The 72,089-nt window shown below is 35.7% G+C and overlaps 5 protein-coding genes across 8 annotated transcripts in view; 3 read left to right on the forward strand and 2 right to left on the reverse strand.

Annotated features, from left to right (window-relative positions):
• Window positions 1–1,516: 1,516 nt before the first annotated feature.
• On the forward strand, window positions 1,517–2,011 carry LOC144979114 (uncharacterized). The gene has a single exon (XM_078925712.1). It carries the CDS (start codon window positions 1,517–1,519, stop codon window positions 2,009–2,011), a length of 495 nt encoding a protein of 164 aa, XP_078781838.1.
• An 8,407-nt stretch (window positions 2,012–10,418) lies between these two features.
• LOC144979626 (uncharacterized) lies at window positions 10,419–12,745 on the forward strand. Its single transcript, XM_078926430.1, has one exon. The coding sequence runs from the start codon at window positions 11,690–11,692 to the stop codon at window positions 12,431–12,433; it is 744 nt and encodes a 247-aa protein (XP_078782556.1). The 5' UTR covers window positions 10,419–11,689; the 3' UTR covers window positions 12,434–12,745.
• A 4,610-nt stretch (window positions 12,746–17,355) lies between these two features.
• On the reverse strand, window positions 17,356–30,037 carry LOC144979625 (DNA repair protein XRCC2-like). Of its 2 annotated transcripts, none has more exons than XM_078926427.1 (2): window positions 25,899–26,134; window positions 17,356–21,908 (listed from the first exon to the last, which is right to left on the reverse strand). In XM_078926427.1, the coding sequence occupies exons 1-2, from the start codon at window positions 25,941–25,943 to the stop codon at window positions 20,910–20,912; spliced, it is 1,044 nt and encodes a 347-aa protein (XP_078782553.1). In that variant the 5' UTR covers window positions 25,944–26,134; the 3' UTR covers window positions 17,356–20,909. The 2 variants fall into 2 exon arrangements, with proteins under 2 accessions (XP_078782553.1, XP_078782555.1); XM_078926429.1 differs by lacking the exon at window positions 25,899–26,134 and adding an exon at window positions 29,832–30,037 and having other exon boundaries at window positions 19,164–21,908.
• On the forward strand, window positions 28,384–56,523 carry LOC144979623 (E3 ubiquitin-protein ligase COP1-like). Of its 3 annotated transcripts, none has more exons than XM_078926425.1 (21): window positions 28,384–28,449; window positions 32,628–32,762; window positions 34,446–34,505; window positions 36,636–36,733; window positions 37,319–37,377; window positions 39,639–39,815; window positions 40,208–40,267; window positions 41,211–41,252; window positions 41,960–42,193; window positions 43,733–43,838; window positions 45,339–45,474; window positions 46,513–46,656; window positions 47,190–47,298; window positions 48,365–48,446; window positions 49,231–49,347; window positions 49,878–49,995; window positions 50,633–50,757; window positions 51,497–51,585; window positions 53,919–53,978; window positions 55,165–55,209; window positions 56,243–56,407. In XM_078926425.1, the coding sequence occupies exons 2-21, from the start codon at window positions 32,647–32,649 to the stop codon at window positions 56,258–56,260; spliced, it is 1,995 nt and encodes a 664-aa protein (XP_078782551.1). In that variant the 5' UTR covers window positions 28,384–28,449; window positions 32,628–32,646; the 3' UTR covers window positions 56,261–56,407. The 3 variants fall into 3 exon arrangements, with proteins under 3 accessions (XP_078782551.1, XP_078782549.1, XP_078782550.1); XM_078926423.1 differs by lacking the exon at window positions 28,384–28,449 and adding an exon at window positions 30,567–30,651 and having other exon boundaries at window positions 56,243–56,523; XM_078926424.1 differs by lacking the exon at window positions 28,384–28,449 and adding an exon at window positions 30,828–30,905.
• A 6,466-nt stretch (window positions 56,524–62,989) lies between these two features.
• Window positions 62,990–72,089, reverse strand: part of LOC144979624 (DBH-like monooxygenase protein 1 homolog) — a 44,917-nt gene continuing 35,817 nt past the window's right edge. Inside the window, exons 13-15 of the mRNA XM_078926426.1 lie at window positions 68,738–68,820; window positions 64,387–64,537; window positions 62,990–63,387 (exon numbers count right to left, since the gene is read on the reverse strand). Coding sequence (XP_078782552.1) covers window positions 63,229–63,387; window positions 64,387–64,537; window positions 68,738–68,820 — 393 coding nt within the window. The 3' untranslated portion in view covers window positions 62,990–63,228. The remainder of the gene's footprint in view (window positions 63,388–64,386; window positions 64,538–68,737; window positions 68,821–72,089) is intronic.

Below are 72,089 nucleotides of genomic sequence, written 5' to 3' on the forward strand. Positions count from 1 at the left end.
ATCTACATACTTTTATTTGATATAATTTTAGTAGATCATTTGGAATTAGATTTTATAGGAAATAACCATAAAAATGGGTCAGAAATGTTAATTACTTCAAACGATATAATAAAAAATTACTTAGTTATCTGAGTTTATACAAATAAATGAGAAATACTGCAATAATCATCAATATTCACAGAGTAGAAATATAAAATCAAAGTCGTTTTGTAATGAAGCATTGTTGAGATATCCGCTCACCTGTACAGCAATATCCTTTTTTGACAGCAATAAAAAAAAAAATGCGTAATCACCGAATTGTAGGGGTTTGTTGATCAAATGATCAAAACGAACTGATTTTAGTAATGGCAATTGACAATTCTTAGGAAAAGATATGTTATATACATTCCTTTGACGTTTGTATAGATAATAATAACATAATAATAATAATAATAATAATAATAATAATAATAATAAAAAATATAATAATAATAATAATAATAATAATAATAATAATAATAATAATAATAATAATGACGATAATAACTACAATAATAATAATAATAATAATAATAATAATAATAATAATAATAATAATAATAATAATGATAATGATGATGATGATGATGATGATGATGATGATGATAATAATAATAATAATAGATCTTTATTGTCCATAAATATGGCAATTTGTCATTTAGTTACACTTGTTATAACGTTAACAAGGTTGAGACTATGTCCCTTGATACTCGTGTCAGACGGATTGCCACAGAATTCAGAAATACCAAACTACTGGCCAAGTTATCAGCTGGGGATATGGTCGCTATTGATGCCCAATATCATTAGGGTTGGGCAAATCTGGGTCGAAATTTCAATTCCAGTGATTTCTAATGCCAAATAGTGTGTAGAATAGGAATCTGGAAAATTTTTTTGAAAAAAATGATTCTTTAGGTTGGTTCAGAGCATTTTTTTGCAAAATGGCCGATTTTTTAGGCCAATTTTGATTTTTTTTAGATAATGCCTTTAAAAGACGCTTTTTATGCTAAATGTAAAGAACAGGTGAAGCCAAACACAGAAACCAAAAAACAAAATTAAAATCGGTTCAAAATTTCAGTTTTTATTGACTCATCATAATTTCCAAGATGGCCGCCGTTTTTAACAATTTCTTAAATAAATTTTTTTCCCCTTAACCAAATGTACAAGTGTGACACATGTCTTAACCTGTTTTTGAAAGGAGAATACGATTCTGGTGACATAAAATAGAAAATGAGTGTTTTGGGTCTTTAAAATGAGCAATTTCTGTCTTTTCTAAGAAAAAAGGGGAAAAGAATAGGGTCAAAGGTCAAGTCAAAGTCACCCATCGTCATCTTGATTGTCTACTTCAAATTTGTTACAGAATAACATTTGTTCCATTTATATTACTCAGTCCATTTTTTAAATCACTCAAGGGAAGCAACTCTAATTACTCAAAATTACATTTCAAAATGTGTAAACAATGTCTTGTTGACTTTCAGATGAATGAAAATCAGCCATCAAGATGAGTGCCGTAACTACAAGAAATGAAGCAAAAAAGGATTTGTTTGGAAAAACATTTAAAGAACTTTATGAGTTCACACCAACTGCAAGCTTACCCGCTGGCCATATTGTTATTGGTCGAATGTTGGCATTATGCAAAACTACCAAAGGTATCAAATCATACAGCCGTGCTGATGCCAGTAAAATGGTAGCAAATGAGTTAAGAAGAGACTGGATTACAAAGAATGTCTACCCTATGAAAGAGCCTGCAGTTGCACAAAGAATCCAGAAAGATTATGAAAAATTTAACGCCTTAAGAAAATATGAAAATTCAAAGAAGATCAAGACTGAGAAATGGTGTGAAAATGCTGAAAACTTCAGAGATTCACTAACAAAAAATGCATATGACATACGATGTAATGATGCATCTTTCCAAAAGCAAATGGAAGAAGACTTTGGAGTAAAGATGACACAAGAAGATATTGATTTTCACCAAGATAACTGTTTTGGGAGTTAAAAGTTAATGTGTACCAACACTGTACCCAAAGACTGGGAGAGAATGAAAAAGAGAAAGCAGTCCAGAGAGGACTCAGTTCAAAAGAAACGCTTCAAACAGTGTGAAGATGAGAATGAACAGAAAGAAATAAATAGAAATGAGTTACTAAATTCAGTGATAGGTGAGAGTATTGACTCTGGGAACCTTAATCTTCATTCAAAGAGAAGACTCTTTACAGACCCAACAAAAGTAAACGCATCCTCATCAAAACATACCTTTGAACATATGAGTATGAATAGAGAAAAAAATTCCCAAGATTTTCCCATAACATTTCCGAAGGTTAAAATAAGAAACACCTCTAAAGCATTAAATGAAAGTGTGATACGATGTCTTGTTCAGTGTCAAAGTGAGAGCTCATGTTCAACAATGGAAGTTTGCAAAATAATGGTGAATGTTGCTAACATTGTATTTCATCAGGATTGGGAAATGCCAGAAAATAAGCATGAAGATGAATGTACCGAAAATGATAAAGATGATGAAACTTACTCATCAAGTGAAGAGGAGGAGCAGCAGGAGGGGGGTGAGAGGGATCAGAATGAGAAAAAGAAGCGAAAGTGTAAGAAAGATCTTGCTTTCACTCTACCAAGTCGAAGAACAATAATGAGATACCTAGAAGATGCATCCTATATGAGTCTCAAGTATGTAGCTCAACAACTTTTGAACGATGAAGAATCTGTTGTTACTGTGGGACTTGATGACACAACAAAGGCAGCTGGTCATAAAACATATGACATTAAAACAGACCATATAACCATGAAAGGTAATTGTCAACCCAAAAAAACTCTCACAACTGGGTATATTGAAAATCTTAGTCATACTGGGGATGATGGAGCGGCTGCCTATAATCATAAGTTAAAGTGTCTTTCCATTTTAGCTGATTGTTCTGTGGAGGACTTAAAGAGCCATATAGATTTTTGGATGTCAGACAGAGGTTCTGATTTGGATGTTCTTTTGGAAAACTTAGGTGTGGATGATGAGAAAAGACTGAAATGCTGTGCTCATATAATTTTGTGTATAGACAATGCAATAGATAAGGTTTTCAAAAACACAGAGCAAATGGTAGGCATCCAAAAAATCCTGCAACTCTCTGCTGGTGAGGAGATTTTCAAATCACCTGGTTCTTCCATACACACGCTTGGGTTAATTGCCATTGCAAAATTGCTCTCTCCAAGTCACGCCTCACATACTGTCTCACTGTACTATGAATACAAGTTATGGCTAGAATCTAATAAGATTGAACTTTCTAACACATTCAAAGGCTTTGTTAGTAACAGGTTTGGTCGTATTGCTGAACTTGCAAAGATTTTTATCAGCCACCATGACTACATTAAAGACTTTTTTGAGGCTGTCGTAGATGTTAACAGCAACAAGCTTGTTCTAGCCGTGGCCACATTTATACAAAACGAATGGTTCACTGCATGTGCCAGAATATATGTGAAAGTTGGAGAGCTTATTATATTTCCCTTAATGGAGTTTCTAGGCATTGACAAAAAGGGTCAAAAGAATGTAGAGAGAAGTTGGTCATCTGCAAAGACCTTCTTTGATCAGAAACTCTTTCTCTTAAAAGATATACAGTGTACAATTGAAGAAACAAGCCCAAATGGTATAGAGAAGTTAGAAGCTGCATGTTTAGGAGAAGTGATTGAATCTGTGGAGAGACAAATCAATATGGTTCCTTATTTTAGAAACGAGGAGAACAGCAATGTTGATACCATCAAGTTGGGAAGTGCACCACTGACAAATTTAGGATGCGAGTCAGAATTTTCCAAATTTGACCACAGGGTGAAAGTCGCAGGAGGAAGCACGTCAGTACAAACTCATTCAAAGAAGAACATTGTTGTGACAAATGGACTTCTAATAGACTCCTCATTCAAAGATTTGCCTGAACATGGAAAAAGACAAGAGTGTTATTGGGCCAGATGTTCTAAACAGACTTCTGAAGTTCGAAAACTTGAAAAAGACTTTGTAGAAACAATAAAGGCAACCAAAAAAATTCCCTCATTAAGAAAGAAAAATTGAAGTTAGAAAAAACTAGGAAAACTTTGAATACTCTTGAGCAGTGCAAAAAACATGGTGGACCAATCACCCCTGGCTGCATTGAACTTCTTGAGCAATTGAATAACACCCAACTGATCTTGGAGATTGGATATTTGCGGCTCACTACTAGTCCACATATTCGCCAGATGAGGCGTGTAAAACAAAATGGAAAGTACATAATGCAAAAATTCACAAAAAATGAACTGTGTACATCCATAAGAAATGCAATTGCACCAGTAAATGAAGTAAATGAAGATGTTGAGTCATTGCTGAATTCTGTTCTCTAAAAAATAATCTGATGAACGTTTAATGCATTAGTTGGTTGTAAATGTTAAATCCCCAAGAAACAGTTTCAATTAAATAAAACTAAAGCTTGTTTTCCTTCTGTTCAATTGTTATTTTTTTGTTAGAGTGAATTTATATTGGATGTATGTTTTAATTACATAAGTTATGTGTCTCAAACTTTCTGACTTCATGCAGTTCTTGGAGAATTCAAGTTTTTAAAAAAAAAATATAGTCATTTTTTTTCTCTTTCAGCCAGTGGAATGGCTCTAAACCAATATTGTAGCGTGCAATTTATAAAAATAATGTGATATTTGGTTTTCTTGACCCCAAAAACATATAGTTTGCCACAAAAATCAAGTTACTAACCCTAATACTTTTTCTGTTATAGACCTTTTTCTACTTTCGGCCTTGAAAATGGCGGCCATTTTGAAAAAATGCTCTGAACCAACCTAAAAAAAATTTTTTTTCAAAAAAACTCACCAGATTCATAATCTACACTAAATTTGGCCATAGAAAACACAGGAAAATTTTGAAAAACTGAGAAAAAGTGCATATTTGCCCAACCCTAATATCATTTGAAGTGTTTGGCAGCATACTACAACAGATGTAGATCTCGGAAAAGACGCTCAATTGAAACACCTCATCACATAAACGCAGAGTCATTTGCATTTGCTGAGGTGGTGTCCTACATAGAAGAGTATGGCCAGCTAGGTGGAGACCTAAATCATGTTTTCAAACTCTCTGATATTAAGAAAGTGTATTGTGACTCCCTGCAAAAATTTGTTTGTTTGTTTTTAGGTGTTTAACGGCGCTTTCGACACTATTTAGGTCATTTAAGCGCCCGTTTCTGTTTTTTATCAATTTTTATCGGCCTTGAGGGGCCATAGCTACTCAAAACGTGTACTGTTGTAATAAAATCTTTATAAAATCATAATAGTTACATGTTTGTTTTGTAAAAATATCTATTTACAATTTCTGCAGGAGTTCACATTCCTGCAGATACTTTAAAATTGTAAGCGGATCGACCGACTTGAACAGAGACTTCAAGTCTCTGTTATCATAATGTTGTGACCTTATCTGTTCTAATTCTGTACATTCAATTAAAATGTGTTGAACTGTGAGGTCACAGTTACATCTTCTGCAGAGGGGTTTTTCATCCTTCTCCAGAAGGAAACGGTGAGTGAGGGCAGTATGTCCGATCCGGAGTCGAGTTATTTTTACCTCATCTCTTCTTTTTAGCCCCGAGTTGGGTCTGGGGCCGAGGTCACTTTTAGTTTGTTTTAATTTGTTATGTACATCTCGACTCCAGGATCGTTCCCATTCCTTTCGGACATGTTTTTTTTTTTATATTGATCTTTAAATCCGCGTGTGGGATTTTACTGCCCTCTTGTAATTCTTGGCTCACCGCCTCTTTTGCCAGTCGATCCGCTTCTTCGTTCCCCTGGATACCCACATGACTCGGTACCCAGAGAAAACAAACTTTCTTTTTTTTAAAATAAATAATCTATTTGCACCTTCCAAGATACTTATGAGTCTTGGATCGGTGCAATAAAAATTTGAGATCCCCTTAAGTACGGACAGCGAGTCAGACAAGATCAAGAATTTGTTCTTATTCGATCTCTCAGCCAAACGGAGAGCATTTAGGATTGCTCTCGATTCCGCTGTAAAGATCGAAACATTTTTATCCAGGCGAAGTGATCCTGTGCCTTCCGATGAGTGATAGGCACATCCTACTGCATCTGCGCTCTTTGAACCATCCGTGAAGATGTGAGTATAATTTTTGTATGTTTGTAATATTGCTTTTAGTGTCTGTTTGTAAATATGTGGGTCTGTTTGTGATTTTTCGAGTTTTGTTAGATCCAAATTTATGTTTGGTCTATGTATGGACCATGGTGGTGTCTTTGCCTCGACATATGGATGTATCCTATCTAGACTGATGTTCATGTCTGCGATGTCTTTTTTTATTCTGCAACCTAATGGTGGTGTCATTTTTGGGTGCTTGCGAAATTTTTCTTCTAGTGTCCTATCCGTGTAGTGTATGTGTTTGTGTGCTGGGTTGTCGTGCAGCGATGTGACCTTAGTAACATACTGGAGAGCCAATTTTTTCCTCCTGAGATGGAGAGGTGGCTCATCTGCCTCAGCATAAAGGCTTGCCACTGGAGAAGTGCGGAAAGCCCGAGTGCCAAGCGCAGTCCCTGATGATGAATTGGGTCCAGCATGCCTAAGTAGGATGGTTTTACAGAGCCGTATACAAAAGATGCGTAGTCCAATTTTGATCTAATAAGGGTTCGGTATATCTTTAGAAGAGTGTTAGTGTCCGAACCCCATTCCATGCTCGACAGAACTCTCATTATTCTCATTGCTTTCATGCATCGCAGTCTGAGATCTTTGATATGGGCAAGGAAATTTAGTTTCCTATCAAAGATCAAACCCAGGAATCGGGCTTCGTCCTTTACCTCAATTCTGGAATTGTTGAGATAAAGGTCAGGCTGTCTGATGCAGGCGTGTTTTCGGCAGAAGTGGACAGCTACTGTTTTTGATGGGGAGAAGGAGAAACCATTGAGATTTGCCCACTCTGACAGTTTGTTTAGTTGGAGTTGTAACTGTCTCTCAATGGTGTCCATACTCGATTTTCTTCGATAGCATACAAGAAAGTCATCAACATATAAGGAACAGTCAACATTCTGTCTCATTGCATTCACTATTGAGTTTATTTTAATCTCAAACAGAATGGGAGACAGAATGCTACCCTGTGGAACTCCCTCTTCCTGATCAAACGGATCAGAAAAGGTGGATCCTGCTTTGACCTGAAAGGATCTGTTGTTTAAAAATGCTCTGACAAACATTGGAAGGTTTCCTCGTAGACCAAGATTGTGCAGATCTTTGAGGATTCCGAATTTCAAAGTTGTGTCAAAGGCCTTCTCGAGGTCAAAGAAGATTGCTACCAAGTGCTCACCTTTGGCAAAGGCCTCATGAATGAAGCTCTCTAGTCGAACAAGGTGATCAACAGTTGATCTGTTCTTTCGAAAGCCACATTGGAGGTCGGAGAGGGAGTTGTTGTGTTCCAAGTAGAACATCAGACGCTTGTTGACCATTTTCTCCATCAGCTTGCATAGGCAGCTGGTGAGGGAGATTGGTCGGTAGTTTGAAGCGTCCGAATGGTCTTTCCCAGGTTTTGGGATTGGAATCACGGTGGCCAGATTCCAACTAGGTGGAAAAGTCTGTGTTGTCCATATCTTGTTATAGATATTCAAAAGGACAACCAGACTATCTTGTGGAAGATGTCGGAGTATTTCATACCTGATGTTGTCAGGACCCGTGCTGTGACATTTGTGTCACGGAGGCAGGCACCCAACTCCTCAAGTGTAAGTGGTTTGTTGTAGTCTTCAGTGTTTGTAGATGTAAAGTTTATTGGTGTGTTTTCTGCGTTTTGTTTATGGCGCAGAAATTGAGGTGTGTGGTGTGCAGACGAGGAGTTGTGCGCCAGCCTCTCGGCCAGAGTGTTGGCAATTTCTTGTTCTGTTTCAGCCACGGATCCATCGGGACGTGTCAAGTGATTTAGTGAATCACTATCAGATCCCTTCAGTTTCCGTAACATCTTCCACACCCTATTTAGGGGTGTCTGGCTATTTATTATCGAGACAAAGTTTTGGAAGGATCTCCGTTTGTTTTCTCGGAAGATCTTCCTACACTTTGCTCTGTAATTTCCTAAATGTTGTGAAATTCTCAGGGATTGGGAATCTCATCGCTTTCCTGTATGCTTTTTTCTTCTCCCGTAGGGCCGCTCGACATTCCTCTGTAAACCAGGGATTGTGTTTTCTCGGTCTACCAGAGGTTGTTGGTATTGTCGAGCTGCAAATATTTGTTAAAATATTTTTGAATTTGTCATAGCTGTCCACCTCTGTCGTAAGGAGTCTGTGACACTCCTGTGAGAAAGTTTCCCAATCTGCTCGCCAAACACTCCAACGTTTGGGCTGTGGGGCCCTTGAAGTCGGGGTGATGTCGAGGCAGACTGGAAAATGGTCAGAACCGTGATCGTCATCGATCACAGTCCAGGAGAGCTCTGGAGCTAGTGTAGGATCACAAAAAGTCAAAAATTTGATGGAGACCCAACTGGCCATATTCATTCCACAAGACTTGTACAGAAACTCCAAGAACACATTCCAGCACTTGAATCTCATAACAGCAAATCTGGTACTGTTTGTTTTGTTTTTAGGTGTTTAACGGCGCTTTCGACACTATTTAGTTCATTTAAGCGCCCGTTTCTGTCTTTTATCAATCTTTTATCGGCCCTGAGGGGCCATAGATGATCAAAATAAGAGATGTATTTTCCTGCATTGGTAGTACTGGATCTGCTTTTGCTTTAACAAAGCAAGGTTGGAGCTCCAATGATTTGTATGTGACCGATCTCTTTTTATACCCTTTGTGTTTCTTCCTGAAATAACATTTACTGATGCAGCTGATCTATTGGAATGTGTGTCTTGTTTCTCATGGCAACTCAATTCAGCGCTTGTTGATGGTTGTTCCGATGTATGTTATGCTCTGCTTGCAGGTTGTTGGATGACAATTCCATGTGTAGAAAAGCTGATGTCAGTGTTTACCTGGACCCCCCCCCCCCCCCCCCCCCACCCTCCCTTCCCCCCCCATCTCTCCTTGGGCTGATGTAATTAAAAAATGATCCCGAAGTACCAAATTTCTCCTGTAATATAACAATAAACTGCTTTCATTTTACCATAAACCTTTCTCTAATCCACCAAAGGGAATAACTGCTCTGTCAACAGTACAATCACAAAATATCCAATATCTTCAAAACTAGTGAATAAAAATCTACGAAATTTTAGATTTAGGTCTAGCTATACACAGGCTATAACACTTTCTCTTTGATGTATATAGAAATATGTAATGCTCTAAAGTTATATAACAGTGTCTGTGAATTTTTTTGAAAATTTGAATATTTTAAAATTCATCCTTGAAGTCATTACTAATACTCTGAACCTTGAATTTAGTTATTATTTATCTAATATAGTCTATATACATCAGTGCAATCCAAACTTGTGACATGTGTGATGAAAACTAAGGAAGCTATGGCAGTTCAAAGTTTGGCAGTGGCAAGCTCATTTTAACGCACTTGATGACCTTTCAAGGGCAATAACTCTGTGAAGATGACACTTTTTTTTTGGCAGCCGGCCAGAAATGGAGAGCCCACACATTATATTTACTTAAAAAATTGGTCTCATAAAATCCCCAGGTGGGGGGGGGGGGGGGGGGTTTCGCCCACTGGCCCTGGGTCTAATATAGCTGCTGTCTTCAGGATAGCATCAATTCCAGGAACAGGAAGAAAATTTGAGTGATTGTTGTATTCCGCATTCCTTTGTATTCTTCTTTGTGACAATTTCTTCTTTTTTCCTATTGCAGCTTAGAGTTGATTCTCTGTACCGGCAACACCTGGTCTACGATGAAGTTGTTTACTCTTGTAAGCAAGGAAAACGTCGAATGCCATCTTCAAGCACAGGTATAAGGCCAAAACAAAGGTAATGAATCTTAATTTTACACATTTCAATTCAAAATGAGGTGTTGGCTGTGATTTTTCACCATTTTCAAATATGTCTACTTTGAAAGATAATGTTGAATTTTTACATGGGTTTTACTGATTATTACTCAAAAAGTGTAGTCTGCCCACACCTGAATGATATCTTTGTTCTTATATTCACATTCGATAGTACCAGTAGGCCTACTTGTTTTTGACAAGAGATGTGGCAAGTTCGAGGCATGTGTGATGGGTTTAGGTTTCGTCTAACCACTTCTATCCTTTATTTCAGACAATGGTGGATATTTTACGCCCAACAAAAGTTTCTTGTTAGGTTTAATCAAGGGTACGCAAAATAAGATTGAGTTATCAATAAGCTTTCTTCCTAATTTATTGTTAAGTGAGATTCTTGATACGGTTAATATGGCTTTGTCTTTTACGAATGAAGAGCAAATTTGGATGGTGTTTTGTAAAATACGGGAAAAGTACTCGTCATATTCATATGAAATTTTACAACCAAAAAGAAGAAATGTTCATGTATTACCTTGTCTGCGACAAAACCTACACGCCCGGTAGTTTTAGAAATATTTTACTCCATGGAGTAAAAATCTATTTTTAACGGTCTTCTGGTAATCGCACGAGTTTTGTCGCTTGACATAGTCTAAAATGACCTTTTTTCTAACTGTGTGCCAACTTTCAGTCATATTCATCGATAAACAGCGTCGTAATTAATTTTTTAAAATAGCATATACGAAACGGCTTCGTCCCATATTTTGTCGCGAATTTGGACACTTCGTGAGCGAAAAAGAGGCCCAAAGATTTGTGCGGGATAGTCATTGCTACAGTCCTGTATATTTTTCGCCTAATGGCGAATTCTGTACCCTGAGATATTTTGTCTTTCTAGCCATTTTAGGAACATTATCTTCGAAACAATACTACAGGCTAAAGATAGCCTTGCGAGGTTCTTAAAGAAATACAGATTGCTAACACGGCACTATCTCTATTAATGCTATAGTATAGAGATCCCTTCCCCATCCTAACATTTCTTTCACGTCCCCTTTATCATACCGCCTTCTCATTTGTCTCTTGTTCTAAAACCAGAATCCTCATAGGGGGGGGGGGGGGCTGTGGTTAACGTATTGCACTGCACTGTGATAGAAAGGTTCTGGGCCCCGCTTCAGGCATTTATGTTTTTTCCGTGGTTAGGATTATTAACCCCCAATTTGCTCACTTGGACAACATGGATGATTCCTGTTGACATCAGACATCCGGAACAAGTGTGCATGAATGGTGTTCGAAAGAGCAAGATAGAAAGATACAAAAAAAAAACAACAACAGTCTAGCTCGACTGGGAATCGAACCTCAGACCTGCTTATCGTGGTGGGAAAGCAGAATTTTAAATTTTATTAATCCTCTTGAATCTAGGTATACAAACTACACCACATGGATTGTAGATTGTAAATTCTAGTAGAGTGTTTTAGCATAGATAGCTGATTTCATTTTTCCAAAAAGTTTTACCTTTTTAAATGTTTGATTAAATTATTTTTTTTCCTGTTTCAGTTCTCAGCGCTTTATCCGGAAAACAGGCGACCTGACCCCAATGAGGTGCTACAGGACATCCTTAGCCTGCCTTCCATCAGTGCGAAGGATGTTTCGTCATACATCAAAGACAACAAAATAAGTGCACTCTACCTAAGGATATACACTACCTTCGTAAGAAGCTGGACAAGGCTGCTGACGGATCAGAGTCAGAGGAGAAAGTCCAGAAAGTGCTTCAGGATAGAGAAGAAATGGGTGGACAAGTTGAATTTGGCACCCAGGAGGATGGAACATTCCAATATTTGACATTTGTCACAAAGGAAATGATAAAGACAATGGACCAGTACCCAGAAATACTGGTGATGGATACGACATATAAATGTAACTCATTTGGTTATGCCCTGTTCAACGTTCTGGCAATTGATGGGAATGGGCAGGGCATTCCTGTGCTGCATGCTTTTGTTTCGTCTGAAAGGAGCGACATTTTGGCCCTGTGTCTTTCTTTCTTCTGCCGGTGTTACGACAGTTCTAAGACAACAACTGTATTTGTTGACAAGGACATGGCAAAGTTGGTGGCAATACGCTCTGTGATGCCGCATGTCTCCCTAAGACTGTGTTCATTTCTTCACGCTTCGATGGCTGTTAAAAAAGCACTTTTCGAAAGGAAGGTGCCAGCGCATTTATTACATTACACGCTGACGCATTTTCAGCAGCAGAAAGTGTACAAAAGTGAGGAGGTGTATGGAGAGGCGAAGGAAAAAATTAAGGATGTGTCCTCACCGAGTGTTATCTCTTACTTTGAGGATAATTGGTGGATTTGTCCACAGATGTGGGCAGCTTGCTTCAGCGATTCGCAATCATTTCATATCACCACAATAAATCACGCAGAGTCATTTCACCAAAAGCTGAAACAAACACTAACCACAAAAACATCATTAAGCTCTTGCATCCAACACTTACTATCATCACACGAATATATACAAAGATCCAGATAAGCAACAGCACGCATTCTTCAAATGTCATCCAGATACAACACGCACCACAACTGTTCGACAGTTGATGAGATTCAAAATGATTTAACCCCTTTTGGCAGTTCCTTGGTCATTCAACAGTTGACAGTAGCAAGGAAACACAGATATTCAATCACACGTGAAGCCAACTCTGATTCTTTTCAAGTATTCTCGGATTCGAATAGTTCGAGTGCAATGTACACTGTTACGGAGGGTGCAATGAGGTGCAACTGCACTTTTTTTCAGATCCTTTTCATTGCCATGCCGGCATATTTCTATTGTACGAATGTATTTGAAGCTGCCTCTCTACTCGTGTGAGAATATTCGTTTCAAAAGCATGTCAACTTGCAAGGACTTCTGATCCTGAACTTGTTTCAAATACCGAATCGAGCACGCATCATGTCACAGTTCCAACAAGATCCCATGCAGCAACCCCGGAGGAAAAGTATCAGTTGGTGCGGGAGGTCACCCGGAAGTTTGAGTCGTTTTTGCCTCTGTTGGGCGAGGCATCAGTCAAAAATCATGTTAGGACTCTTTTTAATGTGTTTGATTTGATGGTATCTGACACAGATTTTGTTATTTATGAAACAGGACAAAATGTGGCAGAGGTTGAAGATGGAGCAGCAGTGGCTATATTTCAAGAGGATATAGGAGAGGTGGCAGAGGGTGAAATTGAGGCTACGGAGGTGGAGGAGAGAGGAATGACTGAGGAAAGAAGGCAGACAGAAGGAGCAGGAGGAACAATTGTGATGTTAGGTGAAAGAGAGGCTTCAGACAAGGAGGAAAGAGGAGGCAATGCATGTTGAAGATACAGGCGTGATGTCAGTGTGTGAAAAAGAGGCTTCAGGAGACGAAGAAAGAGGGACAGATGTGGGGGAAAGCTGTGTGATAGAGGAGGAGGAAGAAAGATGTGTTGAAGAAACAGGTGTGTTGTCAATGTGTGAAGGTGAGGCTTCAGCCCGGAAAATACCAAAAGAGCGGAGATAGTCATTTTGCCAGCATACCAAAAGAGCGGAGGGTTACTGTAAACTCTTTAAAAAAACCAGTGGGGTTTGAAAAGTTCGTAGCTGTTTCAGGATCATTGCTTAGTACTTACGATCTTTCTTAATTGTCGGGGAGTGTGCTTGAAAAATATGTAGTGATTTAGAAGCATGTGAGTTTATAAGTGTGTGAGTTTAGTGTGTTTCTCGTCCGTGTGCTTGAAAAACATGTACCGAGTAAGAAACGTGTGAGTTGATTTAGTGTGTGTTTTTTATTTTGATAATCTCGGGATTCTTGTCCGTGCTTATTGTAGGCATAACATAGCCTATCATTGTTAGAGACACCGCGAGGTTATTTAGTGTGTGTGTGTGTAGTTTGATTTCCAAACTCTATATTATAAGATAATTTCGGGCTTCCATTCTTTCTTCAACTCATCTGTATGGACACGTTAAAAATATCAAAGACCCAAAAAGGAGCTGACTGCGTTGTCCTAAATAACTACACTTATCGGTTGGACTATGCTACAAGTCATGGGGACAAGTACTGGCGATGCACAGTTAAAGGCTGCAAATCAAGAGTAAAGCCAGACGGACAAGTAACCACAACGCTGACAGCTGTAACAAATCACAATCATGACAGAGACTACAGAACTACAGAAAAGACGATACTTCGAGCTGCTGTAAAACGTCGGGCCGAAGCTGATGTGTCAGAAAGACCAGCAAAAATCATGAAATCAGAACTTCTCCAAATGGAAGAGGCGAACCTGGTTCATAAAGACATCATCAACGTAAGAAGATCTATCTACAGGCAGAGACGAAAACAATTGCCAAAACTGCCGAAAACACGAGAGGACGTCCACAGAATACTGAACAACGACTTTCATCCAACCACATCAAAAGGTGAAAAGTTTGTCCTGCATAATGATGATGGCACCGGAATAATCATTTTCTCAACAGACAGCAACTTGAAAGAGCTGTGTTCAGCACATGTGGAAGAGCTATTTGTTGACGGAACTTTCAAGTCTTGTCCTCCCCAGTTCAGTCAGATCTACTCCATCCACTGTCTGAGTAATGGCATCTACTGCCCACTTGTATTTTGCTTGCTACCATCAAAAACTCAAGAAACCTACAAAAACATGTGGAAAGCAATCCTATCCCTGTGCCGTGAGAGATCACTTTCTCTCCAGTGTAGACAGTTTTCCATGGACTTTGAGAAAGCAGCCATGACCGCGCTTAAAACGTTGATTCCAGACGTCATTGTAAAAGCGTGCAACTTCCATCTGGGACAGGCTCTTCACAGGAAAATCCAGCAGCTGGGACTCGGAAATGAGTTTCAAACAAAAAATGAGGTTGGCAAGTGGCTGACCTACACTTTTGGACTTTCGTCTTTGGATCCGTCGGAGGTTGAGGACAGTTTCGCCATGGACCTCATGAGTTGCCAACCAGACGACACCAAGTTGATCCACTACTCCGATTATCTGCTACAAACATACATACTACCTTCAAGTCCTTTTCCACCTCCACTGTGGGCCTCTGTTCCCAAAGGCCAGAAAAGAACGAACAACGCAGCAGAGTCTTTCCACTCGATGCTGAACAAGGAGTTCTATGCCCCCCACCCGAACGTGTTCTTGCTCACTGACGCCCTAATCAAATTCCAGGCCACGACATATATCAAGATGAGATCAAAAGCAGAATCGAAAAAACAGCCCAAAGACCAGAAAGTTGCACAGCTCGTTAGTGAGAAAAAAACAGGCCAAAGATCCAGATTTGAGTTTGTGAAGGCAATGAGTTTTATCAACAGACCCTTGTAAATAGTTTCCCTTGCAAGATTTTACCAATTTTTAACCTACACTCAGCTCAAATAAAAATCCTAATGCAGCCTCACAGCGGTAAAAGATATCGTTGTGTGTTGGTCCCAAGCCCATAAAATGCAGAGGGGGATTTTTCCACACACTAGGCAAACAAATAACAATAAATAAAAATAAGGTTTACAGTAATCTTGTACATTTCTTTGATATCGGGCGCCGCACCTGTGCCCACTCCCTCCGCTCTTTTGGTACGTGTTTTTCCGCTCTTATGGTATGCCTCTCCGCTCTTTTGGTAGACACCCCTTCAGCCGAGGAGGAAAGAGTAATGACTGATGTGGGTGAAAGGGTTATGACAGAGGAGGAAGAAGGTGCAGGAGATACATTTGACACTCTTAATTCTAAGAAATTATGTTTTGCTGATGTAAGACTAATTCAGCCAAAAGTCAGGGGGCAACCAAAGCAGGCGCAAAGTTTCACAAAAAGGAATAGGAAACGAAAGTGTAAGATGCCTGCTGTCTTCCAGGCTAAGGGCCTTGAGGAGAAAAAGAACTTGATCCTGTCAGGTTGTGTCATAAATTCTGCTCAGCCTCCATTCAAAGTACCAGATTTGAAGACCCCAGAGAGGATTCATTCATTGTGTTTGTTTGTGGATGTGGCAATAGTTGAAGATCTTTTTATGGAGGAAGCGTGCGAGGTGCTGAAGGAACGTTTTTCGACAAAGAGGGAGAAAGATCTCCATGAGTGTATAGAATGTAAAGAGATCGATGATGGTGGAATAAAAATGATAGAATGTGAGTGTGAGAGCTGTTTAAGCTGGTATCATTACCAGTGTGTTGGATTGCGTTCCACCACTCAGCCAAGGAAGTGGTTTTGTGATGCATGCTGGAACTGATATTTTTTTTTCAGATATGTCATTCTGTTGGTTTCCATTTAAACGTTTCTGTCACTTGCCAGATGTCATTTTTTAACTTTTATATTACACACCTTTATGTTATGTTATGTTATACCTAGGATGGGGCAAATGGCTGGGAAATTCCACGGGTAACAGACTGATAAATCCATTCAAATGCATACATTTTGTGCCTGAAATGATTGTATGGGCATAATATTTCCCATGGACATGCATCATGTCCTCCCTTACCATATATCAAAAGGATAAAGATGAATCTTTATCAACTTGAATTTATTTGACATTATAATGTGGGTAACGGACTGGCATCAGAAAATCCATCTTTTTCAATGTAGATGGTTCAAACTTTCTGAAGTTAAACCTTCCAGTAACAAATTAGTTCTTTTATAGTAACCACGAGGTGTTGTTCTACAACCCACTAGCTTTATTTAAAAGATTGTCCAAAATTTGAATCTGCAGTCTTTGAAAAAGTGTCGGTAACGGACTGACAAATGGATGGTAACGGACTGACACCTCTGAATTTTATTACTCAGAATAACGGTTACTACATAAAATCCAAAGCAAAGAACACATTATGTCATTATGAGCAACACTGAATACCCAGTGTGATTGATCAAACCAATACTCTTCCTTATATGGATGTCAAGCTACATTGGGCATGATGAGCAACTCCATAGGTGACATCTGATTACCTCAATCCCAACTTTGCTTTTTTTAAAAATTAATTAATGAATTTTATAATGTTCATAGAGTTGAAATCTATTCTGTCGAACGGGAACTTTATTTCAACTATGGAATTAAATTATCAAAAAGAAAAAATGTAGATACGAAAGGACTTTAAAACTGGGGAAGGTTTAACATTCTTTTGGTACTTATTTTTGAAGCTTAAGTTTTATTCTGTATTTCATCTTGATTCCTCAAGCTTAGAAATTTTCAATATGTCATGACCGTCACGACAAACTGGTCGATAGTATTGGCAGTCAATCTCCTCCTCATCTGCACTTGACCAGAAAGCCAGTTATAAGATCTGAGAAAGATCGTCAAAAATTTCATTTGGACCTTTTTATCCTTGATTGTTACAATTTTCCTATGCAGATTGTGGGATTTCTCTTAGAACTACATTCTGAGGTTCTGAGTGAGCAAATTAAACTTAAGCCAATTTTGATTCCTGGATGACATTCACTAACAATCGACAACCTCTTTTTCGGGTTTTTTTTTACAGGAAACTTTATTTGAATTTTCGTCCTTTCTCTTTTTTCATCTCTCACAATTATAAAATCTTTTTCCCTTGGTGCTCACCAAGAGTACTCCTTGCCCTTAGCAATACAGTCTCTCTCTCTCTCTCTATATATATATATATAAGGCGGAATTGACACATTCGACTATATGGTGCACTCTTTCTCCACCAAAAGAAAGACTAGAAGATGTCCAATGGTTCTCTTTTACAACATTTTGGACACTGCTCTGGTTGCTAGCCAAGTGATATACAAGGCCGGAGGGTGTTCCCAAAAGACACTAAATCTCATGTTGACAGGCGAAAATTCAATGAACTCATTGCCCAAGAATTGACAACAGAACACTTGATGAGGCACATGGCATTTGCAAAAACAACACAGAGGGCACGGCTGTCCTATGAAATTTTGATTTGAAGTTAGAATGGAATCTTGACAAGCAGTCAGAGAGAGACCAAGACAAAAAAGAAAAGCTAGCAAAGGAAGGTGCTCAATGTGTCCAAGGAGCAAATACAAGAAGTCAAAACAAGTGTGTGCGAAATGTGAAGGGGTCAGTTGCAAAATACACAGTAGAACCCAAACAGTCATCTCTGTCTGTGGTTTCAACTAAAATCTAAGTTTTATTTCTAATATTAACACCAAATTGGAAAGTGCTGCGCTTTAGCCAATACATTTTGTTTGAAATAATCAATTTCTATAAGTTCTAATTGAACATTTTATTTTATTATAAATTTGTGCGTGGTAATGCATAATTTATATTGGCAATTGTCTAACAATAAACTTTTAAATTGATTGAAATTGACGATATGATGGCACAATTTATTTTTGTGCTAACTGTCATTGCTTCAATACCTCAATGGATCTGAGTTCAATCAATTCAAGGTCCAATTTACAAAAAGGACGCAATTTTTAAAATCATTTCCATGCAGCCTTTCAGGGGGGGGGGGGAGTACTAAATAAAGAATCGTAAGTCTATGAACTGTGAAATATTTTGTGATTTTATGTTTCTTTTGTTTCAGGTTCTTCATTCAATGAGACTCAGCGAAAAGCCGGTGGAGACATGGGCGATTATTTCTGATGACGGACATGTTTGCTCCCAGCTCAATGCACATGTATGGCAGGATTAGGAGACGTTTGCACTCATGTTGCAACCATTCTTGTTCATCGAAGCCACAGAGTAACGGAGAAGGAAACGATGACAGCCCGCCCAGCTTACTGGCAACCTCCATGTGGTCGACAAAATTGTGGAGAAAGCATGAGGGCAGTTGACACTAATTCCTCTGGTGCCCAGTCCCAAAGGAAAATGCTTCTGATTGAAGAAAAAGTTAAAGCTCCAAACCCGAAACCTAGATGTATTGAACCCTCATCAGCCGTGAAGAAGACCTTTCTTAAAAAATGATCAACTTTATCATCAATGACCCAATGAGTGTCGTTCTATCTGTTGTGAAGGAGCATCAGACTCCTTTCATTCCTTCTATCAAAATGCCTGTATTTTTTAGATCATTTACAAATGAAGAATTTATTGATCATTCATATCATGATATCCTTCAATATTGTGATAGTTTGGATTTTTCTTGTTCCCCTGGGCAATCATTATTTGCTGAAAAGGATACTTGCGCGTAAAACAAGCCAAATGTCTTGCAAAGGGTTCAGGAGGGGAGGATTACAGCATCAAAGTTTTATTCGGTATGTCACACAAACATTTTCACATCTTCAACTTTAATGAGCTTATTAAATTCTGTAATTTCATCAAAGAACGACTTATCTAATGTGTCTGCTATTAAGTGGGGAATGGACAAAGAAAGTGAGGCATTTGATGCGAATGGCTTGCTTTGAGGAAAATACCTCGAGTGAAAGGCTTTTTGGAACGTTTCCTGCCTAGAAAAGTGCGCAAGAGTAAAGGTATGTCTGAACCGAGATATTGTCATATGTGAAAGAGGGGAAAATATTTGGATGGTCGAGTGTGACATTCAGGTGCCTAAACATTTACACAAATATTTTTGTGAAATGCAGCCAATATTCAAGATAAGAATGTAGAAGTCTCTAAAGATGATATCGGTGCTCATACCTTCCAACTGTTCCTCCAGCGGCAAGCACAGGGCCAAACTTTTAATTCACCTGGCGGATAAATTATCCTTTATGCCGAGACTGAACGCAGCAGTGTTCAGTATATCACAACTGTATCGAATTGGGGCTTCCCCTTTGATTCAATGGACATAAGAATGACCGTCAAACGTATCATAGACAAGGAAGGGAGGAATGTTCCTAGATTTAAAGATAACCTCCCAGGGAAAGACTGGATAATGGGATTTCTGAAAAGACATAAAAATGAAATCAAAGACAGACTGTGTCAAAACATCAAAAATTAGGGCAAAAGTGGACTCAAATAGTCTTGAGAGGTACTTCTCTGAATTAGCCAAGAGCCTTGACTGCATTCCAGCTGCCAACATCATCAATTATGATGAGACAAATTTAACAGATGACTCTGGCAGGAAAAAATTCACATTTAAGCGAGGATGCAAATATCCAGAACGCATCATTAACTCTACAACTGCTGGCCGGAAGTGGAGCAGGAGAGCTGCTTCCCATCTATGTGGTCTACAAAGCGGAGCATCTGTGGACCACATGGACGGATGGAGGACCAGATAAGGCGCAGATGTATGTGACTCATTGTTACCTCAATGAACATTGAATATAGCTTGTAACTAGTAACAAGAACTGAAACCTGTTATCTATTAAGTATAGACAAGAACTGAAACCTGTTACGTAATGAACATTAGAACTTACTGTGACCTTGACATAATTTGAGGCACAATCCATTGTTTGATTACTGCATTGATTATTTGAACTTAGACATTGTTGTCTGGAACCTAATAAATTACTGTGTGTCATTCATCTGGACATTTATCTCATCAATATCCTACACTTGGAATAACACACAGGCAACTACAGCACATAGAAAATCAACATCACACAAACAGGGATAAGTTGGGGACCCTGAGGTCGTACAAACTAGATGATCATATTTTTCTATCATTTTATAATCGTTCATATATCATTTAGCTTTATATTCGCATCATTCACTTCTATCACCAACTCATCATATATCTGTCAATCATTAGTTTCATCAATATTATTTTGACATTCACCTTCTATCACTGCCTATGTGGTCAACATCATATTTCTACTTAGAAGCGTCATCTTGATTCATCTGCTATATTCATTCATATACATTTCATTTATAACCAGCTCATTACATTAATTAATAAACACTTCATATCATATACACTTAACTCACAGACTTATTGTGTTCATAATTTGTGAATCTTTGGCAGTCAGCCTCACCCCCCCCCCCTTTTGTTATTTTAAAAAAATATAAGTGTCGCCGTCTGGGTCCGAACCGTGCACACCCGTGCTCAGACCGTGTGACACCGTTCAAGAGTTACTAGACAGGGGATGAAAACGAGAAAAGAATAAATGAAAGATATTTTTTTAAAACAAAGAAACAAACAAAATAAAAAAAAAAACAAATCATAATTTTTGCATAAAGTCTCCACTGAACACATATATCTGTTTCAATTTGGTTAAGGTGCAAAAAGCATGAACAACATTATTGTCAACTTCGACATTTATGAATTTCTCCTTATAAGTACCCAAATGCTCTGCATCGTCTAAGATTTCTTTCCGTGATAAAATGATACGTTTCCTTCTTGTAGATATCCAACTTTTCCCTAAATATTCTGAATTCATCCAAGAGTTTTGACTGCTCTCATCAAAATTTACAGCACCTCCTTTGCTACTTTTATAATGTAAATTTTTACTGCTATTGAAAAATTCTGATGAAATGGCTAAACAGGCTAACCCAAATTTATCAATTAATTGAGCGAGTGCATCTGATATGAGTGTCATCTTCCTCTTATTGTCAGAATCGTTTACTCTGTCCATCCAATAAAATGAAGAGATAGAATCAATTATGAGTAATGTATATGAGGGATCTTCAGCAATAGAACTCTCAAGAGATAGTAATGATGTAAGAAGCTGTTGGGAGTTTTTCACTTTGAGAACCTGCACATTACAAAGACTCTCCTTGACAATGTCCTCCAGGTCTGAATTAGACAACTCCAAACAATCTAAAAAGGATGCTTTAGTTTTCAATTCTTTGTCACTGCCCGCACTGTTTACAGTTGAGTCCTTACATTCATTTATATTAACACTGTTCCGTTTCATTGATAACACATGCTTTATTTGCTTCTCAAGTATTACAGCTAAACGCAATATGGAAAATTTGAACTCTGTGTCAATGATAATAACTTTTGCTCCAAGTCCACTGAGTTCGAGACCTTTGCTTTCAATTGGCATACAGGTTTTGGCAGCACAATTTAGGGCTAACTCAGTCTTGCCAACTCCTTCAGGTCCAAAAATCTCAATAATTCCTCCACAATAGGAGGTTGATGAATACACTGATGTATCATTGAAGATGAATGGATCAACACGTTTTGGGTTAGGTCTTGAATGGAGTCTTGCTAAAAGCTGAAAGGAAAGAAATGAAAAACTAAATGTGACTTATTAACTGAAAATAGTGTTATGTTTAGGGTGAACCTGGTGCTTAGAATTGTATTACAAGCTTAAATTATACACGGGGAGTTCAATCTTCTTAAATGTCATATCGAAAACAGTTCTATAACATGCTGTAATACCAGACTGACATACTGTACTGACGTCACAATTATCATTATTTATGGAAATGGATTTAATTGTACAATAATGTCATTGCATAGGCAATAATTTGAAGATAATAGGTTGATTGTTAACACACTACAAAAACCACTAAACATCCTCAGAGTGCTGAACAAGGGGTCCTTAGGCAACAGCAACATTTAATATGTAGGATGAGATGTGACATCTATTACTATTAAGCAAAATTACTTTTTTTTTTCAGACATAGACAACGCTGTTAACACCTGAGTACAATGAAAGAATGTGAGTAAAAGTTTTTTTCTAAGGGCTCAACTATGCACCACTCCGAGTGGGACTCGGACCTCATCGCCTATTTTTGTTTACTAAATAACTGTTGATATTATCATCATATTAAAACCATTTTTCACACTGCCAAGCAAAAAATAAAAATAAAAGTATTATTGTCTTCACTAACAAATCTCTCGTGTGTGTCCATGGAACCGTGACCTCGGAGAATTGGACAAAAGTTTACCGCAACCTGGAATTTTTCGCTCCAGACTGGAACTTTTTTCAGTGAATCTGGAGTTTTGGCATCTCTGGACTGACAATTTCAACGAAACAAAAAGGGATCAGATGTAGATTCCAAGAGCATACCACCAATGTACTTAGTTTGAGATCACCTGTAAGTCTCATTCGGGCACAAAGAGGAATACACTCAAATGCTTACATTATACATTCAAAATAACAAATATAATAATACATAACAGAGAGATGATTTACAAGGAAAAAAAATATCAACTCCCAAAACAATAACTGTGCATTTGACTGTCTTCCAGTTAGGACTCTGACCGGGGCCAGGACAAAATCAAGTAATCTCATTCCAAGACAAAGACAGAAAGCATGTTGGAAAACAGATATAAGGGGATAGAAGACATAGTATGTACCCCCTTGCCCACTATGGGAGGTCAGGAACCCCACCTAGGTGTGTGTGTGTGTGTGTATGTGTGTGTGTGTGAGAGAGAGACAGTGAGAGAGAGAGAGAGAGAGGGAGGGAGAGAGAGAGAGAGAGAGAGAGAGAGAGAGAGAGAGAGAGAGAGAGAGAGAGAGAGAGAGAGAGAGAGAGAGAGAGAGAGAGAGAGAGAGAGAGAGAGAGAGAGAGAGAGAGAGAGACTGCTCAAAGTGAATATAGTGATAGGTACAGAGAGATTAAAGTGAAAAACTAACCGAGGTTAAAGTACTGAGTGAACTTTATTGTTAGGTGTGTATGTGCTTTATTTGTTAATCGTAAATATTAATTTAATGTATGTTTCATGTTGGCAATTGCCAGGAAATTAACATTTTAATTGAATCCTCTGTGTGTGTGTGTGTGTGTGTGTGTGCATCATTGTTAAGTACACGAAGATGAAAAGAGAAAAATTATCGAGGCTAAAGAACTGGGTGCACTTTACTGATGTGTGTGAGAGAGAGAGAGAAAGAGAGAGAGAGAGAGAGAGAGAGAGAGAGAGAGAGAGAGAGAGAGAGAGAGAGAGAGAGAGAGCTCAAAGTGAATGTAGTGATGAGTACAGAAAGATGAAAGTGAAACATTAACGAGACTTAAGAACTGAGTGAACTTTATTGATTTGTGTGTGTATGTGTATATGTTTGTAGGTCATTCAGGAGCACTTAAAATATATATGGGGCTGTAAAAAATATAGATTTAAGTAAGATCAAAAGCACTGGAGAAAAAGTGACTGGTTCAAATAGGGCTCACAAACGGACTCCAAGATCAAACTATCAATGTAGTTAGTTTGAGGTCACCTAAAAGTCTCAACAAGACACAAGCACAGAATCCTTGTGAGAGAAATACAATATTTAGAACAACAAATCTAACGTCACACAAAAGAGAGATGATATGAGGGAATATCATGCCAAAACGATATCTATATTTCCCCAAAAGATATCCGGCGCAGGAAAAGGATCAAGCCAAGACAAAGGCAGAAAGCAACTCTGATCCATACAAGTCAAAAGATCCCACCAGGAAGATGATGTGATAGTGGTGCTTACACTAGAGGTGGTACTGACTACAATGAGGGCAGTGATGATGTGGTTGTGGAGATGGTGTTACTGATGATGATGTGATAGTTGCTGTCGTAGTGGTGGTAGTTGTGGTAGAAGTGGTGATGATGTTATGATGGTTCAGGGGTGAGAATGATTGGTCACAAAAATGGAGTTCAAGACCTATCTATGCGACGATAACGTATAAATTTGAATTTCATTAAAAATTTACTGAGATGCAATCAAAAATTTGTCTCGCAATAATTTCTGACACCACTTGGAGGAATTTCAAAAGTTGAAAGTGTAATTACAACACATTATAGTAGTAGTAAGAAAAGATGGCGGTAGGGATGATGATGTGGTGGTGGTTGTAGTAGGGTCGTGATAAGGATGATGATATGGTGAATGTAACTGTAGAGGTGTTGGGAATGATGGTGTGGTGGTGTTTGTAATAGTTGTGGTAGGGATGATGTGGGGTGGTTGTAGTAGTGATAGTTGGGATGATGTGGAGGCGGAGGATGTAATTGTATTGGTAGTAGGAATGATGATGTGGTGGTGGTTGTAGTAGTGGTGGTAGGGATGATGATGTGATGGTTGTTGTAGTACAGGTGGTGGTTGTAAAAGTATTGGTGATAGGGATGTTGATGTAGTGGTTGTGGTGAGTCTTTAAAAGGCGGAATAGTGATGGTGATGGGCAGAGATAAACCACCATTTAGGCGGAAGATTCTCAGCCCTGAATAATAGACAATAGTGCATGCGTAGCTCTGTCCATGGATAGAAAATTATAAACTGATGACGGGGGAAGGTGGGGGGAACCCACAAACGACGAATGTGTTGGCCGCAGGGGAGACCATGATACGAGATCAAAGAGAAAAGGCTATTTTCTTCCTTTTTACAGACACTGATGTGACCTAATTGCGTTGCAAGCGCCATAAAACCCTTTACAAACAAAGGCTTTGAATTCGTCGTTGGACTGCATTGTACTCAACAGTAAGTACCCTCCCCCAGAAAAGTAACCAGATTTTTTGGAACTACATAAGAGAAAATTGAAGAACAAAGAAGAAAATGAAAATGAAAATAATTTTTGTGTTGGACGACTCTCCCTCTCTCTTTAAAAAAACCCAACAAAAACCCAAAAAATAAACAACAAAAACTGCCCTCCTCAACATAATAATAGTACAAGAAACAGTTCCGTGGTTTTGAGTCGGAAGACCAAAATTGTGTCTTCCTAGCAAAAATCTAAAATATTGTTAAAAAATAAAAGTTAAATTTTGGTGGGCAACCGGCCGATAACTTGCAATCTCTTCTCTGGCATTTTTTTCGTGTGGGTGGGGAGGGGTGATTGTTACCTAAATAAATACCCCCCCCCCCCCTTCCCAAAAAAAAACAAAAACAAAGGAAGAACAGCAACAAAAACAAACAGGCAAGCCATGAATAAATAGAAGAAAAACTCGCTTCTTTAACTTTACATAAAGTATAAAGAAACAGTTCTATAAACGAAAATACGGTTTTTTTACGCTGGGGGCCAAAATCTTGGTCTCCCTAGCAAAAACGAGCCATTCTGGCTAGGGAGACCAAGATTTTGGTCTCTCTAGCCAAAATGGCTCGTTTTGGCTAGGGAGACCAATATTCTTGTCTCCCTAGACACTTCCTTGTTTTTTTCTTTCTTTTTTCTTCAAGTGAATAAGTGAACTTCATGTGATGAAGATGAAGTATAAGATCTATCTATCTATTATTATTGTCTAATTTAGATTAATCCTTACTTTTGACTTTTGAAAAGTCAATCTCAATCAAAATCAAAAGATTTACCTCTGCTCCAGACTCAGCTTTTTTAAGAGAGAGACTCATATTCATACCATAATTACACGGGATCGATAATATAAACTCAAAATCATGGTCGTCAAGACTGAATGTTTGAAATATGAACAATAGTATATTATAGACTAATAGCCTCTCTATCTCCTATCGACCAGTAGACGCTGATACTCGTTTGAAATTTTCAAATTGAAAATTGAAAAGTTAAGAAATTTCCTACTTTCACTTTCAGTTTCAGCTAAACCGGATGTGTTTTAGAAACAGGGAGGTCACTCTGATTTGTCACCATTTATTGATTTGTTTTTAATGCTGGGCATGAGTTGCAATTGCCATGTAGTAGAACTGAGTATTTTTAGTACTTGATACCAGATGGTTACTAAATAAATTAAATCTAGTGAGATATAAGCAGTATTTTCCGTTGTTCACTCATCATAACAAAAGACATCATATATAGAAGAAATTTCACTAGCCTTTCTCAACTGACGTAAACTGATAGAACTTTATTTAATGGATTAATATTAATAATATTTAGTTGATAATGTTATTGTTTTGAGAATTATCTTGAGCATGTTGAAACTTTTATGACATTATAATCAAATTTAGGTCATTGTATGGCGAAGAAAAAGGTAAAATACCATTATTTTCTCATATTCTATGCGTTTTGATCTTCAAAATCAATTAATATCATTCTAAGAGGAAAAAGACACTATGAAGTAAATAATCTTATGTTTAAAAACTGACAGAGTATTCAGAAACAAATTAATCAGCACAATTACATCTATCTAGTACCAATAGTTTTCAGTCAAGTGTCTCTGAAGGTTACACTTTTCTATTCACTTCATATCTTGTTGTTACCAACATAAGTGCCTGCTCCACTCACTTTTCTGAATTAAAAATTCACCCCATACACCGGAGCATACTCAATGTCTCAATCGTTTCTATGTTATATGTTTGTGTTGAGAATATTGGCTATTAGGCTTAACTGCTGGTCAAAATTATTCGCGATGGTGGTGTACGAACGAATCGGCGGTCTCAAGAAGTGGGTGAGAGAGGGATCTAGTAATGACTTTGAGTTTGAAACGAATATTTTTGTGTTCGTGGATAGCTCACACGGTAGAGCCACGCTCTCACCTGCCAGGCGGAGTTGTCGTACCAATAAGGTCGCAGGTTCAAACCCCACCACCGCCGCGAAAAAAAAAAATTTTTATTCTCTATTGTCTTCTGGCACTTTTCTATTCACTTCATATCTTGTTGTTACCAACATAAGTGCCTGCTCCAGTCACTTTTCTGAATTAAAAATTCACCCCATACACCGGAGCATACTCAATGTCTCAATCGTTTCTATGTTATATGTTTGTGTTGAGAATATTGGCTATTAGGCTTAACTGCTGGTCAAAATTATTCGCGATGGTGGTGTACGAACGAATTGGCGGTCTCAAGAAGTGGTGAGAGAGGGATCTAGTAATGACTTTGAGTTTGAAACGAATATTTTTGTGTTCGTGGATAGCTCACACGGTAGAGCCACGCTCTCACCTGCCAGGCGGAGTTGTCGTACCAATAAGGTCGCAGGTTCAAACCCCACCACCGCCGCGAAAATTTTTTATTCTCTATTGTCTTCTGGCACTTTTCTATTCACTTCATATCTTGTTGAAGGTTACATCACACTTTTTGGCCCGTATCTTTGAAACCGTGTGTCAAATTTCATTGCAATTTGACATGATAGCTTAGATTGCACTAGACCTTACTAAATATTTTTTGCTCGTTGGAAAAACAAATGGTTCAAAAGGTAGCTTATTAACATTGATTAAAATCAAGGATGCTGTCTTTGCCTTGCATCATAAAATAGTCAAGTTACCGTATAGTTTAAACATTGGGTCATTTCGCTTAGCGACATACACACTACGCGTATGTTAATTACAGGATTTACGGCATTGAGAGATATTCATCACAAAAAACGGTGAAATATTAGATCGCATTCCACCCTCTACCGTTTTTCTAAATAACCAGTCACAATATTGTGAAAGTAAAACAGGGATGGGAATGATGAATGTTGGTTTATTTTGTGTGGAAATTGAGTTGGTGGGATCAAGAATTTTGCACTGTGTGTCCACCGGATGAGCCTACTTAAAAATAGTCACCATAATTTTATGTCATCTGTGGCACTGTAAAATTCTAAGTTTCTGAAAGGTAAAAATAAAAGCACCGCAAAAAAATCGAAAAAAATTAGCGACTGTGTGACAACCATAAAAGCTATAGCCAATGCCTTGCTATAGCCTATTATTCATAATTCGGATTCTTTGGTCTAGTAAAATCTAAGACTATATGCAAATATTCGTTACATTACATAATTCGGTTTGAGACAGGGCACACACAGATGTGTGAGAGCAATGGATCAAAATGTGTGACCATGTATTCAGCAACGGATTATACGAGAGTTCTTGTGTCTTGATCTCTTTTGTTTGAGATTTGACATTGACAAAATAAGTCTCTAAAAGGTATAAGATTGTGATTGGATGACCCATTAGAGGCAATCAGACAGAAATAGGTAAGTGGAAATGAAAACTATGCAAATGATTACATTTAAAATGAGGAAAAGAGCTATCCCTGTTGCAATCATTGTATTTTCCAGTAAAATAAATGAAGGGGTGGGGGGGGGGGGGGGCAAATGACCCTAAATCAGGCAATCATACGTTCTAATATTTGTCTCTTTTGAAAGTCATGGGGTCATTTGGCCACCAAACTAGAAACTCTTAAATTCCAAATGAGCATGCTCAGTGTAGGTACACTATGCACTTGAAATTTAGCATAGACACGCACTTAATCATTTTAGGAGAAGTCACCAAATTTCAGGTCTCGGCATAAAAAAAATGACAGTTTAAGGGTCAAGAAAACATACCTCTGGGATACTTTTGGCCCCCAAGCATGAAAATAGAGTTGCTGGGTGTATCTGTCAGATCTATTTTGGTCATCAAAACAAATTGGTCACAAATGTTATATGGCATCTGTATGTCATTGTTATTACCCCCCCCCCCAAAAAAAAAACAAAAAAACAAAAAAAAAAAACAAAAAACAAACAAAACAAGACAAAAACCAAACACAAGTGATGATTATGTGCGACAGAGATTTAAAACCACAAATTTATAGAAGCACCCTTAAAAGTAAAGCAATTTTCTTCGAGAAAGACATGATTAAATATGTCTACCCAGTTGATTCTATAGCATAGTGGTTAAACTGTTAGACTCCAGTCTTAAAGGCACAGGGTTCGATTCCCAGTGAGGACAATTTAAAAAAAATCTTTATCTATCTCATTTTGAAGAAAAAAACATTTATATATTATAATTACTGTTATCATATGTTTTAATAAATAATAACGTGAAGTCGAATGTAAGCTTCAATTTAGTTACAAAAACAGATCAAATGAACGTTTCGGGTTTCCCCTTTATCAACAAAACAGGATGAATGAAACACCACAGATGAATGAGATGATGTGGTACTGGCGTAGGGGAACCCGAAACGTTCATTTGATCTGTTTTTGTAATTAAATTGAAGCTTACATTCGACTTCACGTTATTATTTATTTCTTCGAGCTTCGAGCAGCAACATTTACATTATGTTTTAATACCATATTATATAAAGTATTCATTTATTTACTAAGTTTATTTTTTAACTGTTCACCATTAAAAAATATTTTTAATGTGTTCATTATTATTATTATTATTATTATTATTATTATTATTATTATTATTATTATTATTATTATTATTATTATTAATAATAATAATAATAATAATAATAATAATAATAATAATAATAATAATAAACATAGCATTTGCACATAGATATACACCTTGTACTACAGTACAGATGTATATCTATGCATTTGCAGTACGACTGCAAAAAACTGAAATGAATAATATTAATATCTACCATTGCAGTACAACTTTGAATGACGAAAACGAACTCTATCTACTATTCACAATACTACTGCGAATAGAGGAAATCATTATTCGCAGTACTACTGCGGATAGAGAACAAGTGAACTACTACTGCTAATAATAAATCACTATTCGCAGTATGTATAACGAAAACGAACCCAAGACACAGTACTACTGCGAATAGAGGTGGCCCGAAAGCAGGGTTGCCAGTTTGGCATTTTAAATGCCAGATTCCAAAAATCTGGCATTTTTGAAAACCGTTTGGCATTAGAAAAATCATTTGGCATTTGGCATTTTCATTTGGCATTTTCTTTTCTTGTATATTATACTTCAAATGACACCTTTTCTTAATTATTTCTAAACGCGTAAAAACAAACATCTTCACATTTCTTTTTCATTCTTAAAATCCAACCGTGGTGTAGTGGTTTAGCACTCCACTTAGTAGTCAGTAGGTAAATAATTACCCCAACAGGAAATTTAGTATAATTCAAAAAAAAAAAAAACAAAAAAAAAATAAATAAAAGAAAAAGAAAAGAAAACACGCAAGCCACCAGGATATGATAGTAAATTGTCTATCAAAAGTGAGTAGTTTTCTTAGTGGGGGTGGGAGTCAACAGACTTTGGCATCTTTTTGAGTGTTTTGGCATTTTTTGAGTCTTCCCCTGGCATTTTGTTGAAAAATAATCTGGCAACCCTGCCCGAAAGGCCATGATAGATACTGGTTATTACCCATCATTTTCGTGAATCTTACACTTGGTCAACTTTAACCCGTGGGACCTGTTACTAACTATGCTCATGTTTACCAAGTGCAGGTTAGATAAGTGTTTACAGAATAATCGATTTTTTGGGACAATTTTCCCCTCTTAATATATATTTACTAGGTTTCTGACTGTCATGATATTTACGAAATCCCAATAGTATAGCTATGGATGGATCAGACTGCTTTGACTTTGGTCTGTAGACTGTACTTTTGTACTTGTACTGTCACTGTCTGAGACTGACTGCATATAGACGTCTATTCTTATTTTTATTTTGATCAAGTGAACGTGTGACTTGTCTGCAGATTGTAAGTTACAAAAGTTAAAAGTGCAAGGCGAAATCAATCACGGGACCAGACCAATGACTCTGGCAAACTAAACTTTCCCCAGTATTTCACTATGTTCCAATGGTGACCAATCGTTTCAAAACGGTAGAGTATTAGTATAATGTTGGGTTGGACCCTAGTATTAGTATAGCCTATAGCCTATGATTAAAATTAAAAGTGAAGTGTCAACTTCAAACCTAACCAAAAAAAAAAAAAAAGATCGATCATCGTCAAGGCCAAGGCCTATGAGTGAGGAAGAGTTTTGTTCTTTTACTTTTTAAATAATAATAATAATAATACCTAATACTAATAATAATAAATTAATTTTCATCCATTTCATGTATGATATAATATCAGAGTAACACAATGGAACATGACTATTCCAACATATGCAGCCCTCTGGACTAGTAAAACAAAAATATTTTCTCAGCTCACAAATGCTGTGTTAGTGTTAGACATTTTTTGTTTTTATTAAACATTTCAAAGATTTAAAATTCTATCTTAAGACTTAATCTAAAATTTCCAGTGATGCTAGAATGTGTATCATCTTTAACATTACGTATATAATCTATGTGTGTACAGTGTAAATAGAAAAAGGCCAGTCAATCATAACATATGATGTATCAATATTCATTGGCTGCGGTTTTTCGGACTCTAGTCTGAATAGCCTCCTGCGGCTATTCGGACTAAAAATTCCAATACGCATTGCAATCATCAGATTATTCAGACTCGGTCAGAATAGACTTCCATGGCAATATTATTTTAATTGTTGATAATTACATCAATTTGATGCAACTGAAAATAACAGCAATGGTGTAGTAACGTAAGTAGTCTAACCCCCCCCTTTTTTTTATTTGACGAGAAAGACGAAATCCTAGATCAAGTGGAAGTCCGGATAGAAATTAAAAAGAGCAAAAGTCAAAATGACTGTGATCTAAAGGAAAAGCTTTCTAACAAGTTTACACACGATGTGCATATAAAATCAGGACGTAAACAACACATTGTGATAGTGTGAGACAGGCACCAATCCTTCTACAGGCCCAAGTACGGATATGAGCTGTGTCGGTGTGATATGGGCAAAACAAGCTCTTTTGAACTCTTCTACCATTTCTATCTATATTAATTGCCCACCCACTGCCCAGTTAAATAGCGTCATTTCAGTTAGATCGTTAAAATTTTCCCTAAAATTTATTTAACCAATTGTGTTAAAGTCACTGCAGTGCATGTACAAGTATAAGTCTAACAGAACCAGTTTCCTTCTCTTTCTTTCTCACCATTGCTTAATATTAATATTATTTATTCTTTTTTTTATGTCAGTCAGCCCCCCTGAGTTGACTTTTTAAGTGGATTCTTGCTGTACCTATTGACTTTGTCAGATAATTGATTACAAGGATAAAGAAGGAGAATAACAAGATTGCTTTAGAATGTTGACTACACTGTATGATCTATCTCCATTTTGTCCTCTTGATTTCAGATCTATCTCCTTAACGTGATTTTACCCAGAGACCATCAGGTCTAATTTTTTAATATATATTTCTATTTGAAGAAAAAAGTTTCTAATAAAAAAATAGAAGAAATGTTTTATTGTCAGTGTGAATTATAATTATATATGCTCAACTAATGAGCTGTTGAAAAACACATTTAAATTAAACAAATTTAAACAACATTGATTTATCTATGTGTTAAACATTTTCCCCTATCAAGGCGCTAGAGAACATTTGCAATGTCCCGTACTCCCCACTCTCAACCCCAGTCAAAGCGATTAAGGAAAAGACCTGCTAACCCTGTGTATGGAGGACAGGAAGGGTCATACGAGAAAATCAACAGTGATTTTATCTGGTAAGGTTTTGGTGAAATTTATAGTAATTCACTGAGTATTTTAGATTATATATATATATTGTATCTCATCATCATCATCGTTGCCTTAATATCCTGTCACCATTTGTTATATTGTGAGGGGTATCTTTCTTAATAATAATAATAATAATAATAATAATAATAATAATAATAATAATAATAATAATGTAAATCATTTATACCATGCCTATTCCATATACAAACAGCTCTGGTGCCTCTTTACCTTCCATGATGCTCCTGTCCATTTGCTGGAATGAGACAAAATATATTTGCCTTAGTCCTACCTGGATCATTTGCCTGTATAACTGATTAAAATCCAGCTTTAACTTGAGCAATATTTTCTTTAAAGATTCAAAGAGCAGATTCCCCCCCTTTTTTTTTTTCTTTTCTTTCTTTACACATCAACAGCAATACTCTTTCCATTTATTTGAAGAGGAAGAATTTAACTGTCTGTGTGTACTGATTATGTGTTTGCATCTTTTATCTGGTCTCAGTCTCAGTCTACACATTTTAGTTGCTATTGGGATCTAGGTTTCTGTCTCATTTTTAGAAATTGAAGTAGCCCCCTTGTTTCACTTTTCTTTGGTGCTTGTAAGTTCAGCTTTACTCTAGAAATATAATTCATCCCATCTCTTTCCTTTTTACTGGGCCTGAAATGATCTAAAATGTTGCATGTGATGTGAAACACCTGAAAAAAAGGAAAACAAAGTTGCATATTTGTAAATAGAACATATATCTGTCATGGTTATATGTACAAGTAAAGATGCTGTATTGGGAGTGAAGTCATATTTTTTTTCTGTTCATATTTAATTCGTGACATAGGTGAGGGGCGCATATTGCTAATTGCATTGTTGTTATTAGATTACAGAAAAGCCCCCCTCAATTATTCAGACGAAGTAACTACTGCTCTTTAGTCCAATAATTTTAATTAAAAAGAAGGAAAAAGATCTAAGCCCGAAATAGTGGGTGTTCTATTTGATGTTTTTTCTTTCCTTTGCATTGTGAGAGTGAGAGAGTTAAAGCAATATATTTTTTCTTCTACAAAGAATTAAATTGTAGATAAATTAAAATTGCATTATGGTGTCACTGAATAATGCTGCTGTTTTTATTTTGAGTTGTCATGGGTTATACTTTATATTTTGAAATATTGCGTCAAAACTAAAATGTTGGTGTTTAAAAAAGATATGCATCAAAATTATGTAATCTTTACGTTGCATACACCATCATTCAAACATTGTTTGCCTGAAAATTACATATCTTTTTGGCTTTGCAGGAACCAAAACCTTTAGTATACTAGTGCTTTCTCTTTTATACTATATTACGGATCTTTAAATGAATAAATATCTATGTTATTCTTGATATTCAGGTTTTTCCTAAAAATATTCAATTTAATTTTTTTTTTTTATGCCTACAACAAGCCTGGACATTACAAAGGACATCTAATACTTGGTTTGTTCTTTATTTAATTGAAACTGGTTCTATTGCTAGGGACAGTGAATGCATTTTCATGAAGCATAATATTGATCCTGAGCAGGGTGACCCCATAACAAGATAGATGTTATATTCTTTTAATTATGATGATGATATGTCAGAAGTGAATGTCATTGTTTTAATTTCCCATTGATCACCTCATCAACTAATTCACTTCTCTTTACCTCATTGCAGCCCTATATGTGTGGACTACATAGATGAAGCCTACATGACAAAATGTGGACACTCTTTTTGGTAAATATCAAGGATTAAAAGAATGAATAATATGATCATTCTTGGTTGCCAATTATTTTTAGACAGTATTGTCATTAGAAGAGTTTATACTTTACATCAACTTTCGCAGACTTTTTGTGTGGAAGTGAACATTAACATTTATCACATAATGGAAGACCCAACTATCCCATTATCTGTTTCCTTTTTTTATGCGGCATTTTGCGGGGTTCCTTTTATCTTAGAGTTCAAAACTATGTGGGCTTGAGCATTTTTCTGAAAGAATTAATTTTGCTTTTTACTTGTTGGTCCTTTATAGCTTGGCAGATTTTACAGTGTTTTGGATATCTTATCACTCAGGCAAATCCCTATAGGGGAGAAATCCTAGTAACTGTGGTCTACATTGCCAGGGACCATTGCCATACTCACTCCATGTCTTGAACTGTCTTGGACCAGTCACTATGTCACTATATAATATATATTTTAGCCAAAACACCTATTTCATTGGGCGGATTTCCATACTTTATACAACTAGATGGTTCTTGTATATATCCTACCTGCAAAGAAGCTTCGAGGCCTCACTCCAGCCTCGACAGTTTGGTCTCATGCTTCTATATGCTATGGAGCACTGGTCTCATTGCTCTCTAAGCTTTGGTAATGTTCACTCCCTACCTGCCAGAAGGCACCAATTTTCCAGACTGACATTTGAGTGGTCATAGCCTGCACTGACTTCACTGGACATTTCAGCCTTGCACGTATACACGTGTGCCAATAATCTATCTTATCAGTTATATTGCAGACTTGAAATGGTAAACATTGAAACAAAGGGTGTTTGGAATAGGTGGTGAACTATTTGGACACATCCAGTATATCTTATCTTACTAAAGGCTTAATAGGAATTATCCTTTAAATGCCTTATAAGGTATAAGAGGTGCCTTATTTGGGTATGCCTGGATAAGATAGGAGAGCCCTTATTGGGACACCTGGGTAGATCTCCTAAGATATACCCATAGCCGAGTGAGCTGATAGAGGCATCCACACACTTCTCACTTATCAGGACTCTGGTGTCCATGACATTGTGGTGATTCGATTAAGGTGAGAGCATCTGTGGAAATTGGCCTTGGCTGTGTATTTCCATTGGGGTCTAAACATGAGCTTTTGTATAGCGCAATATCTACTAAACGTGCTCAAAGTGCTTTACAAAGGGTCCCTTACCAACAGCAGCATGTAACATGTACGAGACATGACGCCTGTTAGACGATATTATATATTTTTTTTACGACAGATACAACGCTGTTAATGGCCAGGTACTTATTTTACAACTGAGTACAGTGAGAGAATGTGAGTAAAGAGCCTTTTCCGAGGACTCAACTATGAGCCAAGTGAGGCTCAAAACCCGGACCTTCCGTTCAGAAAGCAAGTGTCATAACATAAGACCGGTCTAATTAAATGACAGTTTTCTTACTTATTACTTTTCAATCTGCCTGTGATTCAACTGTTGGATCCAATTGATCCATCCATCTCAACTGTCTTATTAATCACCATCTTCCTGTTCTCAGGCAACAATGACCTAAAAGTATCGTAGGCGCTGTTTAAACTTCTAAATCTTAAACTGAAATCTAAATCAGTTGCCAGTTGTGTGACAATGAAAGTAGAATCATATTCCAGGAGAGGAAAATCCATTCAATGTGATCTGTTGAATTTTTTGAGGGTTTAAAAAAAAATGATCTAATGACCTTGATTTTTGGTTTGTATCAAAGCATATTATAATAATAATTATGATTATAATTGTGATGATGATGATAATGATTATTATTATTATTATTATTATTATTATTATTATTATTATTATTATTATTATTATTATTTCTTTATTTAAGCTAAATTTCATCCATTTGTTGTTAAAGACGGTGAGGGCATCTGAAAATATCAATGCTTCTTTCTGAGATTTCGTGTACAGGATTGGATCCTGTTCCAATTTTCACTGATTTCTGATTTTGCTTTCTTTTACATAATGAAACCTAGAACTTTTTTATTTGATAATCATGATGGCAACACATGAGATACATTATCAGTTTCATGGTTTTGTCATTAGGATTGGTTCTGTCCCCACTTATTGAAATTATATTTTATCTGTTTTCTTTTTTTCATCAGTCACAGATGTATTGAGGCAAGTATGGAGACAAACAACCGGTGTCCAAAATGCAGTGTTCTTATCGAGGGACCATCTCATATTTTCCCTAATTTTAGTTGTAAGTCGCTTTTTTTCTAAATAAAAGCTTAATTAAAAAAAAAAAAAGAATCCCAAAAAACCCCCAAAAAACTAGCAAGCCCAAAAGAATCGAGTCATGTCAAGTACATCTGAAGGGAGATAGCTAAATAAACAATTTTATCGTGATTCATTTGTTATCCCTTGTTGTCAGACCAAAGTGGCATTCAACAATATGTTGCATTCAACAATGTCAGAGGCTCAGTCCAAAAGATCTCATTGACTCTTTTTTGCACTAGGGGTCAAGTTTCTTGTTCAAGGAAAAAGTGAAATGCCTCCAGCTGGTATTGAGTTTGGGCCCTCCGGACATAAGAGCAATGCCTTATCCACACAGCCATCTCACTTACTCTTCCATTCCTCTTCTCCAAATCATCCTAGGGTGCCTTCTTCCTCCTTGTGCATTCTGTATCAGCATCTGCCTGGTTATGCTGTTTATCTTCTACCTTAGCATATGGCCAATAATATATTTTGCATGCAGAATTCAAATTACTCTATTTTTAAAATGTAATAATTCATAGTTTTATATCCTGTGGTTTGATTATTATTTAAATATACTGTTATATTTCAGTGATGGAACTTGTGAGAAAGCATCGACAAGAGGAGCAGAAACCAGCCAGTGAAAAGCAGGTAATACAGAAGGTGAAATTTGAATGATCCGTTTCACAGTTCTTGTGAGCCTGCCATGACTTTGGGAAACCTTAACATTGAAATGATGTTCAGACATATAAATAGACAACATTTCATCATAAATATGATATGTTTGAAGATATAATTTTAGGCAACTTCAAAATGAATACATTGAAATCATGATAAAGCCAACACTGCCAGACTGGAAAGATTAGTTGGCTTAAGCAAGGTTGAATTCATCCATTATCAAGGGAACACACTTAATTAAAGAAAAGAACATTTGGGAGCAACAGGAGGTGTTGACTTCAAGAGTGTTGGCGTTACATGGATTGCACTGCAAAGAGATTTTTAACAGTTCAAGAATTCATGGTAACAATGTTACAAGTAGAAAATATCCCATTAAAATGGTGGATACTTTAAACCATTAAATGAGGAATTACACACCATAGTACCACACCTATTCTATTTTTTAAAGAATTCATTTTTCAGCACTAGCTTCACTTTGGTCAAATCAACATCAATTGTCTTCAATAGTAGATTGATAATGATGTGTTCCTCTTAAGTTAAACATGTCTTTAGAAAGTGTGGACGACTATTGGATGGTACTCCTTCAGAGAGATATGGCTTATAGCGTCTGAGGTTTTCCTCAGTTTCTGTAGCATTAAAAGGATGGTAACACTTTCTAGTTCCCTTTGGATGGGACACTACTCAATAACAGAGTACTATCCTCTGGACCTAACAGATTCAATTGCCCAAATACTGCTGGCTGGATATGGGCTTTATAAAAAATCTTGACTACACCTGAGATGGATACTGGACCCCTTTACGCATGAGGAAAGTGCTTTACCAACTGAGCTATTTGGACCCCTGTATGGAATGGTACTCTTTCTGATTTAAACCAAGCTTTATATAGAAAAGACCGGATCACAATCTTTAGACTGCAATCAGGACACAATCACATGAAAAACCACATTCACAATATTTTCAAAATAGGAGAAACAGGCATATGTGATTGTGGTCGAGAAGAAGAGATGTTAAAAAAACGACAAAGGCAATGTGTTGCTTTACATTTGATATGGTGGACTTGTGTCCAATAATGGAGAGAAAAAATGACCATGAGCTTATTTTCTCCACAGACTTTTAAATGATTTATTGCAATTTATAAGTAATGCTCAAAAAGATACAGACATTTCTGATCACATGTCTGAGAGGATGGTCTATAATATAGGGTGGCCAGAGATGATAACAAATGAGAGCTGTGACAATGTGAAGGACAGGCACCAGTTGAGCAGCACATCTGTCTGAGAATGTGGGACTGGATTGGGCACATCCTTAGAAAGTCAGCATCTAGCATCGCACGTCTGGCATTCCTGTGGAATCCTCAGAGCAAATCAAAGAAGGGAAGGTCAAGTAGGAGCTGGAAGCGTAACACAGAGGATGAAGGAGAAGGGGCAACATGGAAGGAAGTGGAGATTGTCGCCCAAAATTGTCCAGGGGAGGAGTGTTGATGGCCTAATGCTCCTGATGGAGTGAAAGGTCTAAGTATAAGTAATGAAGTCTTGGTTAATTGTAATTCGAGAAGGGCCTGTAACTTGATTAGTAACAACCGCCTATACAGATGGTTCTACCCAACATTATGTCACATTATCTGCTGGTCCCCGTGTCTACGTGTCAATTGAGCAGTGACTGCACTTGTGGGTCTAATATTGGATCTAGTGGAAATCTCTCTGTGCTGGATTCATATTAATGATATTTGTGGCTTGACAAAATGTGTCACATGATGAAAAATTTTGAATCACTTCATTGGTTGCACTGTACAGAACAATCCTTCCTGTTTAAATTGCAAATTGAATTTTTAAAATGTCTTAATTAGGGACTAAAAAAAATAAATTAAAATTATGCCTTTTGGCAAAAAAACATTAGATGACGCCACCTAGGCATTGCATGAAGGAATAGAGATAATTCATCAAACAAATGTTGTCTGATGTTGGAAGAGAGCAAATTGGGGGTTGATAACTGGCCAAGGGAAAAAAATTAAAGTGCCTGAAGCAGGGCTTGAACCCAGTACCTTCTGGGTCACATTGCCATAAACCACTCAGCTACCATGCCCCAATTAGGGGAAAAGTTACTGGTATTTCAGTACACCAAACCCTAGTTTTGTACAGGTATTACTCTTAATTTTTTGTTCTCATATTTCGAAAACAGTCGGCAAGACATTCCCCGCGGTTTACCTGACCATCACACATATTCCTTCCTTGCAGAACCCCAGCACTTCAAACAGCCAATACTTCCTGTGCCAGGATTGGGATATGGATGAAGTGAACACTGCCATGTCAATGTTAGCAGAGCGCAAAAAGCGTCTCGAGCAAGATACCCAGGTTGCTCAAACAAGAATGCTGAAAACATTTCTAGAAGAAGTCCGCAGTAGGAAAGAAAAGGTAAGTTTGTTTTAAAATTGTTTGAAAACTATCAAACTGTAATGTCAATGACAAATATGATCAATTTAAATTAAGTGCAAATGAATTGCTAGTTTCACCGGCTATTGATTCTGAAAGATGACTTATAGTCTATTACTTAATTTTAAAAAAAGATTTTGAAATTCAATGTTATACTTTACTTGAAATCAGTAAACCCTGATATATGGCGAATATGTAGATTGACTATAACTTAGTGCATAAAATTGTTTGCTTATATAGTTCCCTCCATTTAATTGCATATTTTTGGTTAATTTAGATAAATGTGTTTTTCTTGTTTGACTAAGTGTAGAATTTTGTGATCTTATTTGCATTTTGTTCTTTTAATGTTTGTCTTTCTTGTATAATTTCCAAAGGAACTTGAGAGATTACAACAACAACTTCATGTTTTGTCTCAAGACTGTCAAGTGATGGCCGTAAGAATTTTGATTGATTGATTTATTAAATAATGTATTCTTCTGGGTGGGGTTTTGACCTCCTATGGTGGACAGGAGGTCACGCTGTGTCTTCTATCCCCTGTATTTGTTTTCCGAGTGGATTTCTGTCTTTGTCTTGGAATAGGATTATTTAGTTTTGTCCTAGCCCTGGCAGGAGTCATTGACTGAAAGGGAAGCAGTCAAGTGTATTGTTATAGTTTTGAGAGATGATGTTTTTTGCCTTATGAATCATCTCTCTGTTATGTACTGTTACATGTTTTATATATATATGGTTTGTAAACATTTGAGTGTATTCCTCTTAGTGGGGACCTGTGCTTGTATCTGGATGTGATGTTAAGGTGATCTCAAACTAAGTACACTGAAAGTGTGTTCTTGGAATCAACACCTGTGCCCTTTTTGACCCAATTCCTTTGCCTTTTTCTGGTGTGCTTTCAATTGTAAATCTATAACTTTTTTGACTACCCCATTTTCTTCCCTTTTACTATCGCTGAAATGACCTAAATGTGTCGCAAGTGCTGTTAAACTCTTGAAAACAAACAAACAAAAACAATGTATTCATTCATTTATTTATTTATTTATTTATTTATTTGAAGTACTGATCATCGCCAATCTTAGCAAAATGTTCAATGCTCTCTTACATTTGTTATATAATCTCCCTTGGCTTTTGCTCCCGTTATTATTTTTTGAAATATAGATCTTAATTTTTGCAACCATCTGTAATGAAGTAGTAGGCAAGTAAGTGATAAGAACATGGAATTCATGAAAAAAAAAAGACTTATGAAACGTATACCAAAAATACCCCTCAAAGATTAAAGAGAAGAGAGCAATGTAGTGTAGCATTATAGAGTTTTTATTTTTGTTTTCCTATGAGGATGTTGGAAAGGAAAAACTGAATTTGTTGTTTTTTAAATCAACTTAACAGGACAGATTACAAGAACAAGAACAGAAACGGATGGGAAACCCTGTAAGACCGTTTGTGTGTTTTATCTTTAGTTTGTTACTGATGATAGTGACAAAGTCAAAGTGATGTTGATGCTGTCAATAATAATGATGATAATCTCTATACAAATAATCAAATGCTAATATTATATGACTGAAACAGAAACATGTGTCTTCATTGATTATTGTTATTTGATTGTTGGTAGTTGATATATATTTTCTCACCCTCCATGCGGGTGGTTGGATGGGAGCATCACCCTTGAATCGTATACCTATGATGTTCGCATGGGTGTACGATCTGATAGTGATGTCGTTTCTTCTTCTCTTTACAAGCCTATCCTGCTTCTTTGGTTTGTGATTGTATTTTTGACAGGGGATATTTTTTTTTCTGTAAATCTTCTGCCTGTTTGTTCTTGGTTATTTATAATTTAGCTTATGATATCTTTAGGTTATGATTTTGATTTACATTTGTACTATTTTTGTTAGTGTTAGATTGCTTGTTTTTTTGTTTCAGCGGTCTCTCATATAACCTCAATTGTGTTGGAAGAGACCTAAAGCAACAAACAAAAAATCTCACCCTCCATTTGTTTTAACTGATGTTTATTATGTATTTTAGTAATTTATTCTTAAAGTTTATTATTTATTTTAACTAGTAATATTGAATAAGATTTATTTTTCAATGGATATTTTGAAAACATTAATGACCATTTATTTCATTAATACGGTTTACAGGATCACTTAGTACCAAACAGAACATCCTCATCATCCTCCTCTTCCTCCTCATCATCATCAGTAGCATCATCATCTTCAATAGTCCCTGTAGAAAACAGCAGTTGTACTAGTAGTAGCACTGGGTGTGTAACAATATCCAATGCAGAAGGGGGAGTAGAGGAGAAGATTGGTTTGGGAGGATCTCGTTTTTCTACAGCAAATAGTACTCAGGAGTCATTCGCTGGAGGGTCAAAGGTTAGTGAATTATAACATATTGGGATCACTTGGTAATAAAGAGATAATATGGAACAGTAAGTTAAGGTAATTGATTTAAGAAATAATTGTTTAAAGGCTTAATTTTAAATTTGCTGTTCAGATGGAATGTTTTGCAATTGATTAAAGATTCTTATCTATAAGCTGCATAACCACAAGGTTGCAGTAATACAGACACTAGCCGGGTAGTAAAAACAAATACCACCTGGTCTTTTTGCCAAAAGTTTATCATAATTGATTGATATACTGGGCGGCATTATATGCCTCTAAAATGTTTAATTGGAAATGCCAAAAAGTCAGAATGTGTCTAATGGTCAGAATAGATGTATTTTTGAAGAAGTAGTTTATAACCTAATATTAATTAACGATGAATAGCTATATTATTTTTGCATTAAATTTGGGCTTGGCAGATGGGCTGGTACATTTTCCTCCTTTTTAACAAATTGTCATTTTTATCATCACTGGTATTTGTACCATTCCCCTTTGTCTTACTTATTCTTCTGGGTGGGGTTCCAGACCTACCAAAGTGGGCAGGGAGGTACTTGCTGTGTCTTCTATCTTCTCGATCTGTATTCCAATTGCTTTCTGTCTTTGTCTTGAATTGACATTACTTAGTTTTGTCCTGATCCTGGCCGGAGTCCTTGGCTGGGAGGGAAACAGTCAAATGTATAGTATCAGTTTTGAGGGATGATATTTTTCCCCTTGTTAATCATATCTGTTATGTAGTTATGTTTAATTTTTTTTTAACATGTGATTTGTAAACATTTGAGTGTATCCCTCTTAGTGGGATCTTCTGCTGGTGTCTGGGTGAGACTTTTGCTTTTATCTATAACATTTTCTGTTTTTTTTTAAACTTGTTCTGAAATGACCTATATGTGTCTTGCAAGCGCTGTAACACCCTTAAAAATAAGACAACTAAAGTATAAAATAATTTGACAAGAAAGTTTTAGCTTTTACAAGTTCAATATGAAGGGAACTTGAAGAAATGATTATCTATGGTGGTTACATTTTACTTCATGTGAATGGAGAGAAATATGATAGCAAATTTGAAAGAATTTGAAGTATTGTTCAATTCAGATTGAAATTTGAAGTAGGGTTTAAAAATTCGTTGCTAAGTATATGTTATCATCCACAATCTTAGAAAGCCCTTACATAATTTTTGGCAATCAAAATTGTTTCATCAGATAAATGTTGGTTTTTTAAATAATTTTTAAGAAGTTGGTAATCATTCATTTTTGAAAAGGTGTATATGAAAGTGCCAGACATAGCAGAGCAAAAATACAAGACATAAAATCAGCCTGCCTCGACTGGGGACCAAACCTGAGACTAGTCTGAACAGTAATCAGGAGGTCTGAGGCTTAATCCCCAGGCTGATTTTTTTATGGGATTATATTTTTTCTATTATTTTTTTTCTGCTTTGTCTGGCACTGTTTCAGACACATCCTTTCATTTTATTATCTTACACCAGTGCCTGCTCTCTAAGATTGATAATTATTTTTCATTTTCATCATCCCATGATAGTTGCGGCCAACCCTTGAGAGTGAGGCCAGAAAGAAGAGAAAGTTGAGTCAACATTTTGAAGACCTTGAGCAAGTTTATTTGGATGTCAGGACAGGATCAGGAATTGGTAAGTGTTACGGAGGGTGATTTGGAGGGGTTTTTAAAAATTGTGCAGCTATGTGGTCTAGTGGTATGACACTCGCCTTTGGATTGGAAGGTCTAGGATTTGAGTCCCCCTCTCAGAGGTGCACAGTTGAGCCCTTTGAAAAGGCTCTTTACTTGCATGCTCTCATCGTTCTCTGTGGTAAAATGAGTACCTAGCTGTCAGGTAAAAATTGTTATATCGCATAACAGGCATCACGTCTCATCCTACATATTGAGTGTTGCTGTTGGCTAGGCGCCCCTTAAAGCACTTTGAGCATGTTGGGTAAAAATAAACAAACTTAAGTGTTTCATTTACCATGATGGCAAGGGAAGTCTGAAATTTAGGTCTGGAATATTGGAAATTGATTTGGAAGAGGCCTTGATGGTTGGAAAAATGAAAAAATAATGTCTGTAAAAATGTGAAATAGTTTTATGTAAGTATGAAGCTGAAGAGAATTGGGTACAGCTGTCTGGCAAAAGAAATATAGTTTCATGTAAGTGGTAAGTGTAAACAATGATATATCAAACCGTAGTTAGCATAAATTTGCACTCAATACTCATCTGATTTTTAAGTAAGAATTTTAAAGGAATTTTGTTTGAGCTGTAATAAGCATGTGTGGTGTTTTTATTTTTCGTTATTGACTGCACATTTGGTTGTAGGATGTTTTTATGAGTGATTTCCCAGGCCAAATTGAGTCATATAAAACTGATACAAGTTGTCAAAAAAAACCAAAAACAATTCTTTTCTGGTTTTTATCAATTTTAGATAACAACCCACAGAGGTATGATGTTGGGAGGGGGAAGGGACAATTCAAAGGTGGTCACATAAAAATTATTTACTTTACTTTAGGATTTTTAACACCAAATTTATAGATGAAAGTGGCTGAAATGATGAGTTAATAAGGTCTAAGAATATCCAGGTTTGACTCTTATCGTCATCATCTTGATTTCTCTAATCTTTTAATCTTGAGCAAGAAAGTTCAACCCAATTGCTCACCTCGAGCCTCTGCATTTGGGCTTACTCCTTAGTTATCCTTGATTTTTGAGATAATCATAACGACAATTATCCCTTCCTCCCCCCCCCCCCCCCCCCCCCACCCCTAATTCAATATTTTAGCCAGTTGATCTGTTTCTCTTTTAGCTACAGCAATTTTAGGTAATTATTTAGTGTAAAAATAGATTAAATGTTTTTGATTTTGTGTTGATGTAACTTATGTTTCTTGAAATTCAGATTTTAAAAACTAAAAAAACCCAAAAGAATTTTTAAAAAAATTTCATTAGGTTTGAGTGTGCACTAACACAAGGATAGAGTATCCTGATTGCTCAATTAGTCGAGCTTTCATGTTTCCCCAAGAATAATTAAGTAAGGATCCAACTTGACAGTCGATTAATTTCTAATTTTTCAAATGCGAAGCAAACGTTAAACTTGACAGAAATTCGGATAAACTCCAATTCTATGATTCTATATAATTTTATTTTTCAGGTGGTGAAAGTTGTGGTAACTTGGACCAGTTCGGCACCTGTCTCTCCAAATTCTCCCAATACAGTTGTCTCAGGGCAGTTGCCAGTCTCAACTACACACATGAAGTCTTCACTAATAGTTCTTCCATCGTCTCAAGGTAGGTGGAAACATAAAGTGTTAAGATTATGATAGTAATGATGATGATGACCATTATGATAGTAATGATGATGACAATGATGACCACTATCATCATTATCATTGCAGACAGACCTGCCTACTTGAAAATAAAAAAAAATTCGTAACTTGTAGGAGATAAAAATTGTAGTCGCTATAGTTAACTTTAAAAGTCAACATTTACCCTCACACAAATTAAATAACACCTCATAATCCTTAAAATTATGTAATCTGTCATAAACTTTCCTTTACAATAAGTTTTAATTACTTAAAGAGTTGCTCATGAAGTTCTCAAACTGGAGCCAAAATGTTGTAATTCTACGAATCTTTCGTAATAGTAGGCAGGTCTATCATTATGAGGGAGACATTAGTTACCAAAGTTTATAGTGAGGGATTGCAACAATATCTATTTTTGAACTCTAGTGCATAGCAACAACTTTTCGCAGCTTTACTCAAGGTAGAAAACTATGATTGTTTGAATAAGTATTGTTAACCATAATAATGATAATAATGCTGAAAACTTATATAGCGAACCTATATAGCGCTATAACTCCGAGACACCAGACTCTAACCATCTCCATAGATTTAGAAGAAAAAAAATACTTTCTTCGCAATTTTTCTTAATGCATTTCAAATCTATAGTCCTGGTTGATTTTGGCAGAAAATCAATTCAGTGAACTCATATTTTAACCCACCACATACATTTGGCATTGTGTTGGAGTCAACAAGATTCTGAAAACTGAATTCAAAAGCAAAAGTAGTAAATTTGAATTAGATTGGTATGCTTTCTATTGAAGAGAATGAATCTGGGTTGTTGGAACTGAAAAAGAATTTCACTTCTAGATTTCAGGTCATTTCAATTTTAATCAGTTGACTTTTAATGTCTGGTAAACTACAACTTTTAATTCCAAGTTGAGATAAAGGGGAAATGGATGTCTCATTTTTTTTTGTAATGTTGTTTGTGAAAAAAGAAACTTCATTAATTATTTTTACATTACATATAATTGTATTTCACCCACAGCATTGAATTCAACAGAGACTGTGAGTTTTTTGCCATAGCAGGCGTCACCAAAAAGATAAAGATATTTGAATATGGGATAGTAAGGGATGCGATGGTGGATTTACACTACCCCGTTACAGAGATGACGTGTACATCAAAGATTAGGTAAAGATTCATTTGAGTGGTTTTAGGTTTTGCCAGCCTTTCTGTTTATCAGTATGTATTGATCTTGTACCTGTGCCAATGGAGCAGCTACTAATATAAGGGCAAGAGAATATGGGGTACATTATATGTATTTAAAGTATTGTACGAGTAAGGGCTGACATTTACTTTGTTGATTTAGTGGAGAAGGGATCTAATATTGCTGTGTTGAAGTGAATTGTCTTCAGTTATCTCTTGATTGATTGAAACCGGTTTAAAGTTATTATTTTGATAAATAATGTTTTTGGAAATTGAAGTATTTGTCTCCTCAAAATTTTATATTAAACAAGAAAATGGTTATTCCTTTAAATCGAGATGCTAAGCAACTTAATGAAACTCTTTAATGCTGTTTATGTGTTTTTGTTTGTTTGTTTGTTTAAAAAAAATGTATTTTACTAGTTTAATGTTTTGTATGCACTATTTTTGTCAATTAAGGTCATTAAGTGATTTTACGGTTTGAAGATTTATGGAATATACATTTTAAAATTTATTTCCAGCTGTTTGGCATGGAATCCATACAGAAAACATATGTTGAGCAGTGCAGATTACGGGGGGAGTGTCTATATCTGGGATACAAGCACTAACCAGAGGACTCGTCTTTATACTGTAAGTTTTTTCCCTTTACTGTCCTGTTCCTCAATACAATTATATTCTTTGCTCATGTCAAATTGTTGTCAACCGAAAGTAGCAGCCATTGCATCAGTTTTTAATGACCTTATTCAAATTGTTTTACTCATTGATTGTTAAGGGATAAAGAATACACTACCTCAGACTTAAAAACAGGTTGAATTTTACTACAACAATATCATAATTACAATAAAAACTGTTCTTTTTAACCAAATTTCTAGTAAAAAACAATCTTAGGAAATCAGGCCAATAGAGTTTATCTTGGTTTTTTTTTCTTTTTTAATTATCATGAAATTAACAGTTATTGCTTAGTATCCCCCATAAGTCAATCAGTTTTTGTTAAGACCTAAATGCCAACTCACTGACACTGACAGGATGTATATATTCAGGTGTTTTTATGTGAGGTGATAAGTCCACCTATATAGGTTATTGACAAACTTGTAACTATATTGTTATATTTAAGTTTTTACAGCTTGGTCATGAAAGACAACCAGATACCCTGGGTGGGGTCTTTTGACCTCCCATGCTCGGCAGGTGGTCACTTGCTCTGTCTTCTACCCCCCTACTCTGGGTGGGATCTTTTGACCTCCCATACTGGGCAGGAGATCACTTGCTGTGTCTTCTATCCCCCTATATTATCATCTTCCTGATTCGCTCTCTGTCTTTCGTCTTTGAATGGGATTGCCAGGTTTTGTATCCTGGCTCTTGTTGAAGTCCTCGGTTGAGAGAGAAACAGTCAAATGTATGGTTTTGGTTTTTTGTTATAGTAGTATTGATTGTATTATATACTTGTATTCAGCTATTTGAATTCTTCTTTTTTCCTTTTGTTTTTTTTATTGTCGTTGCTTACTTGTGATTATGGAGGATCATTGCTTATAAATCATATGTGTTTGCATATTGTCTATTTTTTTTTTTCACGATTGACTAATTGCAAGCCCTAAAATCAAACAAACAATCAATCAGAAACCAGATGCAAGTTGAATAAATTGATTTTTACTTAAAGAGTCTTATCATTGTCATTTAGTCATTCTAAATTATCCTGCAGGAACATGAGAAAAGATGTTGGAGTGTGGACTTTAATCGAATGGATCCCAAATTGCTTGCTTCTGGATCAGATGATACCAAAGGTAAATGTTTGTATACACTTGTTTTCATTTTCTTTTATTCAAAACAGAAAAGTCTGTCTTGATAAATGTGACCCACCATCTCAAAATGGTAGCGTTGTGACCAACTGTCCTGATCATTAGTTGAATTTATTTTATTTTTTAATTTATTATTTAAAATTTAAATTAAAAGAACTTGTTCTTTTTATATGTCTGGAAATGACCCTTGTATGTACCAGGATTATGCTTTTTTGCCTAGCAAATTAAAATAAGGAACAGAAAAAGCTCTAAATCTAGTTTATATCGCATAATAGTCCAAACATAATGCTGTTTTTTTTGTTGTTGTCATGACAGTATTATATGTTATGGTGTCCCGTTTTAGTCTGGAAAGTTTGCTGCTATACAGTAGTCGTATGTCAGGATCAACTGGGCTCCAAAAAATGAATTTAGTATTCAAGTTATAAGATATACAAACTTTTCTCTGCCATAACAAAAAGAAATTAATCAAAATTTGACATTTTTGGCTATAAGTTCAATTTCTTTCATGTTTCAAAACCCTTCTTCAGCTAGTAATAAAAACAATAAAAGCATTAATACATCACTGATGGCCACGTAGGTTGAAATGTTTGGCTACAAATCAAATATGGCTGTAGTCCACAGCTTCTAGCAGCTTAGTATCAGTATGTCAGATCATTGTAATTTTGATATGATGTAGATGATTATATACTTTTTAAAAACAATCTAATGATATCACAAAGTATTTTTATACTTTCTTTTTTTTTCCCCCCCCCTCTTTCTACTCATCCAGTGAAATTATGGGATTGGGATCGTGCCGAGTCTGTGATGACCATAGAAGGTGGTGCCAATGTCTGCTGTGTCAAATTTAATCCAGAAACACGGTACAACATTGCCTTCGGATCTGCTGGTAAATATAATAGAAATGAATACATCTATTTAGCAAAGAAAAGAAAAAAAATTGTAATTAGCTAATCGGAAATTCTAATGATCTAGGGGTTGAAAATAAATTTATTTTATTGCTCTTTAGTATTGGTCTCTTACAAAGTGATACCTTCAGATTTCATTAAACCTCAGCACACAAAGCACTGTATTTAGTTGGAGTTACATCATGTGGAGATTTGTATATCTGAGACAGAATATATATCAGAAGAAATGTTATTAATTAATTGAATAATTTCTTTTATGAGAATGAATGTTGTCTCTAAAATTATATTTTTGATCTTTTTGACTTTTACTTCAATTTTAGTAAGCCTTGATTTTAAAAAAATTATTTGTGCTTTGATGGAAAGTACTAGAGTCAAAAACAGTTTCACTGCTAAGGTTTGAATGAGAGGAGCCTGGAAAATTGAAAAGTAAAATTATTTTTTTTTCATCATCGCCATAATATATTGAAGAAAAAGTTAAAGTCTTCAAGGATACTTATAATCAATATTCCAGATCACTGTGTCCATTACTATGACCTCCGAAGTCCCAAGAAAGCCTTGTCTGTATTTAGGGGCCACGGCAAAGCAGTGTCTTATGTTAAATTCCTCAACGGGTCAGATATGGTCTCTGCGTAAGTTTTGTTTCTTTGTTCATTATTAGGTACTGCCATTTTGGCACTTATTTTTAAAGAAAGAAATTCACAGGTCAGTAGAGAAATAGCAACAAATGGATGAAAATATATGTAGAAATGAGAAATGAATTTTAAGATATCTGAGTATAATGAATCTAACCTAATCAAGCTTTTGAATTTAAACAAAGTTGATTTCCTACAGGATGACCAAATAAAACGAGATTGATATCAATGTTATAGTAACCCATTTCATTATTTTTAATTTTCAATTTTTTTGAGCTTCTTTATGGTGCAATATGGACTAAATACGCTCAAAGGGCTTTATAAGGATTCTCAAGTTGACAGTAATATTAACCATGCACAGTGAGAGATGATAACTGTGAGGGGCTGTTACTCCTTTCGATTTTATTTAGTTAAACAAAACTTCATTAAAAACGTTTGGAAAGTATTTCATGACATATATTCTAAATATATATTTTGTTCAATTTTGATGATCAATAAAATCAAATATTTTAATATTTTTCAACCTCATACTTAAAGATTTCCATGCATTGTAAAAAATCATATTTTTGAGAACTTCTTGACTCTTTTCAGTTACGTAATAACTTTCTATTGATAAATGTTTATCTGGTTCCAGGTCGACAGACAGCCAGTTAAAGTTGTGGTCCATGGGTCATCAGAATGCTATCAGAACGTTCAAAGGACACATCAACGAGAAAAATTTTGTTGGACTTGCCACTGATGGAGATTATATTGCTTGTGGTATGTCGTGGCATAATGAAGTATTAGTAAATACTTGTATTTTGGCATTGTGAAGGCTTAAATAAAATATTGTTATTGCAATAATTAAGTTATGTAATGTGACACTATGAAGCCATTTGTAAAACTTGTGGCATGCCGTAGTGAGTCTTTAGTAACACATTCATATCTCAAAATGGAAGTTTTAAATGAAATATTTGATGCGACATAAATGAAACTTACATTAAACTCTCTAATATAACACTGGTATTGCTAAATCAAGCGAATTGTCATTAGTGAAACTTGGTGTAACATGATACAGTCATAAGTAAAACTTTTGGTATGACACTATGAGGCCATTTGCAAAACATATGGTATTGTAAATCAAAGTTTTAAGTAAACATGTGGCATGGTATAATGATGACATTTGTAAAACGAGTACTATAGTTCTAGACTATAAAGTAGTCCTTCAGAGCCAGTATGTTTAGCTTTTAAAAACGTTTTATTTCTTTTGTTTTGTTTTTTTTCTTTGTTTGTTTTATTTTGTTTTATTTAAAAAAAAAAAAAGTTTCTCTGACATATGTCGCTCAAAATTAACCCAAAAATATGGTGTCCTGCTGTTATATGACATTGTAAATAAAAGTATTGAAGTTTAAAATGAGAAAAAAAAAAGCTGACCTATTTTTTTAAATATATAATAATTGACAGTTTTGACATAATGAACCCCCCTCCCTTTTTTTTTTCTTCTCTTCTACCCACACAGGCAGTGAAAACAACTCCCTCTACCTCTACTACAAAGGTCTTTCCAAACATATCCTTACGTATAAATTTGAACCAGCCAGGAGACTTATTGTGAGTAAATGCATATTGATTCAATAGGGTATATACGATGTGAAATTGTAAAATTTCATAGTGAATTGAATTTTTAAAAATTACTAGGTGGGATCTTTTGGCATATCATTTGCAGTGTCTTCTATCTCCCTTTATTTTGATATCCATTTCCAGGTTCCTTTCTCTCTTTGCCTTGGAATGAGATTATTTTTTTATTTTTTAATTTGACCCTGGTCGTAGTTCTCGCCTGAGACAGAAACAGTCAATTACTGTCTAGTCTCTCTAATCCAGAACTCGACAATCCAGATGCCTCTATTATCTGGACACGTCGTCTGGGGACAAATTTTTTTCCTTTATTTGTCCTTTATAGGGACTGATTACATTATACGGATGTCTCTATAATCCGTACAAAATGCTGGGAACAAGAGGTGTTCGGATTGGAGAGACATGACTGTATATAGTTTTGGAAGATCTTTTTTTTTCCCCTAATAAATCATTTTTGTTATGTATTGTTGTCTTTTTGTTTTGGATATATTTTGTAGCATTTGAGTGTCTTTCACCTAATGAGATCTTGTGTTAGTGGCTTGATGGACCTTGGAATTTACTTCTGTTACCTTTTTTAAGCCAGTATCCATCGTCTTACTTTTTGTTTTGGGTGGTTTCAATCGTTAGTCCAGATTTTATTTACTATCCCATTTTCTTCCATCCAATGGGTGCTGAGATGACCCAGTAGTGTCGCAAGCACTGTAAAACAGTTAAATAAAAATCTCTTATTTTGTCTCAACGTCATGTTTAATGCCACAATTAGTTCTTACATTTTTAATGTTCATATAACTCAAGCTTAAGTTCGGACATGTTTTTCTTTTATATTACTGACAAATTATCTTTTAAAATATTTATACTTGGTTCATAACAATTTACTTCTACTTAACTATTCCAAAATAAAAGACTGGTCACATTGCAGATGGCCTTGTAGTCAAGTTGTCTGATGAGTGAATCTCAGCAATTTGTATTTTGTACAGTGCACTCATAACAATTAGAGATATCAAGTTAGGGAGGAATAAAGTTGATTCACTTATATACCTTTTTGCCCTTTTTTTTTTTTTTTTGATAGTTGAATGACATCAGTAACACTTTTAGATCTTTTGAGTATGGTAGGTCATGACAGAAGTTATCAGCATCAATTGATTTTAAAATAACCTCTTTATTTCTTGCCATAAAGCATACAATGTCAATATTTTTGATGCCAGATATGGATTTTTTAAACCAAAATTTTAGACTAAAATCTGGATGGGGTTCCTGACATCCCATAGTGGGTACGAAGGCACTTACTGTGTCTTCTATCCCCCTATATCTGTTTTCCAACATGCTTTCTGTCTTTGTTTTGGAATGAGATTTAGTTTTGTCCTGGCCCGAGCAGGATACCCTGGCTGGGAGGGCAACAGTCAAATCTATAAGTTTTGGGAGATGATATTTTTTTCCTCTCTATTATGTCTTGTTATGTGTTTTGAATGTATAATGTAAGCATTTGAGTGTATTCCTCTTAGTGGGATTCTTTGTTGGTGTCTGGATGACACTTTTTTTAGGTGATCTCAAACTAAGTACATTGATGGTATGCTCTTGGAATCTACATCTGTTCCCTATTCAAACCATTCCCCTTTGTCTTACTTTTTCTTGTGTGCTTTCAAATGTAAATCTATAATTTTCTACTATCCCATTTCCTTCTTTTACTGGAGCTGATATGACCTAAATGTTATGCAAGCACTTTAAAACCCTTTAAAACGAACAAACATTAGCCTAAAATTGAAGTATCATAATGTAAGAAATAGCCATATGACTAAATTTGACAGCAGTTCACCACTTCTAAAGCATTTTAAAGAGACAGTTCGAAGGAATAAGGTTGGAAATTTTTACCTTTTACTTTTAGACATTTATTATTTTTCCTATAATTTTGATTTTTTCCCCATAGAAATATGCAGATTTGTTTAATTGTTGTCTTTGGCAGATTTGAAGACCATGAAGCCTCAGTTGTGTATTTCTTGTGTTAAATTATAGTGGTAAAGACAATTAAGTTCAGATTAAATCTCACCACTATTTATAAGGTTTCCAATTTTCCGTATATTTACATAATTCGGTTTGGTTAAAACCTCCATATATTTCCCAATCACCTAGTGAACAGAAAAAATAAGTGCATAATGTTGTTCAGCATTCAGATAGGGGGGTCGGTCAATGTGTTTGTGTTGTGAGTTCCATCATTTTTTTTCATTCTGAATCGGCAACCCTGCTGTTTAATACAAAAAGAGAATTTTTGTTTAACTGCTTTGGAATTTATTTGTTTCAATTTTCTTTTTCAGGAAAAGCCATTGAAGGATGATGACTCAACAGAATTTGTTAGTGCAGTCACATGGAAGCCTGTGAGTTTAATAAGGCTTTTTTAAGATCGTGGTTGTATACTTATGGAACATTACATATTATGGTTCTTTCCATTTCAAATCTTTAACCCTTTCCTTACCAACAACAGGAAAATCGTCACATTCGTGACAATACAACCATTTTATAATTCTGATTTCTTTTGTGCATCACAAAATTCAAACAATTATTTTTGTTACAGCTATAAAAACGTGACACTGTATTGTAGAGCTTATTTTGCCGAACACTATTATGTATAGAATGTATTTGTTGCTTTTCTGTTTCAGTGAGAAAAATCTATTTGTATGTTGGGTGGGTATGAAATTTTGGGGAAAATTCTGAAAATGGCTGGTAGGGAAAGAGTTAATGCTGATTTGGGGTCCTTTAATTATTACTATTACTACAGTGAGGCCTGTCTAACCAGGAAATATTTGTTGTAGCAAAATATTCCATATTAGAAGAATTTGGTGGGTAAGTGGAGATATCAGTTATATTCCTATCTTTGCAGTATCTAAGCTCTTCTGTCATGTCAAAGCAATTACTATAAAATGAAGCCATAGAAATGGGTCAGTTAAAAAGGGTAGTTCTCTCGAAGGCTTGTCTAAAGCTGTTTGGAGAGGAAAGTTACATTTAATTGGTTTGTATCAAAGTTTATGATACTCCACTAATACTCTTTTGCATTAGTCTGCTTTCCTCAACAATACCTTTAATAATCTTATATGCAGTCGAAAGGGAAATTTTTAGCCTTTTAAAAAACTATTGGATTTTACACGCCTTCTTTATATGTAGAGAGATTGACTGACTTATCTCTTATTCAATTCACTTTATAGTGACATCAATCAGTGCCTCTGTCAATTAAAACGAGGGAGGTAACTCATGCTTGGCAAGTGTGGGAACTTCTTCCAAACTGTTTTGTAGTCAGTTAAAAATTTTAGGCACGATTGGCGTTTAATGTCAAAGGAATAATTCTCTGGGTTTTTTTTTTTTCGGGGGAGAAAGGGGGGGGGGGGGGGTTCTCCTCTTGTCACGAACTGCATTTCAATTGACATTTTTATTTTCTGTATTTTTAATTTTCATTTTGTCACATTTTATTAAAGACTGCTAATTAAGTTGATATTATAAAGAGCAAATATGTATTCCATTGTCTATTACTCCTAAGCATTATTTCAATGTTTTTTTCCTTTTATTTAGGATTCCAATATTTTGGTGTCAGCCAATAGCCAAGGTTTGGTTCAGGTAATTGAGCTAATTTTGAATTAAACATTATACACATGTTATTTTTTATATTAAAAAATGTTTTTTCAAGCAAATGACTTTTTACCTTGCTTTTTTTTATTTTTTATTTCACGTATTTATTTATTTTTGTGATTTTTAATCTCATGTCGTATATGTAACCAATCATATCAAAACGGCAACATGCCTTGGTCAATCTGGTTCATGACTGAAATTGAATTATAAGCTTCATTATTAAAATTTGAGTGAAAATAATTGCCCTCGATGAGGAGAGTGAATTTGGTTTCTTACATTAAAAACAACTATTTAAAATCTTGAAGGGTGTCTTCCAAATGTTGCTGAAATGCAATATTAAATGATTAGGAAGAAGTTTAGTGAAAATCAAAATACAATGGGATTGCTACATGCTCTTTATGGCCAATAATACCTAACAATAATTGCCTATTTTGACAATAAAGATTACTATTATTATTGTTATTATTATTATTATTATTATTATTATTATTATTATTATTATTATTATTATTATTATTATTATTATTATTATTATTATTATTATTATTAAATCCTACTTAAAATGATGTCCATTTTTATGCTGATCCAGTGCTTAGACATTTGAGCTGTTTCACTCCCATTGTACCGACTTAAGACTTCAATATCATCATAAAGAAAATATCTATCATTCTTTCTTTCAATGTAGAGAGATAATGCAATAGTAGAGAGAACAAGTCCAAGCAATTGCTAAGAGAAGCTGTCGATGTATTCTAAGTTGTAAATTGCATTCAAAATATTCACGGCGGCCCTCTATACAATGGAAACTGCATTCTTTGCAAACGACTAAAATTTAAAAAAAATTATTTTGTCACTCTGCAAGGCAACAACTTGTCTATACTGACACATTTTGTCTTTGGTATTACATCTAAGTGGACGCATTATAATGATTGTTTGAATGTAAGTAGATAATTTCACTCTTGACAGTTTACTCATTTATTTAAATCAACACTTATCCTATTATTAATTTTTTTTCTTCATTAAGCTTCTGGAACTTGTGTGATAAAATATGTAGTGATGACCCTCAGGAATAGCAATTGAGTTGCACAAAGAAATCAAATGATGCATGGAACAGAACTACAAAAAAGCATGGAGGTGCCTTACAAATGAGAACGTTCACTTCTGGTGTAACCAGTTCCGGCATACTGACTAACTGTCACGGACAAAGCCTAGCATTTATTATCCATAGGTACATATTTATGTGATTGAAGAGCATTTTTATTCCTTTAAAACTTGAAGCCCAGTTTAAAGAAATTTGGAATTACATCTCAGGTTTCTTTGGATTTATGATTTTGTTTTTGATGGGACAAATTAGGGAGTAGACACTGTTGTATGATTAAAACTGGAAAAGGTGTGAGGGTATGAATCATTGCCAAATAAAGCAGAAAAAAAATCAACCTTCCTTGACTGGAAATTGAATCTCAAGCCTCCTGACTACCAGTCAGACATCATACTACCATTACACGACAGAGTACTGGTTGAACGTCTGTCTGGAGATCTGAAGTTCGATCCTCAGTCAATGCAGGCTGATTTGTTGGGATTATTTTTTTTTGTCTTTTATATTTCTTTCTGGTTTGCCTGGCACTGCTTCAAACACACTTCTTTTCAGGTTTCGATGTGACTGCAGCAGGTCAATGGAAATTTTACTTGTTACCTAATGGAAATTAAGATCTTATCTGTATTTGTGAAGGTCGTTGAAGGAAAATATGTGGATTATATAATGTAGTATTCATATACCTATGGGGTAGCTATTGGTGGGGATTTTATCAGTTTAGACAAGTATAATAATAATAATAATAATAATAATAATAATAATAATAATAATAATAATAATAATAATAATAATAATAATAATCAGAAATTACACAGAGATGCATCTTTTAAAAATGTTATTCATCGGTGAAATTTTTGAATAACTCAAATGTTTTAAAAAATTTATACATAATTTTGTTAGCCCACCTATTATATAATTGGTTTCAGTGGGATCCACATTTCTGTAAGACGTGTTTTGTTTTGTAACAAGAGCCGCCCAATATACAAGATAAGTGGAGCCATAATATATCTTAAATTGATAACTAGGAAATTAAAGATAGATTTAATAAGTATTTAATAAGCAAAGTCTCAGCTCTATGGACATCTAGCATTAGCGATTGCCCTCCTCACTTTGATGAACGCTTCAAAATTCCTGAATTAATATAATGGCCTTGATATCTCTATTCCATTCCCTTATGTCTATTCCTTGTTTGGCTTGGGCGATGACTTATAAGGAATAATAATACAGTGCAGCATGCATTCCTCATCCTTTCTTGGAGAAAATATTAAAGAAAGTAGGGAAATTTGTAAATTTTCAGATATTGAGATTAGTAAGAGGGGATCCCGATAACTCAATTGGTAGAGCACTTGCTTCACATGCAAAGGGGCCAAGATCGATCCCCGGTGCAGTTGAGATTTTTTTCTGAGCCACCTGTCCACCGAGCAGTGATTGTGTAGCTGGGTCTGTTAGATCTGGCAGAAAGTACTTTGCGATAGACCAGCGTCCTATCCAAAGGTAGCAAGTAATTTCTCTTGTCAGTTTCACACTATAGAAATCGGGAAAAACTTCGGCTCCATGGGCCTAATGGCTCTGAAGGACTACTAAAATTAGTACGAGGAATCCATGAAAACAAGAAATAAGAGGATGAGGAATGTGGACCAACCATACAGAGAGGGTGTAAACCTTTACGCACTCATTGCATTTCAAGTTGACTGAAGAGATGCTCACAGCATCTAAACGACCTTATTGGCAAATATGAATGATTAAGGTTTATTTTTCATTCCACCAATATTTTTTTCTGAGGCGCTTATTTTAGATTTTGATCTGATAATTGCTCTCTCATCTTGAAACGGTCTGAATGTTTTGCAAGTGCACAAAAAGACCATACCTGGGTGGGGATCCTGACCTCCCATAGCGGGCAGGGAGGTACATGCTGTGTTTTCTATACCCTTATATCTGTTTTCCAACATGCTTTCTGTCTTTGTCCTTGAATGAGATTACTTGGTTTTTTCCTGGCCCTGGTCGGAGTCCTGGCTGGGAGGGAAACAGTCAAATGCATAGTTATTGTTTTGGGAGATGATATTTATTTCCTTGTAAATCATCTCTCTGGTTATGTATTATTATTTTTATTTTGAATGTATAATGTAAGCATTTGAGTGTGTTCCTCTTTGTTGGATTTTGTGCTTGTGTCTGGATGAGACTTGTAGGTGATTTCAAACTAAGTACATTGGTGGTATGCTCTTGGAATCTACATCTGATCCCTATTTGTTCCCAGTTCCCCTTTGTCTTACTTTTTCTTGGGTGCTTTAATTGTAACTTTTTGCTATCCCATTTTCTTCCTTTTTACTGGCGCTGATATAACCTAAATGTGTTGCAAGCGCCGTAAAACCCTTAAAAACAAACAACAAAAGCCCATACAAACCAATAATTCAATAAACAAACTATCTATAAATTAATTTCAACCTTTTTTGGGCATTGAAACAATCTGAAGGAGTTATAAACGCCAATGTTAACTTCTTAAAAACAAAACAAGTTTTACATTAATTCTTCCAATTTACTCATCTTTACAACATATTTTTTTGTTTTCAAAATGATATATGTCTATTTCTAATATGATCTATTTTTGTATTGATATTAAGACTTGTTCTAAGCTGAAAAAACTGGGTGGGGTCTTTGACCTCCCATGGTGGGCCGGAGGTCACACTGTGTCTTCTATCCCCTTATATCTGTTTTCCGAGTTGCCTTCTGTCTTTGTCTTGGAATGAGATTATTTAGTAGTGTCCTGGGTCTGGGCGGAGTCCTTGACTGGGAAGGAAACAGTCAAATGTGTAGTCATAGTTTTGGGAGATGATAGTTGTTTTCCTTGTAAATTATCTGTTATGCACTGTATTATTTTTTGTTATACAGATATATATGTGCTTTGTAAACATTTGAGTGTATTCCTCTGGAGACTTGTCTGTGTCAGAATGAGATATTTAGATGATCTCAAACTAAGTACACTGATAGTGTGCTCTTGGAATCTACATCTGTTCTCTTTTTGAACCAATTCCGCTTTTGTCTTACTTTTTCTTGGGTGCCTTAGTTGTGATTCTAGAACTTTCGACTATCCCAGTTTTCTTCCTTTTTACTGGCGCTGATATGACCTTAATGTGTTGCCAGTGCCGTAATACCCTTAAAAACAAAATAATAAGTTGAAAAAAATCTTAGGATGTTCCTAAGATCAAATAGCATACAAGATTTACCCTCGTACAATGAGTTGTTGATTCTATTTATTAAATTAATGAGACTAAACCAGGCCAGGTAGCCTGATGATTTTTTATTTTAATTTCTTTTGCCTTTGATTTGAGCTGTATATATATATATATATATATATATTTTGTTTTGAGTTGGTTGAATAAAGCGAGAGAGAGAGAGAGTGTGTGTGGGGGTGCCTGGAGAGAGAGACAGTTCATATCCACAAGCATATCATATACAACTGTCGTAAGTCGGAGGAAATTCCGAACTCAGAGAAATGTGATGATTGAAAATAAAGTTTTTATTTCCTGTTGAGTTCGAAGTCAAGATTCTTCTGCCCTCATCATTATCATCCATCATCTTTGTCATTATCATCGTCATGCATCAGGTAGACATCCTCTCAGTCTCAGATGTCTGCCTACTGGGCCAAATGGATGTTGTATCTGGTTCCACATTTGCTGTCTATTCCATGTACTCTGTGTGTAAAAGTGACTACATTTTTATATGCTAAATTACTACATGTTTAACTATGTGTTAGAACAGCGGTTCTCAAACTTTTGTAAACAGTAGAGCGTATTCCTCTGAGTGGAGACTTGTGTCTGATGAGACTGATAGTGTGCTATTGGAATCCACATCTGTTCCCGTTTTGAACCAATTCCTCTCTGTCTTTTTCTTGGGTGCTTTAATCGTAATTCTAGAACTTTTTACTATCCTATTTTCTTCCTTTTGACTGGCGCTGACATGACCTAAAAGTGTTGCAATTGCAAGCGCCATAAAAACCATTAAAAACAAACATAAAAGAGCAATTTTTTAGCTATATGCATGCCTAGTTATTTTGCAATCTATCGATCTTGTCATGGTTACAAAAATTTTTGTGAGACAACTTGATATTTCGACTTCAAAAGAATTTTACGCGGGTGGTTGGATTGGAGCATCACCCTTGAATCATATACCTATGATGTTCGCATGGGTGTACGATCCGATAGTGATGTCGTTTCTTCTTCTCTTCACTAGCCTATCCTGCTTCTTTGGTTTGTGATTGTATTTTTGACAGGGGATATTTTTTTTTTGTTGTAAATCTTCTGCCTGTTTGTTCTTGGTTATTTATAATTTAGCTTATGATATCTTTAGGTTATGATTTTGATTGACATTTGCACTATTTTTGTTAGATTGCTTGTTTTTTTGTTTCAGCGGTCTCTCATATAACCTCAATTGTGTTGGAAGAGACCTAAAGCAACAACAAACAAACAAACAAAGAATTTTACTTTAACAATTGTCAAAATGCAGTTCTGAAATTCTTGAAATAGAACCGTTTGGCACCAACAAACCCCGATTGAACATCACCATGTCGTCTGCTATACTGCTATTTTAGTCGAAACAATATTATCTTTGTGAAATTATTTTATTTATTTTAAAAAATTTCTCTTACCATTGGGATCATGTTGAAACTAATCCCCGAAAGAGAGAGTGTCTAGTTGGTCATTTTCATGCTAAATGCCAGCTGAGGTTGCACAGCTTTTCAATGTTAGTAAAGCCACCTGCTATTCTTATAAAATAAAACAAAGTTGAAAATCAAAGGACATGATAGGGATAATTTTTCATTTACGTTAATCTACCTATAATCACTTCAAGCAGGTAAAGTTGCTTGGACATCTGGAAACTGGAATTGGAATCGTGTAAACAGTGTAGGTAGCCAATATTTCTTTAACATACAGTAGAACCCGTCATGTCCGGATATAGCAGGAGACCAGAGGTCTTTAAAATCAAAACTGTTTTCTCCCTCTTTGCCTTAGTAAATTTTACCAGCAATAGCAGGGCTCTTCAAATACAATGTACTGGGTGGGGATCCTGACCTCCCATAGTGGGCAGGGGGGTCCATACTGTGTCTTCTATCCCCTTCTATCTGTTTTCCAACATGCTCTCTGTCTTTGTTTTGGAATGAGATTTCTTGGTTTTGTCCTGGCCCTGGCTGGGAGGGAAACGGTCAAATGCATAGTTATTGTTTTGGGAGATGATATTTTTTTTCCCTTGTAAATCATCTCTCTGTTATGTAAGCATTTGAGTGTATTCCTCTTTGTTGGATCTTGTGCTTGTGTCCGGATGGGACTTTTAGGTGATCTCAAACTAAGTACATTGGTGGTATGCTCTTGGAATCTACATCTGATCCCTATTTGTTCCCAGTTCCCCGTTGTCTTACCTCTTCTTGGGTGCTTTAATTGTAATTCTAGAACTTTTTACTATCCATTTTCTTCCTTTTTACTGGCGCTGATATAACCTAAATGTGTTGCAAGCGCCGTAAAACCCTTAAAAACAAAAACAACAAAATACAATGTATTAGTATTAGCCCACATTTCGTTTAGGCATGCTTACAGCTAAAGGTAACCGAGAGCTCGGCCAGGCTCTTTGTGTGTGTGCCTGTGTGTTTGTATAGGCTACTTACTACTATGCTAATATTTTAAATGGTGATTTAGGCTATTTGGGTTAATTCCCTTGAAATTCAGCTATAACAGGACTCGGTTTTACAGGGATTTTAGGCTGGTCCCACCATCACTGTTTTACCGAGGTTCCACTCCACTATACATGCATCTCGACTGTTTATCGTAAGCACAAGCGCATAGTGCGGTCATTTGACCTCTCACGGTGGGCGGGAGGTCTCATGTTGTGTCCTCTTTCCCCCCGATATCTGTTTTATGAATTTCTTTCTGTCTTTGTTTTGGAATGGGATGACTTGGTTTTTTTCCTTATACTTGTCAGAATCCTTGGCCGAGAGGAAAACAGTCAAATGTTTAGTATTAGTTTTGGGAGATGATATTTTTTTCTTTGAAAATCTCTCTGTTATGTATTGCTAAGCAATGTGTTTGAATATATTATTGGTTTGTAAACATTTGAGTAATTTGAGTGTATTATTCTTTATGCTGGTGTCTGGATGAGACTTTTAGGCGATCTCAAACTAAGTACACTGATACTGATAATGTGCTCTTGAGAATCTACATCTGTTTTTATTCGAACCAACTCCCCTTTGTCTTACTTTTTTTTTGTTTTTTTTTTTTGGTGCCTTTAATTGTAAATCTAGATATTTTTTTTTTCACTATCCCAATTTCTTCCTCTTAACTGGCGCTGAAATAACCTAAATAATGTGTTGCAAGCGCCTTAAAACCCATAAAAACAAAAACAACCCCCCCCCCCCCCCCCCAAAAAAAAAATAATTAAAAAATAGAAAGCCATACCACAAGCAGGTTTTGACTGGGTCACTTAAGATCTTCCAAGGCAAGTACTAGTACAGCCACCCACATACCGCTGCCCGCACTGCTGAAGTTATTGCTCACATGCAAGAAGGCCCATTCAAAACAGCCATTGCCAGTGCTTAGGAACTAGGAAAGGAGGCATATCTGCATGCATGATGATGATGATGATGGGGATAATAATGATGATGATAATAATAGCAGCAACACTAACAAAATGGCGTATATGTCTAATATAAAATTTTAGTATATTTTCCCTTTTGAGTATTTTAAGTCATACAATAAAAGGATTTACCTAATTGATCAATGATCAATATCTTACGGTTTTTTGTTTGTTATAGGTATATCTTACAATGGGGAGGACACGATTGCGTGTGTGTGTGTGTGTGTGTGTGTGTGTGTGTGTGTGTGTGTGTATATGAGAGAGAGAGAGAGAGATGCTTCCTTTTGTCTTTGTCCAGCTTATGTCCACATGATGACACCACCGATAATACATGCCAAGTAGACCGGCCAAATTACTCCACTGCCAAAGGCGTGTCCACCGTTGTCTTTATTAAGGCAAATGTTCTCTGGTACGTATTCTCTGAACTTCAAGGGTTGATAAGCTGCCAACCTCTCGATCTGTTATAAAATAATAATTGTAATAATAATATTAATGATGATGATAATTATAATAATAATGATGATGATAATAATAATAATTATGATGATGTTTTGTTTTTGTTTTTGAGGGTTTTACGGCGCTTGCAACACATTAAGGTCATATCAGCGCCAGTAAAAAGGAAGAAATGGGATAGTAAAAAGTTATAGAATTCAACTAAAGCACCCAAGAAAAGGTAAGACAAAGGGGAATTCGTTCAAATAGGAAACAGATGTAGATTCCAAGAGCACACCATCAAAGTACTTAGTTTGAGATCACCTAAAAGTCTCATCCAGACACAAGCACAGGTCCCCACTAAGAGGAATACACTCAAATGTTAACAAATCAAATATAACATGTAAATAAAACATACTACAGTACATAACAGAGAGATGATTTACAAGGAAAAAAATATCATCTCCCAAAGCAATAACTATACATTCGACTGTTTCCCTCTCAGCCAAGTATTCCGACCAAGGTTAGGACAAAACCAAGCAATCTCACTCCAAGACAAAGACAGAAAGCATGTTGGAAAACAGATATAAGGGGATAGAAGACACAGTATGTACCTCCCTGCCCGCTATGGGAGGTCAGGATCCCCACCCAGATTATGATGATGGTAATAATAACTATAATAATAATAATGATGATGATGATTATAATAATAAGTCAATCTTTCTAGTCCGGTGGTATTGACCATATCAGGATTTCACGGTATTAGAATACCAATACCACAGGTGTCTATGAACTGGTAGCCCAGTAATACTTTATTTTTTCTTATACAATATAGATAGCATGCGCTTGGCTAAGAAACTCACAACATTGCCATCCGGAAATAGAACGGACGAACACACATTATTATTACCATAATCACCACCAACAACAAAAACCTCAACAACAAAAAAACTCCACCACCACCATCATCATCATCATCGTTTTAAATTTGTTAGATCATTAACTTTCATTCTGCGATTTCTTACATTTGTAGTCAAGCAATCACCAGTGACGTCGGACTCCTGAACGTTGTAGACAAATGTTAATCGGTTGCTTTCGATCGACCAGTTTGTTGTTTGGACAAAGTTGTCTAAGCCATTGGGGTAGTAGGTCTTTCCGTCCTTGCTGTAGGCCGGCCTTAAATAAAATATATTATGATATTATCAGATAGTATAATGACCTACAGATTGCAAGTCCATCAGAAGTAGTTTTGGTAGTAATAGTAGTAGTAGTAGTAGTAGTAGTAGTAGTAGTATTAGTAGTAGTAGTAATAGTCGTAGTGATAGTACTTGTTTGTTTTTTGTTTTTAAGGGTTTTACGGCGCTTGCAACACATTTAGGTTATATCAGCGCCAGTAAAAAGGAAGAAAATGGGATAGTAAAAAGTTCTAGAATTACAATTGAAGCACTCAAGAGAAAGTAAGACAAAGGGGAACTGGGAACAAATAAGGATCAGATGTGAATTCCAAGAGCATACCACCAATGTACTTAGTTTGAGATCACCTATTTCTTATCCGGACACAAGCACAAAATCAAACAAAGAGGAACACACTCAAATACTTACATTATACATTAAAAATAACACATACAATAATACATAACAGAAAGATGATTTACAAGGAAAAAAAATATTATCTCCCAAAACAATAACTATGCATTTGACTGTTTCCCTCCCAGCCAGGACTCCGACTAGGACCAGGAAAAAACCAAGTAATTTCATTCCAAGACAAAGATAGTAAGCATGTTGGAAAATAGATATAAGGGGATAGAAGACACAGAGTAGTAGTAATTATAATAGTAGTCGTAGTAGTAGTAGTAGTAGCAGTATTAGTAATAGTAGTAATAGTAGTAGTAGTAGTAGTTGTAAAAATGGTAGTAGTAGTAGTAATAGCATCAGCAGTAATAGTAGTAGTAGTAGAAGTAGTTTTAGATATTTTCATGAATTGCACTTTTATTTATATTTATTGTAATATTTTTATTCGTGCTTCCTTACAAAGGGGCATTCATCCTGTTTTGTTGATAAAGGGAAACCCGAAACGTCTATTTTATCTGTTTTCGTATATTAAATTGAAGTTTACATTCAATTTTACATTGTTATTTTATGGACTTAAGATAAAATAAGATAAGATATACTTTATTGATCCTGAATGGAAATTATCATAACGTTACACATCATTCATCGTTATATTAATATTATTAGCACAGATTTATACACTGTCATGAACTGTAGTGTGCTAGAATCTCGCGAGTTCTGCGCCATTTTGTTAGAAATGCGAGATTCGATAGGCTTGGCATTTATTGGTGTCTACCTTGATGTGTGTAGATATGTACGGCTATGTGGTCTTGTGGTATGACACTGGCATAGTTGAGTCCTTGGAAAAGGCTCATTACTCACATTCTCTCACCGTACTCGGTTGTTAAATAAGTACCTAGCTGTTAACAGCGTTGTCTCTGTCCGAAAAAACATGTAATATCGCCTAACAGGCGTCATCATGTCCCGTTCTAAATGTTAAGTGTTGCTGTTGGCCAGGGACCCATTGTAAAGCGCTTTTAACACGTTTGGTGGATATTGCGCTATATAAAAGCTAGATATAAATAAAGTAACAGTATTCAGGCCAAAATGTAAAAATGATGTTTTGTCAAATTATAGCAGAATATGCTAAAATATTGGGGTACTAAATACTTATCGTAGAACGTGCTTACTTGTGGGTTTAAATAAAAGAAAAAGGGACTGAATCTGCCATCTCATGATTATGTTTATTATTCATTATTTTACTTAATTATTCATTTCTTTATCTCCTCATGATTTAGTACGTATTTAATCATTTATTAATATTATTCTTTATATATGTATATTTCACTTTTGTACTGTTTAATTACTTTAGACTTTAAAAACACTACAGATCAAAATGTGTTTGCGTTTATTTAAGTCTGTTCCCATGCGCACAAAATATGAATGTTTAAAGAAAATAACAAAACTAATCAATGCATTAATTAATTAATTAATTAATTAATCACAGGAATAATACATCATTTACGATAACAAAGATATAAAACAAAGACGACAAAATGTGGATGTCTTGCATACCGGAGGTTTAATAAATAATAGTATTAATGAAATTTATATATATTGCGCCCACTTTATACAATAAAGCTCTAGGCGCATAACAATAACTTCAATCCATTCAAATCTCTCTCTCTCTCTCTCTCTCTCTCTCTCTCTCTCTCTCTCTCTCTCTCTCTCTCTCTCTATGTCTCTCTCTCTCTCTCTCATTCACTCTATCTATCTATCTCACTCCCAGTCTCTCTCGCTCTCTAACTCTCTCTCACTCTCTCTCTCCCCCCCCCCCCTCTCTCTCTCTCTCATACACACACACACACACACTTACACACAAACCTTCCACCATCCAACTATTTAACATATTTTAGAAATAAAGTAATATATATATATATATATATATATATATATATATATATATATATATATATATATATATATATATATATATATATATATATATAATACATACATATCCTGTGATCATAGTCTGCTCAAATAAAATAACTAATAAATTAAGAATTCTCGAAATAAATAAGTTTTTAAGTGTTTCCTGAAAGCGAGTTCAGTAGGGACGTCACGAAGAAATAAGGGGAGATTATTCCAGACAGTCGGTGCAAAGTGACTAAAGGATCTGTCAGCGAGTTTTTTACCCTGTTTTGGGAGCGATTATTTGTGAAATATTAAATAGTCAAAGGGTTGTGCGGGCAATGTGGTCCAAATAGCCCGAGTATTATAAAGAATCAAAGAAAAAAAACCCCGATAAAACAAATGGAATACGAATAATAATAATAATAATAATAATAATAATAATAATAATAATAATAATAATAATAATAATAATAATAATAATAATAATAATAATAATAATAATAATAATAATAATAATAATGACGATGATGATGATGATGATACTACTACTACTACTACTACTACTACTACTACTATCACTACTACTACTACTACTACTACTACTACTACTACTACTACTACTACTACTACTACTACTACTACTACTACTACTACTACTACTACTACTACTACTACTACTAATAATAATAATAATAAGGACATTCAATCTTCACAAATTAGACCTACGATCATACCCGGATCAGCGGGTGGTTGGATGGGAGCATCACCCTTGAATCATATACCTATGATGTTCGCATGGGTGTACGATCCGATAGTGATGTCGTTTCTTTTCTCTTTACTAGCCTATCCTGCTTCTTTGGTTTGTGATTGTATTTTTGACAGGGATATTTTTTTTCCTGTAAATCCCTGCCTGTTTGTTCTTGGTTATTTATAATTTAGCTTATGATATCTTTAGGTTATGATTTTGACTGACATTTGTACTATTTTTGTTAGATTGTTTGTTTTTTTGTTTCAGCGGTCTCTCATATAACCTCAATTGTGTTGGAAGAGACCTAAAGCAACAAACAAACAAACAAACAAATACCCGGATCATCTTGGTTACAAGATTAGAAGTAGCAGATTAATACTACTCCACAGCTCTAACACTACTCCGCTGAGCTCTAACACTACTCCACGGAGCTCTAACACTACTCCACAGAGCTCTAACACTACCCCACAGAGCTGCAGCTCTAACACTAATCCACAGAGCTCTAACACTACTCCACAGAGCTCTAACACTACCCCACAGAGCTCTAACACTACACAACAGAGCTCTAACACTACTCCAGAGAGCTCTAACACTACCCCACAGAGCTCTAACACTAATCCACAGAGCTCTAATACTAATCCACAGAGCTCTAACACTACTCCACAGAGCTCTAACACTAATCCACAGAGCTCTAACACTACTCCACGGAGCTCTAACACTACTCCAAAGAGCTCTAACACTACTCCACGGAGCTCTAACACTACTCCACAGAGCTCTAACACAACTCCACAGAGCTCTAACACTACTCCACAGAGCTCTTGGCTCATTGCAATGTTTAACCACAAGATACATTCTTAATCTTTAAAAAAAAGTACATTTGAATGACATATAGATAACACGTTCTTTTTATTTCGTAGTTCTAAATCAGGTTTACAAGTACTTCATATTTGTGTTTTATGATCAAAGCAACCCTTAGGTGTTGCTCAACTGTTTTAACTTGCTATCCTATTTTATGGACTCAATGATGACTGAATCGAAAAACTGTCCTAATCAAAACCGCTCTCCGATTGGTTGAAATTCTAACATTGTCCAAATAGCCAGAACAAAGTATTAGTAAAAACTAAATCAACAGTCAAAAACATTTCGTCAAAAATACTTACTTTGACTGGCAACCATTTAGCGTTGACTTTGGGTAATACAATGCGAATCCAATACACATTTCATCTGTGGTGGCCAGACCACCCTGTTGACGAGCAGAAAATTTGTTTAAATACATAATAACTACGAATATCATTTGTATAGCTCTTTGCCATAATTCACTTATTTGTCCATGTCATGGTCTCAAGTGAGTAAAGAGCTACTCGACTATGCATAAAGATATATGTAGAATGAGGCCCCAGAATTTACTAGTTACTATAAATGAAAAACAATTAACGATTTGTTTACAATGAAATAAAAATAATGATGAAATTTAATTAAAAGAGATAAACAGTGATCGTGGCAGTTACAAATAGAGATATGAATATTTTACGTAACTTATGATAATATGTCAGGTTCATAAATTTACGTTTCCAGGCAGTTGATGGGCTTGGATGATCTATTCCTCTGATAACAGGATTGGACTCGTAAAATTTCACTTCCAGGCAATTGGTAAGAAGTTATTGTGTAGTCCTTGACAGCGGGCTTGGGTTTGATCCTTGAAGATTATACAATCAAAGTTAAAAGCTCCGGCGTCTTAATGGTGTAGATATAATATCTACAAAGTCCCAAAAGATAAAAATCTTCCAGTATATATATAGGAATAGAGCGACTGGCCGTCCGGCATAGATTGTGGAGAGAAAGTGAGTGTCGAATGTTAGACCTATCAGCTTTTATAATAAGTGGCTACGTGACAGAATGTAGAACGAAAAGTATTCACTAATTAGAAATTAATTCGAGGGAAGGCTATAAAAGGAAAGACGATCTAATATTAGAAGGTAAAGTTTATCTAAGCCTACCGAAATATAACTGGAGTGAGATGAATTCAGTTCTTAATAAAATAAAATTTAATAAGATAATTGTGAACAATCTTTACTGTGACACCCCCCACCCACGTTTAAAATATACTCTTTAACCATTATGGGAAAGATAGATTTTACAAACGGAAGTAAATTTACTATCATGATACTCTCGCATTAATCCATTGTTATGATTTGTGCTACAATTAAATTATTTATTAACTAGACATGGAAATGTTTATACTAACGTAGGTATATGAATGGGTGACAATAACAATGAAAGATTGTGATTACAAATCATTGTGATGAACAACATGATGGCAATGTGATTACAAATCATTGTGATAAACAATAGTGATGGCAATGAAGCATGATTTAAGTCGATGATATGAAGGTAATTTACTGAATGAAATGAATGAAAATGTAAATGGAATATTGACATTTCAATTATTAATCATAAATGAGTGAAAATTCATAACAATGATAGATAAAGAGAAGATTTCCCAAATTATGAATGGGTATGGTATATATATCCAAACAATACTCAATGTTACATTAAGTTGGGTCATCATGTTTACAAATAAAATTATCGAATTTGTGCGTTCTGATTTGGCATAGTTTGCGAGGTAACTAATAGTATGCATGGGAGGTTAAGTTATACCCTTCTCACGTGTTTATACTAATCGAGAAAGTAGGTCGGCGTGAATATTTTCACAGCCTGGTATGTGAGAGATACTGAAAGTGTAATTTTGCAAAAATAGACTCCACCTTAGTACTCTACTATTATTCATTTTGTTATTTCTTATGTACGTGAGTGGTTTATGGTCCGTTTCGACCACAAACTCTTTTAGCAGTAGATATCTGCTGAATGTCTTTAAAGCAAAGACGATGGCCAGTCCTTCACGCTCTATTACAGAGTATCGTGATTCTCTGTCCAATAATTTTCTGCTTGCATATAAGCAAGGCATTAGAGTTCCCTCATGTTCCTGTAATAGTACACCTGCGATGCCCTTATCAGACGCGTCAGTTCTTACAACAAATTCTTTTGATATGTCGGGTAATTTAAGAATTGGTTCTGAACAGAGTAATGCCTTTAATTGGTTAAAGCTATTCTGACACGCTTCTGTCCAAACAATTTTGTTCGGTGACCCATTCTTTGTCAGATTTGTTAGCGGTGTCGCGATGTGCGCGAAGTTGTAAATGTATTTCCTGTAAAAATTTAGGAGCCCAAGTACTTTGCGTACTTCTTTTTTTGTCTTAGGTGGTTGCAATTGTGCGATTTTTGTTTGTTTTTCTGTCTCGGGTGTCTGTGTCCCATGACCAACGGTATGATCAATCCTGCATTTGAAGCTTCGATATTAGTAAACATAGGTTGCGACACTGTGTCTCTATCAAAATACTTTTTTAGCATATTTGCATGGAATGTCTTTGTTGTGTTGTTAATTTTAATCTCGTAATTAACATTAGATTTTACTGCTGTTATTTTGAATGGTCCTTTCCATGTAGCTAAAAGTTTACTCGAGTCATCGGGTAAGAGTATTAGTACTTTGTCACCAATCTCAAATTTTCTTGATCTGCTTTTTCGATCGGAGTATTCCTTGTATTTCTCTGCTTTTTTAGTGACGGATTCCTGTGCTAGCTTACACGTGTCCTCTATTCTGTCTTTCAGGTTTCTTACATATTCGTAAGCAAACATAATTTCGTTATTGTCCTCCTCATTCCCTTTACAAATGTCGGCTACTATATTGATCGGGCCGCGAGGTGATCGTCCATACATCAACTCAAATGGGGAGTAGCCTGTAGATTCTTGGGGTATTTCTCTATATGCAAATAGGATTGCTGGTAAGTATCTGTCCCAATCATCTGGTTTTTCTGCTGACACTTTTCTTAACATATTCTTTAGAGTGCCATTAAATCTTTCACAAAGACCATTTGCTTGGGGGTGGTAGGGAGTTGTGAATGAGTGTTGGATTCCCATGAGTTTCATGGTTTCATGCATCATATGTGATGTAAATTGGGGTCCATTGTCCGACAGTATCTCATTTGGTATGCCTATTCTAGTAAAAATTGTCATCAATGCTTCAGCTATGTGATCCGATGTAGTTGATTTCAATGCTATCGCTTCTGGCCACCTGGTTGCGTAATCGACTAGTGTTAGTATGTGTGTATGGTTTCTATCTGATTTTGTTAAAGGGCCTATAATGTCAATTGCAACTTTTTGAAAAACTTTTTCAATAACTGGGGTTGTCTCTAATGGCAATCTCGGTATTCTGCCTTTTGCGACTCTTCTTTGGCATGTGTCACAAGATTTCACATATTCTCGGACGTCTTTAGTAATTCCAGGCCATGTGAAATTCTCGGATATTCTCTTCAATGTCGAAGAGCTCCCAAGATGTCCAGAAGTTATTGAATCGTGCGCTATTCCAAGGATTTTGTTTCTGTAAATACTCGGCGTGACCAGTTGTTTAGCTATTTTGTTTCTTTTCCTATGTAACCTGAACAGAATATCTTTTTC

The sequence above is a fragment of the Berghia stephanieae genome, chromosome 9 (genome assembly GCF_034508935.2).
Source record: "Berghia stephanieae isolate SIO BIC M18660-M18661 chromosome 9, UCSD_Bste_1.3, whole genome shotgun sequence".
Taxonomy (NCBI): Eukaryota; Metazoa; Mollusca; class Gastropoda; order Nudibranchia; family Aeolidiidae; genus Berghia; species Berghia stephanieae.

Bases quoted from the DNA above. Each gene is read 5' to 3' on its own strand.
- LOC144979114 (XM_078925712.1), top strand. From the start codon at position 1,517: ATGAGTGCCGTAACTACAAGAAATGAAGCAAAAAAGGATTTGTTTGGA.
- LOC144979623 (XM_078926425.1), top strand. From the start codon at position 32,647: ATGTCCCGTACTCCCCACTCTCAACCCCAGTCAAAGCGATTAAGGAAA. The intron at 32,763-34,445 runs GTAAGGTTTTGG...ACCTCATTGCAG, and splicing joins ATCAACAGTGATTTTATCTG to CCCTATATGTGTGGACTACA. The intron at 36,734-37,318 runs GTAAGTCGCTTT...GTTATATTTCAG, and splicing joins TATTTTCCCTAATTTTAGTT to TGATGGAACTTGTGAGAAAG.
- LOC144979626 (XM_078926430.1), top strand. From the start codon at position 11,690: ATGGGTGGACAAGTTGAATTTGGCACCCAGGAGGATGGAACATTCCAA.
- LOC144979625 (XM_078926427.1), bottom strand. From the start codon at position 25,943: ATGAATATGAGTCTCTCTCTTAAAAAAGCTGAGTCTGGAGCAGAG. The intron at 21,909-25,898 runs GTAAATCTTTTG...CTTTCCTTTCAG, and splicing joins AAGCTGAGTCTGGAGCAGAG to CTTTTAGCAAGACTCCATTC.